Below are 60948 nucleotides of genomic sequence, written 5' to 3' on the forward strand. Positions count from 1 at the left end.
CGGTGTGTTTGGGATCATTGTCATGCTGAAAGACACAGCCACGTTTCATCTTCAATGCCCTTGCTGATGGAAGGAGGTTTTCACTCAAAATCTCATGATACATGGCCCCATTCATTCTTTCCTTTACACGGATCAGTCGTCCTGGTCCCTTTGCAGAAAAACAGCCCCAAAGCATGATGTTTCCACCCCCATGCTTCACAGTAGGTATGGTGTTCTTTGAATGCAACTCAGCATTCTTTGTCCTCCAAACACGACGAGTTGAGTTTTTACCAAAAAGTTATATTTTGGTTTCATCTGACCATATGACATTCTCCCAATCCTCTTCTGGATCATCCAAATGCACTCTAGCAAACTTCAGATGGGCCTGGACATGTACTGGCTTAAGCAGGGGGACACATCTGGCACTGCAGGATTTGAGTCCCTGGCGGCGTAGTGTGTTACTGATGGTAGGCTTTGTTACTTTGGTCCCAGCTCTCTGCAGGTCATTCACTAGGTCCCTCCGTGTGGTTCTGGGATTTTTGCTCACCGTTCTTGTGATCATTTTGACCCCACGGGGTGAGATCTTGCGTAGAGCCCCAGATCGAGGGAGATTATCAGTGGTCTTGTATGTCTTCCATTTCCTAATAATTGCTCCCACAGTTGATTTCTTCAAACCAAGCTGCTTACCTATTGCAGATTCAGTCTTCCCAGCCTGGTGCAAGTCTACAATTTTGTTTCTGGTGTCCTTTGACAGCTCTTTGGTCTTGGCCATAGTGGAGTTTGGAGTGTGACTGTTTGAGGTTGTGGACAGGTGTCTTTTATACTGATAACAAGTTCAAACAGGTGCCATTAATACAGGTAACGAGTGGAGGACAGAGGAGCCTCTTAAAGAAGAAGTTACAGGTCTGTGAGAGCCAGAAATCTTGCTTGTTTGTAGGTGACCAAATACTTATTTTCCACCATAATTTGCAAATAAATTCATTAAAAATCCTACAATGTGATTTTCAGGAGAAAAAAAATCTCAATTTGTCGGTCATAGTTGACGTATACCTATGATGAAAATTACAGGCCTCTCTCATCTTTTTAAGTGGGAGAACTTGCACAATTGGTGGCTGACTAAATACATTTTTTCCCCACTGTATGTTTTTTCAACAACAGGTTATGGTCAATAATATCAAAGGCTGCACTGTAATTTAACAGTACAGCTCCCACAATCTTATTATTATCAATTTCTTTCAACCAATCATCAGTAATTTGTGTCAGTGCAGTACATGTTGAGCGCCCTTCCCTATAAGCATGTTGAAAGTCTGTTGTCAATTTGTTTACAGAGATATAGCATTGTATTTGGTCAAACACAATTTTTTGCTAAGAGCTGGCAGCAAGCTTATAGGTCTTCTGTTCGAACCAGTAAAGGCCGCTTTACCATTCTTGGGTAGCGGAATTACTTTGGCTTCACTCCAGGCCTGAAGACAAAGACTTTCCTCTAGGCTCAGATTAAAGATATGACAGATACAGTTGAAGTCGGAAGTTTACATACACCTTAGCCAAATACATTTAAACTCAGTTTTTCACAATTCCTGACATTTAATCCTAGTAAGAATTCCCTGTCTTAGGTCAGTTATGATCACCACTTTATTTTAAGTATGTGAAATGTCAGAATAATAGTAGAGAGAATGATTTATTTCAGCTTTTATTTATTTCATCACATTCCCAGTGGGTCAGAAGTTTACATACACTCAATTAGTATTTGGTAGCATTGCCTTTAAATTGTTTAACTTGGGTCAAACATTTTGGGTAGCCTTCCACAAGCTTCCCACAATAAGTTGGGTGAATTTTGGCCCATTCTTCCAGACAGAGCTGGTGTAACTGAGTCAGGTTTGTAGGCCTCCTTGCTCGCACACGCTTTTTCAGTTCTGCCCACAAATGTTCTATAGGATTGAGGTCAGGGCTTTGTGATGGCTTCTCCAATCCCTTGACTTTGTTGTCCTTAAGCCATTTTGCCACAACTATGGAAGTATGCTTGGGGTCATTGTCCATTTGGAAGACCCATTTGCGACCAAGCTTTAACTTCCTGACTGATGTCTTGAGATGTTCCTTCCTCATGATGCCATCTATTTTGTGAAGTGCACCAGTCCCTCCTGCAGCAAAGCACCCCCACAGCATGATGCTGCCACCCCCGTGCTTCACGGTTGGGATGGTGGTCTTCGGCTTGCAAGCATCCCCTTTTTTCCTCCAAACATAACGATGGTTATTATGGCCAAACAGTTCTATTTTTGTTTAATCAGACCAGAGGACATTTCTCCAAAAAGTATGATTTTTGTCCCCATGTGCAGTTGCAAACCGTAGTCTGGCTTTTTTATGGCGGTTTTGGAGCAGTGGCTTCTTCCTTGCTGAGCGGCCTTTCAGGTTGTCGATATAGGACTCGTTTTACTGTGGATATAGATACTTTTGTACCTGTTTCCTCCAGCATCTTCACAATGTCCTTTGCTGTTGTTCTGGGATTGATTTGCACTTTTTGCACCAAAGTATGTTAATCTCTTGGAGACATCTCCAATTGACTCAAATGATGTCAATTAGTAATAATAATAATAATAATAATAATATGCCATTTAGCAGACGCTTTTATCCAAAGCGACTTACAGTCATGCGTGCATACATTTTTGTGTATGGGTGGTCCCGGGGATCGAACCCACTACCTTGGCGTTACAATTAGCCTATCAGAAGCTTCTAAAGCCATTACATCATTTTCTGGAATTTTCCAAGCTGTTTTAAGGCACTGTCAACTTAGTGTATGTAAACTTCTGACCCACTGGAATTGTGATACAGTGAATTATAAGTGAAATAATCTGTCTGTAAACAATTGTTGGAAAAATTACTTGTGTCATGCACAAAGTAGACTAACCGACTTGCCAAAACTATAGTTTGTTAACAAGAAATTTGTGGAGTGGTTGAAAAACGAGTTTTAAATGACTCCAACCGAAGTGTATGTAAACTTCCGACTTCAATTGTAGGAGTGGCTATAGAGTCAGCTACCATCCTCAGTATCTTTCCATCTAAATTGTCAATGCCAGGAGGTTTGTCATTATTGATCGATAACAATAATTTTTCCACCTCTCCCACACTAACTTTACAAAATTCAAAACTTGCAATGCTTTTCTTTCATAATTTTTTTTATGCATGAATACGATGGCTCACTGTTCATTGTTGGCATTTCCTGCCTAAGTTTGCCCACTTTGCCAATGAAGTAATCATTAAAATAATTGGCAACATCAAATGGTTTTGTGATGAATAAGCCATCTGATTACTTTCCGAACGCACTGTACATTCAGTAAGCAACAAGGGGATAACATAAAGAACATTCAGTGCCTGCAGCTATCTCACAGATAGGCCTAATGCCTATAGGGTAGAAGCGGGATTGAGGAAATTATTTCAAAGGGCACAAAGACATAAGAACCCAGTTCTGGTCATGCATTGTACATCTACATGAATGGAGCACATTCCGCTCCCACTTCCCCTTCCAGGCTCACAATTGATACAAAGATTAGGCTATATTACAAATGTCCTTCATATTTCTTACCAGAGCACAATTTAGCCCAATTTGCCAGTTAGCTACATATGTACTTGAGTATTTGTCATTTAAAAACCTATTTTCTGTGTATTTGCGTATTTTCAAATAATGTGGCCTGAATCAGTTACTTCCATTCGAAGTATTTGAAATTATTTTTCAAATAATTTCCTATAAATAGCCTGCTATTTGAAAGTATTTTTAAACACTATTTTCAAATACCTGGGTTAAATGCATGGGAGTGAGTTTGAGTCAGTGTATTTGAGTATTTTCAAATACTTTCCAAGTATATTTCCAAATACATTCCAATATTGAATTACACGTCATTTCAAATAAATAGCTAAATACTTACTTCCAAATGCCTTTGAAAGTAATGAAAGTACCCTAAATAGTATTAAAACCCAGGTCTGTTAGCTACTAGACTAACTGACGTTCACATCACACCCAAAACCATAAAAGTGTATGCAATTATATAGTACCCCTTCCTAAAATACCCAGTACACTGAGCAGCATAATTGGTGTGGCTTTGCAAGACCGTGATACTGTAGATCTTATCAGTAAGAAGATACTGTACTACCACATTCAATCCCTAAAGACTTCATTTGTCAGTGTGAATTACTGCAGTCAGGAGATTGTGTAACCCCTTCAGACGAGTGCCCAAGCGTTGTTAAGCATAAGCACTCAGGTCTGGTCCTTATCAGAGTGGTGTTGACCAACCACAGTGTGAATCAAGTGTTTACGTTCCGTTTCAGCAGTATCACAACTCTGCTCTAGTCAGACAGTGGCTCGGGACAAAGAGTGGGTCTCTGTAGCCGCCTTGAGTGTTGACGGATTTAAGAGTTTAATACACAAAACATATGTGATTGGACTTGTACTGTTATGCATACTGTACTCCAATGGAGTGCAAAGAAAGAGAAGAGAACAGGATTAGGCTGACTGCTATGCCAGATTTATGGGATTGGGTCTCTGTGGGACTAATCCATGTGTGGAAGAAAAGGCTAACGATATTAATTGAAACCTAGTTTGTCGTAATATCTGCAACATCAAAGGAAAATATATTGAATTGTTGCTCTATACTCTAGCATTAGTCTATACAGAGATGCTATTCAGAATTTCAGACTACATTTGTAATGAAAATCTCATACGGCCTTATTCTACCTTTCTTTGTTTACTCTGCCTGAGGGCAAAGACTGTGTTATTTTGTGAATCAATGGTTGGTCCGCCATCCTTTGGCAGAAAACGTTTGTATATCAACAAATTATTTACACTCCATTCCCCCCTAATTTAACCTCTGGGCCCTGACTATGACCAACACTGTTACCACTTATAATTCTGGACACCTCAGGGTCTGTACTGGAGGAGAAAGGATGACCAGTCAAACTGACCTGTATCTCCTCGTAGGCCTCGTCAATAGTGGTGACCTGGTGCTGCTCGTGTAAGGCTGGCTCGTCACAGAAGAAGCACACCAGGCTCTTGTCGCTAAGGCAGAAAAGCTTGACCTTCTCGTGGTCCTTGCAGGGATAGGAACTCCTCTGCGCGTTGAGGATTGCATCCAGCGGGAAGGCTGAGTAGCGTTCCACGATGTTGGACAGCTTGAGGCTTGGGGAGAGAAGAGGGTCTGCGAAGGTCCTCCTGCACTCAGGACAGTCTCGTACACCATGGGGCTCCTGTCTGCTCCAGTGCTCAGTGATGCACTTTCGACAGAAATAGTGCTCACAGCCGAAACTGACAGGGTCCTGGTAGATACTCAGACAGATGGAACACAGGAGCTCATCCTTCAGACAGCAAGCCATTTGCAAACACAGAGGTTGAGCTGCATCTAACTGCACACTGGCTATACTTTTTTAATACAATGCTCTGGCCTGTGAGAGATCAACTCAGGGTTTTTTTCTTGACTGGCAGTTCATTGACATCCACTTCAGAATCTTGGCCACTCTTCTATGATTTTCCTGTAGAGGGAAAAAAAAACTGCCATATCCATCTGAGAGCACTATCCAACAAGCAGCAATTCACATATATGGGTATTAAAAATGTGTATACATAAAACTACATCTGATAAAGGGATCAAGGATACTGGCATTGCTGACTAGCGCTAAGTGCAGTAAACCAACTATCTTTGCCTTCATCTATTGGTAAACAATAGCCAGCAACGACAGACTGGTTGCTGGAAGTTAGCTATGATTTTACAACTTGTTAGGAAATGTGAACCACTGTCAATGCTTTGCCTTATCAAAAGGATATAGCTTTTTTAATTGCATTCTCCTTGTCTTCTAGCTACGAAGATGGAGTGTCGCTCACAGTAACTGCAGTATTTTTACCATTGATTTTGACCTGTCCTCCCTTCGACACTGGTCATATCAGCTAGCAAGCTAGCTATGTTTTGAAGCTAGCCAGCTACGGCTAACGAATCGACATGTTTATAAAACGTGAGACAGCAGGCTCCCTTCAGTTGCCAAACAAACGTATTTAACTAACGTTAACGTTTGTTACCTGTATATTTCTGTACTTTACTTCGCTTGTCAGTTAGCTCATCATTAACATTTTCAGTTGTCAAACTGACAAACTAACGTTAGCTTGCTAGCGTTTGCTATCTAACGTTAATTGGCTAGCTAGCGAGCTAGTTATAGCTAACGTTAGTTGCCTTGCTGGCCAGCTGGATTTGTAAACATAGCTATCATCTGCTTCCTCCATAGGGAAGATAATGTGCTAAACTTACCTTAGCAAGTCTCCTTCTGTAACGTTACTTCAAATCAGTGTGCTTTAAACGCGACCCTGTCTGATCTTTCCCAAAACAATCAAAGAAGACAGCTCCACATCATATAAATCATTTCAGACAACCTCACTCACGGCACGGCTGTCACACTGACATGCACAACTTCTGACTTTCTGCTCATGTCCCTTTCAGGAAGGAAAGGAACACAGATAGAACAATGAGCCAGATAATTCACCGGATGTATAAATGTGAAGCATCCGGTTGGCGTTTCCACTCACTACCAAATATGGTGATGAGAGGAAGCCCAGTGGCCAGCAGTGGGAGAAGATCAAGCGAGATGGATTTTGTCTGACATTCTGCTAAATTTCTCATCGATGAAACATTTGATCTCCATACAGTTTATTGTTTCCAAACTTACACTCTATAACAAACAGAGTGGACTGCGTTTTGTAGACCTTTTGCCTAAGTTTCTAAAAAATGGGGTTGTTTAGAAGGGGTGCAAGGGCGAATTTAGTTATTGCAGTTGTGCACTTCACAGAGTAGGCGTTCCCTAACGGAAATATGAAAATAAATGCTAGAACGCGCCAATAGTATCTCACTAGCTCGTGATTAGCTCTGCCCAACTTCTTGCTTGTTCTGCCCACTATGATTCATTTGCTCCCATTGGAAATGACAGTATACGGTCTATCTTGTGTGAATTATAAACAAATATTTGACAGCAATAGCGCAAACCAACTCTTCTTCTTCTTCTTTGGTATCATGGCGTTCGCACATTTTGTTTGTGCATGCCGCCACCTACTGTGCGATAGTGTATGTTCAACCACGTTACATTTGTGTGTTTTTCTTTTAAATAAATAAATGATATTTGCAACACCAACCAACCCTAAACCTATATAACACTATTTCATAAAACATCTCAAAACATCTTATAACTCTTCTGCAGTCGAATCTCATACACAGTTACTTCTCTGCAGCTGCCACCTACACTGCCTCCAGTGATGCTATCTCTTTCATTGTTACCCAACGCTTAGGTTTACCTCCACTTTACTCATATCCTTCCATATCCTTGTCTGTACATAATGCCCTGAATCTTTTCTACAACATCCGGAAATCTGCCCCCTTTATTCTATGTACCCAACGCACTAGAAGACCAGTTCTTAAAGCCTTTAGCCGTATCCTTATTCTAGTCCTCCTCTGTTCCTCTGGTGATGTAGAGGCTAACCCAGGCCCTGCAGCCCTCAGTATCACTCCTACTCCCCAGGCACTATCATTTGTTGACTTCTGTAATCGCAAAAGCCTTGGTTTCTTGCATGTTAATATCCGAAGTCTACTTCCTAAGTTTGAGTTATTCACTGCGTTAGCACACTCCGCCAACCCTGATGTTCTAGCAGTGTCTGAATCCTGGCTTAGGAAGGCCACCAAAAATTCTGAAATTTCCATCCCCAACTATAACATTTTCCGTCTAGATAGAACTGCCAAAGGGGGTGGAGTTGCAATCTACTGTAGAGATAGCCTGCAGAGCTCTATCATACTATCCAGGTCTGTGCCCAAACAGTTTGAGCTTCTACTTCTAAAAATCCACCTTTCCAGAAATAAGTCTCTCACTGTTGCAGCTTGCTACAGACCCCCCTCAGCCCCCAGCTGTGCCCTGGACACCATATGTGAATTGATTTCCCCCCATTTATCCTCAGAGTTCGTACTGCTTGGTGACCTAAATTGGGATATGCTCAACATCCCGGCCATCCTACAATCCAAACTAGATGCCCTCAATCTCACACAAATTATCAACGAACCTACCAGGTACAACCCTATATCCGTAAACATGGGTACCCTCATAGACATCATCCTGACAAATTTACCCTCTAAATACACCTCCGCTGTCTTCAACCAGGATCTCAGCGATCACTGCCTTATTGCCTGCGTCCGTAACGGGTCCGCAGTCAAACAACCACCCCTCATCACTGTCAAACTCTCCCTAAAACACTTTAGCGAGCAGGCCTTCCTAATTGACCTGGCCCAGGTATCCTGGATGGATATAGATCTCATTCCGTCAGTAGAGGATGCCTGGTTGTTCTTTAAAAGTAATTTCCTCTCAATCTTAAATAAACATGCCCCATTCAAAAAATACAGAACTAAGAACAGATATAGCCCCTGGTTCTCCTCAGACTTGACTGCCCTTGACCAGCACAAAAACATCCTGTGGCGTACTGCATTAGCATCAAATAGCCCCCGCGATATGCAACTTTTCAGGGAAGTTAGGAACCAATATACACAAGCAGTCAGGAAAGCAAAGGCTAACTTTTTCAAACAGAAATTTGCATCCTGTAGCACTAACTCCAAAAAGTTTTGGGACACTGTAAAGTCCATGGAGAATAAGAGCACTTCCTCCCAGCTGCCCACTGCACTGAGGCTAGGAAACACTTATCACCACCGATAAATCTACAATAATCGAGAATTTCAACAAGCATTTTGCTACGGCTGGCCATGCTTTCCACCTGGCTACCACTACCCCGGCCACCAACTCTGCACCCTCCGCTGCAACTTGCCCATGCCCCCCACCCGCTTCTCCTTCACACAAATTCAGACAGCTGGTGTTCTGAAAGAGCTGCAAAATCTGGACCCCTACAAATCAGCTGGGCTAGACAATCTGGACCCTTTCTTTCTAAAACTAGCCGCCGAAATTGTCGCAACCCCTATTACTAGCCTGTTCAACCTCTCTTTCGTAACGTCTGAGATCCCCAGAGATTGGAAAGCTGCCGCGGTCATCCCCCTCTTCAAAGGGGTGACACTCTAGATCCAAACTGTTACAGACCTATATCCATCCTGCCCTGCCTTTCGAAAGTATTTGAAAGCCAAGTTAACAAACAGATCACCCGACCATTTCGAATCCCACCGTACCTTCTCCGCTATGCAATCCGGTTTCCGAGCTGGTCATGGGTGCACTTCAGCCACGCTCAAGGTCCTAAACGATATTATAACCGCGATCGATAATAGACAGTACTGTGCAGCCGTCTTCATCGACCTGGCCAAGGCTTTCGACTCTGTCAACCACCACATTCTTATTGGCAGACTAAATAGCCTTGGTTTCTCAAATGACTGCCTCGCCTGGTTCACCAACTACTTCTCAGATAGAGTTCAATGTGTCAAATCGGAGGGCCTTTTGTCTGGACCTATGGCAGTCTCTATGGGGGTGCCACAGGGTTCAATTCTTGGGCTAACTCTTTTCTCAGTGTATATCAATGATGTCGCTCTTGCTGCTGGTGACTCTCAGATCCACCTCTACGCAGACGACACCATTTTGTATACATCTGGCCCTTCATTGGACACTGTGTTAACAAACCTCCAAACGAGCTTCAATGCCATACAACACTCCTTCAGTAGCCTCCAACTGCTCTTAAACACTAGTAAAACTAAATGCATGCTCTTCAATCGAACGCTGCTGGCACCCGCCCACCCGACTAGAATCACTACTCTCGACGGGTCTGACCTAGAGTATGTGGACAACTACAAATACCTAGGTGTCTGGTTAGACTGTAAACTCTCCTTCCAGACTCACATTAAGAATCTCCAATCCAAAGTTAAATATAGAATCGGCTTCCTATTTCGCAACAAAGCCTCCTTCACTCATGCTGCCAAACATGCCCTCGTAAAACTGACTATCCTACCGATCCTTGACTTCAGCGATGTCATTTATAAAATAGCCTCCAACACTCTACTCAGCAAATTGGATGTAGTCTATCACAGTGCCATCCGTTTTGTCTCCAAAGCCCCATACACTACCCACCACTGTGACCTGTACGCTCTTGTTGGCTGGTCCTCACTACATGTTCGTCGTCAAACCCACTGGCTCCAGGCCATCTATAAATCACTGCTAGGCAAATCCCCGCCTTATCTTAGCTCATTGGTCACCATAGCAGCACCCACCCGTAGTCTGCGCTCCAGCAGGTATATCTCACTGGTCATCCCCAAAGCCAATACCTCCTTTGGCCGCCATTCCTTCCAGTTATCTGCTGCCAATGACTGGAACGAATTGCAAAAATCTCTGAAGCTGGAGACTCTTATCTCCCTCACTAACTTTAAGCATCAGTTGTCAGAGCACCTTACCGATCACTGCACCTGTACACAGCCCATCTGAAATTAGCCCACCCAACTACCTCATCCCTATATTGTTATTTATTTTGCTCTTTTGCACCCCAGTATCTCTATTTGCACATAATCTCTTGCACATCTAGCATTCCAGTGTTAATACTAATTGTAATTATTTTGCACTATAGCCTATTTATTGCCTTACCTCCATAACTTGCTACATTTGCACACACTGTATATATATTTTCTGTTGTATTTTTTACTTTATGTTTTTTTACCCCATATGTAACTCTGTGTTGTTGTTTTTATCGCACTGTTTTGCTTTATCTTGGCCAGGTCGCAGTTGTAAAGGAGAACTTGTTCTCAACTGGCTTACCTGGTTAAATAAAGGTGAAATAAAAATAAATAAAATAAACACTCAAACTACTTTGACCCTATTTGCTCCTTCACCATGCCAACGGCCTGAGAGGACAGGACACCCCCACTCGACACACCCTGTAACTCTTCTTTAGTCAAATCTCGTATACCCAAATACTTCTCTGCAGCTGCCACCACAGCATCTATTTTTTGTGATTTATGTTCCATTTCTGCGATACAGTTGATATTGCTATGAACGCTAAGAAGCCAACCTTACTGAAATTCAAAACACTCCTATCCCTCTGTGATGACACAAATCAACTACTCACTGGGATCCTCTCAGGATTCCTCACGCTTGACCTATCCTCCTCTACTTTCTTCACTGCCTCAGCATACGACACCTTCTGCACTACTCTGACTCTGGTCACTTCAACCTGCCTCTCTTGCACCAGACACTACTGATTCCCAGCAACATGGGCACCCCTACAGTTGACACACACAACTTTATCCACCGAAAAGATACAATCCTCTGTCCCATGCCCTCCTGCACACTTCCCACATCTTGGAATCTCCTTCCTACACACTGCTGCGACATGACCATAAACGTTGCACCTGAAACAGCGCAATGGATTTGGCACAAAAACTCTAACTGGATAAAATATATACAGTATCCTAACATGACTTTGTCTGGTAGAGACTCTGACTTAAAACTCAAAAGGACTGACAGTGACAGCACCAAACGGCGGGCGTCACAAACACCAGGAATCTACAACTTCAATTGCCTCACCTCCACACTTAACGCTACCCCAGAAATCACTCCTTTCAATGGTGCCCTGTTCCTAAGAGCAAAGCAAGAAACAGATCTTGACCCCATTTGCGTGACACGGCGCGCCTACTCCCTCTGGTCAGAAGAAACTCAAACAAAAATCACAAGTCCACTACAGATTACCTTCACTGATTCAACAGCACTCAACTCCTTTTCCACCCACTCTGAAAGCACAAATGGATCCGCCAAAAGGCAAGGGTCCACTTTCTCCATTTTTTATCATGTCCAACGATGCCAAGCTCTTCACCACACCTTCCACCTCATTTCATTTGTCCCCTTTATCTTCAATTTTTCCTCCAGAACTCGGTCTGACACACAGCTCACTCTGTTTGCACTTGACACCAATCTTCTTCGACACCACATCTCCATTTCTATCACCATCTTCCTCAGATTCAAATCCAACCTCCTCTTCCTCTTGTTCCGCCTCCGTTCCTCCTCAGGAATCCATGTTTCTGTGTCCCTGTCCCAATATTCCTGTTCTTGTTCCATGATTCCTCTTCAGAGCCATATGGTTGCTGCAAAACTCCAGCTTCTCACTAGGTTCACTTCAACATTAATTTGACAAGCCAACCCTCTTTGGGTTCCCCTGTCCAGAAAAACAAACCAACTCCTCCACCTGTGCGAACTATGAGTGTCACACTGCCACATCAAAAGTCTTTGTTCAATCTGTGGTTGCCTATTCACATACACGTTATACATTTTTGTTAAATGTGTGTTTAGAAAGCGTAAGTGATTATGTACATACAAGTACATAGTGTGCACAGATTTGCAGATGTTAACGCAGGTGCAGCGAAATGCTTGTGTTTCTAGCTCCAACAGTCCAGTAATACCTAGCAATACAAAACAATACACACATAATCCAAAAAGTAAAAAGGAACAAATTAACAAATATCACTACGAGCATTGTTAGAGTCTGGAATATAAATATGTCAGAGGCGGCTGGAGGGAGGAGCTATTGGAGGACGGGCTCGTTGTAATGCCTGGAATGGAATTAATATAACGGAGCCAAACATATGTTTGATGTGTTTGATACCGTTCCATTGATTCCATTCCAGCAATTACAATGAGCCCGTTCTCCTATAGCTCCTCCCACCAGCATCCTCATAACCTCCTGCCAAATATATGACCACATTAGAGACCCATATTTCCCACAGATCATACAGACCCACAAAGAATTTGAAAACAAATGAAACATTAATAAACTCCCATATCTGTTAGGCGAAATATCGCAGTGTGCAATCACAGCAGCGAGATTTGTGGCACATTGCCATGAGAAAAGGGCAACCAGTGGAGCACAAACAACATTGTAAATACAACCTATATTTATCTGTTTATTTATTTTCCCTTTCATACTTCAGTCTATGGTGGCCTCTCTCAAAAGCAAGGCTATGCTCACTGACTTAGTACATAGTCAAATATTTTCTTAATTTGGGGTCAGTCACAGTGGTCAGGTATTCTGCCACTGTGTACTCTCTGTTTAGGGCCAGATATCATTCCAATTTGCAGTTTTTTGGTTGATTCTTTCCAGTGTGTCAAATAGTTTTGCTTTCTCATTTTGCTTTCTCATAATTTGGCTGGGTCTAAATGTGTTTCTGTCCTGGGGCTCTATGGGCTCTGTTTGTGTTTGTGAACAGAGACCCAGAACCAGCTGTCTGAGGGGACTCTTCTCTAGGTCCATCACTCTGTAGGTGAGGGCTTTGTGGTGGAATGTGTGGGCATCGCTTCCTAGGTGGTTGTAGAATTTAACAGCTCTTTTCTGGATTTTGATAACTAGTGGGTATAGTCCTAATTCTGCTCTGCATACATTGTTTGGAGTCTCTCTCGCTCCCCCAGACCTGCTGTTTCGACCTCTGAATGCATGGCTATGACAAGCCAACTGACATTGACTCCAGAGCAATGTTCCCTCTAAGCTGTGTGTGCACTGGCGCGCAGTAGCCCTGCTGCTCAGCTCCCCGGGACTGCCTCACAGAGCACAGAAGAACTATCAGCCCAAGGAGAGAAGCATGCAGTTGCGATTTTAGCATGTAAATCTTAGTGGGGGAAAAAAAAAAAATATGTTTTAGATGCATGCCAGCAAAGCCACTACACAACACAACACTAAACAATACATTAATTGCACTATAACGGTGACAAACGGTGCCCACAAACTGTTAGGGCCTACATAAAGCTGTCCCAACAGCAGAGCTTTCTTTTCATCACCATGGAGTGAATCCTTACCACTGCTACACCTGGCTATCAGCAGAGCCTTGTCTGGCAGCTAAACAGTTCATTCAGCCTCATTTACTGCCTTTGAAAAAAACATTGCTGATATGGCTGACTTTCTTAAACAAATGTGGTTTCTACTGACAATTGAGATGTACAAACTATGGCATAAGGGAACGATGAGCGGATAAGAGGCAATCCGTAATTCCGATTAAGACATTAATGAGCGAGCTAGGACGGACATAGTCAATATAACTATTTGTTCAGCACTTTTGAAATGTACAGCGACAGAATTCAGAACATGGGCCGTTCTTACAGTATTCTCCCTGTACACCAAGTCAGAACCGTAGGATAAATAAAGGGGGCATATAAGCAGACAATGAAAGCTCTTATATTCAATGATTACATTTCTCGAAAACACCAAGTGCACCACCAAGTCAGAACAGTAGGCTAAGTTATGAGTGGGAAAGGGACCAAATTATTAAGGTGAGGCACATGGGCTACTAACAGCTTACTACACAACATACACTTAGTATTACTTTCTCAGCTACAGTATACGTATCTCCCTGGCATATTACATCATTTATGCAGCAGCATACAATACATTTTTGGACTCACCTTGTTGTGCTATGCTCACTTGAATAGGAAGGTGGCGCGGCGATCCTTCTTGCGGGCAAATTTTGTCATCAAACTTTGTCATCAAAGTCTAGCATTCTCTGGATTTATGGTGCTTTCAAGACAACTGGGAACTTGGAAAAAAGGTTGAATCATGATGTCAGTGATCTTCAGGTTGGAGCTCTAGAAAGAGGCCAGAGTTCCCGACTTGGAATTCAGAGTTGGATGACCGTTCAAACCGTATTTTCCCAGTCTGAGCTCGTTTTTTTCTGAGTTCCCAGTTGTCTTGAACTCACTGAAGTCTGAGATTTCCCAGTTCCAAGTTTCCAGTTGTTTTGAACGCGGCAGAAGTCATGCTGGATTGACAGCATGGCCACATGTATTCAAACTTTTCTGGCCAATGGTGTTGAATGTTTATCCTTTTAAGCTTTGAAAATAGACCCTTAAACCCAGACTTGGACCACACACCCAATCTACTGAATAGCAGGCTAGTGATTGCTTTGCAACACTTGCAGTTAGCCACTGATTCCTTCCAAACCACTCATTGTTGAATTTGCGATTTCCAACTTTTTGTGTAATGTTTATGTCCAATGGCCGATGAACACCAATACGTTTTATCTAAAATTTGGATTGAAAAGGATTTGTCAGTAGATTGTCGACGTGATTCATGATGATGACTGCTTGTCTAGCTTGATAGCTAAGACTTTGAAAGTATGATGTTGGCATGCTCAGTCCAATCAAAGCTACGGTAGATATAACGTGATTTGACATCATTTTATCTGTGACCAATGATCTTGCGCCTTCTTGGATGGGCACTTCTAATGTAACTCTATGGCAGCACCCAAGGGGCTTGAATTTTCGAGCTCTCCCCTTAGATTTTGCGGTGACGTAGTGTCCCCATGAGTGACAGAACACTGAGCCAATCACAGCGCAACTAGAGGACATTACCAACCCCTACGCTCCGTATTTTCCGCTGGCTGCCCCACCACCACCACAGTAAGCACTGAGCTAGGCTGAAACACCTGCATTTTGGAGCTGTCTTACTTTTTTTTCATTGTTTGCAAACTGATATATGACACGTATTACTGCCAAAATAACATGCAAAACAGGCAACAAAAACAAAACAATTAATTTTGTATTTTCTTTGTTGAGCTAAACAGGTGGGGTTCTGCCCCACCTGACCTGAATGACAGGTCGCCACTGGAAGCATGACATTTAACTTCACTCAACTTTCTAGAGTTTTCCCTGTTAGTTAACACTATCAACATTTCCCTTTACTGTGGCAATTGTGATCGAATCGATGCAATATTAGCCACTTTCAATGCAACATAGCGAAACAAAACGAACTATGCAAGATATTTTGTTGTAGGCAGAACGCACCGGAGTTCGATTCTATTGTGCAAGACTCACTCAGCCCCTACTCTACATAGACAGGTGCTGCATAGCCAATCAGTAGGCCTATATGCAAAAAGACCATTGCCATATATGGACCTATGCCATTTACTTTGAACTTGGCCTGTGTTTACAGCTGTGGTCCTGAATAGATGCACTTGTTTTGAGATCAAAGCAAGAGCTGCATGTAGCCACGTGTGCACATTTTGTTCATATCCTTTGCTAGTTAGTTAGTCTGCTAAATGACTAAAATGTAAAATGTAAATATCCTTTGCTAGTTAGTGAGTTATTAGCCCAGTTATAGATAATTTGTAGTCAGAAATAGGTGAGTGATTGCTTCCTACAAGAGCACAAAAGCTGTACATTTCTAGACATCTTTGAAAAGCAAGTCAAGTAAAGAGTTTTTTTTTTGTCTTAAAGGGGCAGTGTTGTATTTTGAGACAGGCTTGAAAAAGCTAAGTTGCCAATAGGCAGAGGGTAGCATAATTTGTCTGATTCTCTGTAATAATGGTATGGGAATAATAATGCATTTTATTTTGTAAAGTGTTTTTTTGCATCAAACAACACAACATTTTCAGTCACCTCCTTGTCTGAAGGACAAGTGGATAAATAGGTTAATCAAATCAAATCAAAATGTATTTGCCACATGCGCCGAATACAACAGGTGTAGACATTACAGTGAAATGCTTACTTACAAGCGCTTAACCAACAATGCATATTTTTTTTAAGTGTTAAGTTTTTAAAAAAAAAGCAAATAACTAAAGAGCAGCAGTAAAATAAAATAACAATAGGGAGGCTATATACAGGGGGGGTACCGATGCAGAGTCAATGTGCGGGGGCACCGGCTAGTCTAGGTAATTGAGGTAATATGTACAGTGGGGCAAAAAAGTATTTAGTCAGCCACCAATTGTGCAAGTTCTCCCACTTAAAAAGATGAGAGAGGCCTGTAATTTTCATCATAGGTACACGTCAACTATGACAGACAAATTGAGAAAAGAAAATCCAGAAAATCCCATTGTAGGATTTTTAATGAATTTATTTGCAAATTATGGTGGAAAATAAGTATTTGGTCACCTACAAACAAGCAAGATTTCTGGCTCTCACAGACCTGTAACTTCTTCTTTAAGAGGCTCCTCTGTCCTCCACTCGTTACCTGTATTAATGGCACCTGTTTGAACTTGTTATCAGTATAAAAGACACCTGTCCACAACCTCAAACAGTCACACTCCAAACTTCACAATGGCCAAGACCAAAGAGCTGTCAAAGGACACCAAAAACAAAATTGTAGACCTGCACCAGGCTGGGAAGACTGAATCTGCAACAGGTAAGCAGCTTGGTTTGAAGAAATCAACTGTGGGAGCAATTATTAGGAAATGGAAGACATACAAGACCACTGATAATCTCCCTCGATCTGGGGCTCCATGCAAGATCTCACCCCGTGGGGTCAAAATGATCACAAGAACGGTGAGCAAAAATCCCAGAACCACACGGGGGGACCTAGTGAATGACCTGCTGAGAGCTGGGACCAAAGTAACAAAGCCAACCATCAGTAACACACTACGCCGCCAGGGACTCAAATCCTGCAGTGCGAGACGTGTCCCCCCTGCTTAAGCCAGTACATGTCCAGGCCCGTCTGAAGTGCATTTGGATGATCCAGAAGAGGATTGGGAGAATGTCATATGGTCAGATGAAACCAAAATATAACTTTTTGGTAAAAACTCAACTCGTCATGTTTGGAGGACAAAGAATGCTGAGTTGCATCCAAAGAACACCATACCTACTGTGAAGCATGGGGTTGGAAACATCATGCTTTGGGGCTGTTTTTCTGCAAAGGGACCAGGACGACTGATCCGTGTAAAGGAAAGAATGAATGGGGCCATGTATCGTGAGATTTTGAGTGAAACCCTCCTTCCATCAGCAAGGGCATTGAAGATGAAACGTGGCTGGGTCTTTCAGCATGACAATGATCCCAAACACACCGCCCGGGCAACGAAGGAGTGGCTTCGTAAGAAGCATTTCAAGGTCCTGGAGTGGCCTAGCCAGTCTCCAGATCTCAACCCCATAGAAAATATTTGGAGGGAGTTGAAAGTCTGTGTTGCCCAGCGACAGCCCCAAAACATCACTGCTCTAGAGGAGATCTGCATGGAGGAATGGGCCAAAATACCAGCAACAGTGTGTGAAAACCTTGTGAAGACGTACAGAAAACGTTTGACCTGTGTCATTGCCAACAAAGGGTATATAACAAAGTATTGAGAAACTTTTGTTATTGACCAAATACTTATTTTCCACCATCATATGCCAATAAATTCATAAAAAATCCTACAATGTGATTTTCTGGATTTTTTTTTCTAATTTTGTCTGTCATAGTTGACGTGTACCTATGATGAAAATTACAGGCCTCTCTCATCTTTTTAAGTGGGAGAACTTGCACAATTGGTGGCTGACTAAATACTTTTTTTCCCCACTGTACATGTGGGTAGAGTTAAAGTGACTATGCATAAATAATAGACAGAGTAGCAGCAGTGTACAAGAGGGGGTGGGGGTGGGGGGGGCAGTGCAAATAGTCAGGGTAGCAATGATTAGCTGTTCAGGAGTCTTATGGCTTGGGGGTAGAAGCTGTTGAGAAGCCTTTTGGACCTAGACTTGGTGCTCCGGTACCGCTTGCCGTGCTGTAGCAGAGAGAACAGTCTATGACTAGGGTGGCTGTAGTCTTTGACAAGTTTGAGGGCCTTCCTATGACACCGCCTGGTATAGAGGTCCTGGATGGCAGGAAGCTTGGCCCCAGTGATGTACTGGGCCGTACACACTATCCTCTGTAGTGCCTTGCGGTCGGAGGCCGAGCAGTTGCCATACCAGGCGGTGATGCAACCAGTCAGGATGCTCTCGAATGTGCAGCTGTATAACTTTTTGAGGATCTGACGACCCATGCCAAATCTTTTCAGTCTCCTGAGGGGGAATAGGCTTTGTCGTGCCCTCTTCATGACTCTCTTGGTGTGTTTGGACCATGATAGTTCGTTGGTGATGTAGACACCAAGGAACTTGAAGCTCTCAACCTGTTCCACTACAGCCCCGTCGATGAGAATGGGGGCGTGCTCAGTCCTCTTTTTTTTCCTGTAGTCCACAATCATCTCCTTTGTCAAGCCCTGCATGTTTTTTTCAAAAGTCTCATGGAATGTAGGCCTACATTAAACACCAGACATTGGCTGCTACTTAAGGCTGAATGATAGAACAGCTATTTCCATGTTTAAATGTTATAGGATGCATTTTCCCTATTGTTTTTGATGGTAGGCCACTCTGGTAGGCCTACATTATGATCAAATAGTTGCACAGAATTTTCACAATGTTGAAGTTTGCGCTCAGCAGACTTGAAATTTCCTCAAGTCTCCTGAGGTGTTGAACTGTTGCACCCTCAAAATAGTATTTTCATTATTGCGCTCCACATCTAATTTCCCATTTAAACTATAGAAGTTGTCAGTATAAAAGAGAGATATTTCAGAATCCTGTGACCCTCTACTAATAAGATCCATTGTAATACCCTAGAGATTTACCGCATAATACTTTTTCTAGCAGAAATCTACTGTCACTGCTGACGAAAATGAACATTATCAATAAAGACTATTTGGTTATTGTACTATTGCAGCATAGATACTGGGGACTGAGACAGAGGGTGTTGGGGACACTATGGCCACCGTTCAAAGTTACCCCTGGATGGGGCCAATGTGAACATTTTCTCTTCAAAACATGTTTAAATCCTGTTCTGTTAAGCACTAGCTGCCAGATTGACAGAGGTATTGACAGATTGACAGAGTTATTGAGGGGAGTTAGAGGAACATAAATGGAACTTACATTGGCCGCACTTCTACGGGACATAACATGCTTTCCATGTCCTCTGTTGCTAATTATGACAGGGAGGACTGGAGCACTAACAGACCATCAGTCTCTAAAACAGTTTGCAATGTTGCTGGAAATAATCCTGGAACCTGGAACCCCTAGGGAATCCTGGAACCTGCAACATACAAGTACTGCCAAAATAAGAAAACACCAACATAAAGTGTCTTAATAGGGCGTTGGGCTACCACGAGCCGCCAGAACAGCTTCAATGCGCCTTGGTATAGATTCTACAAGTGTCTGGAACTTTGTTGGATGGATGCGACACCATCTGTGAACGAGAAATTCTGTAATTTGGTGTTTTGTTGATGGTGGTGGAAAACGCTGTCTCAGGCGCCACTCCAGAATCTCCCATAAGTGTTCAATTAGGTTGAGATCTGGTGACTGAGACACACACACACACACACACACAGCCTTTAAACCCCCTATGCTCCTTTGAGACCCCTCTTTCAAAGTCACTGAGATCTCTACTTCTAGCCATGTTATCCAAAATAATGGGCAACTGGGAATTTTTAAACATGACGGGATGTTTTAATTGCTTAATTAAGTCAGGAGCTAAACCTGTTTGGAATCACCTGCTTTCAATATACTTTGTATCCCTCATTTACTCGAGTGTTTCCTTTATTTTGGCAGTTACCTGTATATGAGATTGATATGCCACACAACTGTTTCAAATGTTTCTTGTGAGGGTTATCTTGCTCGCTATATGATTGCAATAAAAGATGTGTGATCTTATTTCAATACAGTACTTGACTTTTTTGACTATTTCTAACGCGAAACGATCAAAGTTGATACTGCTGCTAGAACATGAATGGGGGAACGGGATTTAAAAAATCCCTCACGAAGTGATGTTTACTACGGTCACGTGGGTCGTACTGAGGTACGGATGTAAAAATCCATCAAAATCTGCCGTTGTCGCCCATTCAAGTTAGCCCCAAGGTTGCCTTGTTAAATCTTGTTCATTCTCTTAAATGAAATACTCGGACTGTTTTCTTATTAGCTGGGAATGTTATTTGACATGTCTGATGATACAACATACTTTGGTGATATTGTTATCAACCTACTGCATACCCCTTAAAAATAAAATTTTTAGTGTGCATGGTGTGCTATTAGTGTGCTAACACTCATTAAAACAGACAGGTAGAATAGCTAGCATAGCTAACCATCGCTAGCATTCACTGGTTGAAGTAACTTTTGAGTGTAATTGAGTTGACTGGTGACTATGACATGTACAGTATATATCATTCACAACATTTGGACAGGAGCTATAATGCCAGTTATAATTCCCCCCCAAAAATGAACTGTGTGTGTCGTTATTGCTTGAAATCAGGCTTGGCTGCACTGCTTTCAATGGGGCAAGATTGCTTCCGTACCCTGCTCGTCCCTCCTTCCGTGAATTTAGTTGAAAATATAACTTTGCCTTGTGGACCTATTGGAGCATCAATCAACTTTTTCAACCTTTATTAAATTTTTTACTGAAGGCCACTCTAATAATTATGTTAATCCAAATATAGTTACTGGTGATGAGAAAGGATAATACAACATCATATTATGCGCATAAATAAACGGTACAAAAAAATCTTAGTTCAACCAGCAGGTGGTGATAGTATTATATAAATACAAAACTCTTTATACAAAAATGTCCCATCCATCATTCATGAATTCTAGTTGAGCTGATGTTTTGAATGTATTACTCAGTATCTGTTACCAGTCAGTTGCTGCTTATTTAGAGAGAATCCACCCGTTTCAATAGGTGTATAGGAAAAAAGCAATAAACAAAGCCGTTTCATTTAGTCTACCATTTCAGTTTCTCAAAGTAGAGACAAAGAACCCATACACTGGAAAGTATAGGCATGTTATTTTATAAGAATACAAATTAAATATTCTCATACGACACAGGTAATAATACATTCTAAAAATGTATGTATAGGAAAGGTTATTGCCTACTTATGATGGAAGATTTTGGGATACTTTGAGCCATGTAACATTTACAGTATACTTACAACAACATTCACAGTAATTACATACAGTTGAAATCGGAAGTTTACATACACTTAGGTTGGAGTCATTAAAACTCGTTTTTCAACCACTCCACACATTTCATGTTAACAAACTATAGTTTTGGCAATCGGTTAGGACATTTACATTTACGTCATTTAGCAGACGCTCTTATCCAGAGCGACTTACAGTTTGTGAGTGCATACATTATTTTTACATACTGGCCCCCCGTGGGAATCAAACCCACAACCCTGGTGTTGTAAACACCACGCTCTACCAACTGAGCTACATCCCTGCCGGCCATTCCCTCCCCTACCCTGGACGACGCTGGGCCAATTGTGCGCCGCCCCATGGGTCTCCCGGTCACGGCCGGCTACGATATAGCCTGGATTCGAACCAGGATCTCTAGTGGCACAGCTTAGACTACTGCGCCACTCGGGAGACCCAGTGGCACAGACATCTACATTGTGCATGACACAATTGGAGGTGGACCTAAGGATGTATTTCAAGGCCTACCTTCAAACTCAGTGCCTCTTTGCTTGACATCATGGGAAAATCAAAAGAAATCAGCCAAGACCTCAGAAAAAAAATTGTAGACCTCCACAAGTCTGGTTCATCCTTGGGAGCAATTTCCAAACGCCTGAAGGTCCCACGTTCATCTGTACAAACAATAATATGCAAGTATAAACACCATGGGACCACGCAGCCGTCATACCGCTCAGGAAGGAGTTCCGTCTCCTAAAGATGAACGTACTTTGGTGCGAAATGTGCAAATCAATCCCAGAACAACATTAAAGGACCTTGTGAAGATGCTGGAGGAAACCGGTACAAAAGTATCTATATCCACAGTAAAACGAGTCCTATATCGACATAACCTGAAAGGCCACTCAGCAAGGAAGAAGCCACTGCTCCAAAACCACCATACAAAAGCCAGACTACGGTTTGCAACTGCACATGGGGACAAAGATCGTACTTTTTGGAGAAATGTCCTGATGAAACAAAAATAGAACTGTTTGGACATAATGACCATCGTTATGTTTGGAGGAAAAATGGAAGGCTTGCAAGCCGAAGAACACCATCCCAACCGTGAAGAATGGGGGTGGCAGCATCAAGCTATGGGGGTGCTTTGCTGCAGGAGGGACTGGTGCACTTTACAAAATAGATGGCATCATGTGGAAGGAAACTTATATGGATATATTGAAGCAACATCTCAAGACATCAGTCAGGAAGTTAAAGCTTGGTCACAAATGGGTCTTCCAAATGGACAATTTTTATTTAGTTTATTTATTTTACCTTTATTTAACTAGGCAAGTCAGTTAAGAACAAATTCTTATTTACAATGACGGCCTACACCGGCCAAACCCGGACAACGCTGGGCCAATTGTGTGCCGCCCTACGGGACTCCCAATCACGGCCGGTTGTGATACAGCCTGGAATCGAACCAGGGGGTCTGTAGTGATGCCTCAAGCACTGAGATGTAGTGCCTTAGACCGTTGCATACTTCCAAAGTTGTGGCAAAATGGCTAAGGACAACAAGGTATTGGTACAAGGTCAAGGTATTAGAGTGGTCATCACAAAGCCCTGACCTCAATCCTATAGAAAATGTGCGGGCAGAACTGAAAAAGCGTGTGCGAGTAAGGAGCCTACAAACCTGACTCAGTTACACCAGCTCTGTCAGGAGGAATGGGCCAAAATTCACCCAACTTATTGTGGGAAGCTTGTGGAAGGCTACCTGAAATGTTTGACCCAAGTTAAACAATTTAAAGGCAATGCTACCAAATACTAATTTAGTGTATGTAAACTTCTGACCCACTGGGAATGTGATGAAAGAAATAAAAGCTGAAATAAATCATTCTCTCTACTATTATTCTGATATTTAACATTCTTAAAATAAAGTGGTGATCCTAACTGACCTAAGACAGGGAAGTTTTACTAAGATTAAATGTCAGCAATTGTGGAAAAACTGAGTTTAAATGTATTTGGCTAAGGTGTATGTAAACTTCCGACTTCAACTGTACATCATTCACTTATCAATAATTCTTCAAACAGTCGTTGACAATCTAAATCAGCTGCTCAAGACTTTCCAGCACAGACAGTACATTATATCAGGGTTTCCCAAACTCGGTCCCGGGCCCCTCCCTGGGTGCACGTTTAGTTTTTTGCCCTAGCGCTACACAGCTGATTCAAATAATCAAAGTTTGATGATGAGTTGGTTATTTGAGTCAGCTGTGTAGTGCTAGGGCAAAAAACTAAACGTGCACCCAGGGGAGGTCCCAGGACCGAGTTTGGGAAATCCTGCCTGAGTCATTCTGTCTCTCTCCACCAACACAAAGTCAGCACCAGTACTTCTTGTAGCAATCATATAACAACAGAGACAACAGTCACAGTGAAAAAAACATCACTAAAACACAATCTATTATCTTATACTCCCATATATGCCTCCAGTCCTCATACATCATTTCCAATCTCCTGTACTGCTGTACGTGCCTCTTTGCTGCCCTCTTGCTGTGGCATGTTCACATACACCTCCTCCTCCCTTGATAAATGGGCCACGGGGTCAGCTTGTGGTAAGTCTATGTGGGTGCTGGTAGGTGTGGAGCATAACCCATTTCCTATGTTCACAGGGTAGGTAACAGTGATGTTGACATTAACTAGGGGGATAGATGCCAGAGAGCTGGTGGATTGGGGGCTGGGCTGGGGGGTGCTGGCCTGGATGCTGGGCTGTGGAAGGGTGGACTGGGCTGGGCCTATTGGCAGGCCCTCCAAGCTGTTGAAGCACCCTGACCCTGAGCAGGTCCTACTAGCTTCCTGCTGGGTCTCTGCCTGACTGACATTACTGCAGTCTCCTTTTCCCAGCAGACACCGCTGTTCCTGATATGTGGTGTTGAATGATCTGTTCTGAAGAACCATTGGTCTGTCACAATCAAACTGAGAGAAATAGATTAGACAGACAGACAGACAGACAGACATACAGACAGACAGACAGACAGACAGATGTAATATATTTGAGTTGAAGCTGTTGAAATGTTCTTGCCTCCAACATACTTTAAGGTTAAATGGCAAAAAAAACTCACTTTAATGGCCTCCTTCTCAGAATTTCCATTTATATCTTCTGTAGAAGATACACGTATGGACTTAGTGAAGGCTGTAAGAGAACATAGTAAAATTTTGTCATATTCATAGTCATGTTTGCAATCAATTACAATCAAGTGTTTAACTCTAAAGCTTTACCTTTCTTGTAAATGATAGTGCCTATGATCAGCAGCAGGAACATAACACCTCCGATAGCACCTGCAACTGATAGATACAGGAGCGGGAGTACAACAAAGCGGTGTCAGTATAAGAGCGATGGCGGGGTACAAATGTTAAAATCATGAGAGTGGTCTCTGACACATGGACTATATAGCTGCCTGTATTTACCTATCCCAAGGTCAAAGCCTGGTGGTTTTTCTTCTGTTGGAGCGATGGCCAGTGGCTCAGAGGGACTAGATGTCAGCTTTGAGCCTAGGTTGGTTGGTAGTGTAGACATATGCATGCTCTGTAGACTTGGTGTGGTATGCCCTGTACCAGAGGGTGGCATTGTGGTCGGTGGGCTGGGAGGTGTGGTGGTTTGGAAGATGCAGACCAGTGGTCCACTTACCTTCGGTCCACACACCGCATCTGAGGTGGCGTTACCGTAAGTCAGTACGTCCCTCCCCTGACACACACAACTGAGGAGACAGTGTCACAGTCCCATTGTTAACACCAATACAGACAGTCCAAATACAGTGAGGGAAAAAAGTATTTGATCCCCTGCTGATTTTGTACGTTTGCCCACTGACAAAGAAATGATCAGTCTATAATTTTAATGGTAGGTTTATTTGAACAGTGAGAGACAGAATAACAACAAAAAAATCCAGAAAAACGCATGTCAAAAATGTTATAAATTGATTTGCATTTTAATGAGGGAAATAAATATTTGACCCCCTCTCAATCAGAAAGATTTCTGGCTCCCAGGTGTCTTTTATACAGGTAACGAGCTGAGATTAGGAGCACACTCTTAAAGGGAGTGCTCCTAATCTCAGCTTGTTACCTGTATAAAAGACACCTGTCCACAGAAGCAATCAATCAATCAGATTCCAAAACACTCCACCATGGCCAAGACCAAAGAGCTCTCCAAGGATGTCAGGGACAAGATTGTAGACCTACACAAGGCTGGAATGGGCTACAAGACCATCGCCAAGCAGCTTGGTGAGAAGGTGACAACAGTTGGTGCGATTATTCGCAAATGGAAGAAACACAAAATAACTGTCAATCTCCCTCGGCCTGGGGCTCCATGCAAGATCTGACCTCGTGGAGTTGCAATGATCATGATAACGTTGAGGAATCAGCCCAGAACTACACAGGAGGATATTGTCAATGATCTCAAGGCAGCTGGGACCATAGTCACCAAGAAAACAATTGGTAACACACTACGCCGTGAAGGACTGAAATCCTGCAGCGCCCACAAGGTCCCCCTGCTCAAGAAAGCACATATACAGGCCCGTCTGAAGTTTGCCAATGAACATCTGAATGATTCAGAGGAGAACTGTGTGAAAGTGTTGTGGTCAGATGAGACCAAAATCAAGCTCTTTGGCATCATCTCAACTCGCCGTGTTTGGAGGAGGAGGAATGCTGCCTATGACCCCAAGAACACCATCCCCACCGTCAAACATGGAGGTGGAAACATTATGCTTTGGGGGTGTTTTTCTGCTAAGGGGACAGGACAACTTCACCGCATCAAAGGGACGATGGACGGGGCCATGTACCGTCAAATCTTGGGTGAGAACCTCCTTCCCTCAGCCAGGGCATTGACAATAGGTCGTGGATGGGTATTCCAGCATGACAATGACCCAAAACACACGGCCAAGGCAACAAAGGAGTGGCTCAAGAAGAAGCACATTAAGGTTCTGGAGTGGCCTAGCCAGTCTCCAGACCTTAATCCCATAGAAAATCTGTGGAGGGAGCTGAAGGTTCGAGTTGCCAAATGTCAACCTCGAAACCTTAATGACTTGGAGAAGATCTGCAAAGAGGAGTGGGACAAAATCCCTCCTGAGATGTGTGCAAACCTGGTGGCCATCTACAAGAAACGTCTGACCTCTGTGATTGCCAACAAGGGTTTTACCACCAAGTACTAAGTCATGTTTTGCAGAGGGGTCAAATACTTATTTCCCTCATTAAAATGCAAATCAATTTATAACATTTTTGACATGCGTTTTTCTGGATTTTTTTGTTGTTATTCTGTCTCTCACTGTTCAAATAAACCTACCATTAAAATTATAGACTGATCATGTCTTTGTCAGTGGGCAAACATACAAAATCAGCAGGGGATCAAATACTTTTTTCCCTCACTGTAATTGCTGTGTGTGTGTGCGTGCGTGTCTGTGTGTGTGTGTGCGTGCTTGCATGCGTTTGTGCCTGCATGAATGTGTGAGTCACTCACTCTGTGTGGTGCTGGCAGATCTGGGTGTAGGAGTGCTGGTCAGAGAAGGTTCCATTGGGGCATGGTGCACATTGCACATCTGACTCTGCTGTCCCTGGAACATACACCACAACCCACAAACATATTTACTCATACTCTTACAGTGAACAGTTACATTCAAACTTTCAATATAATATTTGATGAGGACAGAAACATGTTGAATTTGTTAGAAATAGTGTCCTACTGGCTTCCTGTCCAGCTGTAGTACCTTCTACAGAGACCCCGTGGCCAGGCTTGCAGCGTGTATAACTGGCACACTCCTGACATTCCGGGTGTTGGTCCAGTACGCAGTACATCCCAGTCTTGCACGCACACTGGGTCTTGGTGGTTCTGGAGCACTTCTGGACATACTGCAGGCCTTTGTCTTCACACATAAAGAAATAAAATGCTCATTAAAGACTAGACATGTATCAACGTAGCTGCGTTACTGTAATAATAACATGACCAAGCATCTACTGCAATAATGTATGAAAATGTATGCACTCACTAACTGTAAGTCGCTCTGGATGAGAGCGTCTGCTAAAATGACAACAACAAAAAAAAAGTAAAATAATATAACCCACCCACCTGCTAAACACTTGGGGCATCTGAAGCATTTTGGGAAGTAATTAAAGGTCCCGCTGTACTGGCCACTAGGACATGGTTCACACGCCGTGTCTGAGGTAGAGCTGCATTCAACTTTCCGCCGTGTCCCTGTAATGGCATAAATGTATAATTTACAGTAATCATCTCAGTACGTCCATTTTCCAGAACCTACAGAGTGCTGTAAAAGTATTGTAATGTTTGAGGCGGTCATATTTAGTGCTAAGATTCTAAGGATGTCCTCTCCTCTCCGTTCCATTCGTGTTTAGGATTACACCTTACCAGAAGTACACTTGCTGCAGCACAGGTTTACATCTGTGTTATAGTATTCAGCTGTTTTGTTGCGGCAGGTTCCGTCAGAGTCTGGTGTGTATGGCTGAGTGTACAACTGTAGGGACAAGGAGACCATGAAGTGCACCTGATCAGGAGGAGGAGTGATGAGTAACATGGCCCAACAAGAGCCTTCTATTTAAACTTCTAGTACACTCTTAGAAAAAAGGGTTCCAAAAGGGTTCTTTGGCTGTCCCCATAGGAAAACCCTTTTTGGTTCCATGTAGAACCCTCTGTGGAAAGGTTTTTACATGGAACCCAAAAGGGTTCTACCTGAAACCAAGAAGGGTTCTTCTATGGGGGCAGCCGAAGAACTGTTTTAGGTTCTAGATAGCACCTTTTTTTCTAAGAGTGTACAACCTGAGGGTTGGGTATTGTGTCAGCAAAAAAGAAGATTGTTGGGAACTGAGGAATATACACTGACACCTCTGTGGTATAGTCATTGATTGCCAGTACATTTACATTTTTGTCATTTAGCAGACGCTCTTATCCAGAGCAACTTACAGTTAGTGAGTGCATACATTTTTTTTCATACACAAGACACAATGTACAGACAGTAAAACAAATTTAAAATCCTCAATCTGTCTATCTCCAGTGTCTCGTGTTTGACAGGAAGTGGTTGACGAGATCGGAGAGATTTCCAATAAGTTGCCAAGGACTGGGTATGTGGTCTGAAAGACAAAGATACACCGCTGCCAAAGCCTCTCACTATCATCCTCTCTTGCAGTCTTTTGTACAATGGACAGAATGACCCTAACAGGCATTTCCTTTTCATTTATGGCAGCCATCCAAAACAAACACATATCAAATCAGAAAACTGAATCAGGAGTTTGGTTTTGTGGAACACTCGAATTAAGACTGAAAATGAAATACTGAGCTTTACAAAAACATCAGTGTTTCTTTTGATGGTGAAATTAGTAATTAATTAAATGCTTTTGCACCTAGGTGCTCGGTGCAATAGATTTTTTCCAAACAAACAAATAATCCATTACTGAAAAAACTAAATATCAAAGCTGCAAGCATACTATACAGACCATAGGTTATCCAATTTGAGATCATGTCATCCCGAAACCAAGATCATTACATCTGGTGCTATGCCAGATTTGGTGCTTAGCCCCTTTACCATGCTTTATATAGCATGCCATTGTCTTATGTATGCTTTCAGAAGTATCCTGATTCTTCTTGTGACAGGTTGACATATTTTATTCAACCCCCTGTCCTGGTGCCCCACTAATAAGAAACGACCCACTGGGCACACCACGTCATTTCAACCTTGGACATTTGGGTAATATTTGGTTGAGACGTTGATCAATGAGATTTCAACCTTTATTCACCCACTCAAAAAGACAGCCAAAAGTTTGTTGAATTCCCAATGTGTTATCACTATGCTTTCAAACATCTAAAAGCACAACCAAATTCCAATGGAAAAACAATGTCCGATTTGTGGTTTAGTTGTCATCTAAATGTGTTATCACTGCTCTTTCAACCATTTAAAAGCACAAAGGTCAAATGGGAATACAATGTCAGATATTATGTAATTATGCAACAATATAATGTGTTATCACTGTGCTTCCTCTAATAGCACAACCTAATTTACATTTTTTACTTTTTTGTCATTTAGCAGACGCTCTTATCCAGAGCGACTTACAGTTAGTGAGTGCATACATTTTATTTTATTTTCATACTGGCCCCCCGTTGGAATCGAACCCACAACCCTGGCGTTGCAAACGCCATGCTCTACAAACTGAGCTGCACGGGACAAGGCCTCTCACTTTGTAGACAAACTGGAATTAAAGCCAGATTAAGTCAGTGGCACAGATTGAACTATCCAAGCAGAAGATACAGTGGGGAAAAAAAGTATTTAGTCAGCCACCAATTGTGCAAGTTCTCCCACTTCAAAAGATGAGAGAGGCCTGTAATTTTCATCATAGGTACACGTCAACTATGACAGACAACTTGAGAAAAAAATTCCAGAAAATCACATTTTAGGATTTTTTATGAATTTATTTGCAAATTATGGTGAAAAATAAGTATTTGGTCAATAACAAAAGTTTCTCAATACTTTGTTATATACCCTTTGTTGGCAATGACACAGGTCAAACGTTTTCTGTAAGTCTTCACAAGATTTTCACACACTGTTGCTGGTATTATGGCCCATTCCTCCATGCAGATCTCCTCTAGAGCAGTGATGTTTTGGGGCTGTCGCTGGGCAACACGGACTTTCAACTCCCTCCAAAGATTTTCTATGGGGTTGAGATCTGGAGACTGGCTAGGCCACTCCAGGACCTTGAAATGCTTCTTACGAAGCCACTCCTTCGTTGCCCGGGCGGTGTGTTTGGGATCATTGTCATGCTGAAAGACCCAGCCACGTTTCATCTTCAATGCCCTTGCTGATGGAAGGAGGTTTTCACTCAAAATCTCACGATACATGGCCCCATTCATTCTTTCCTTTACACGGATCAGTCGTCCTGGTCCCTTTGCAGAAAAACAGCCCCAAAGCATGATGTTTCCACCCCCATGCTTCACAGTAGGTATGGTGTTCTTTGGATGCAACTCAGCATTCTTTGTCCTCCAAACACGACAAGTTGAGTTTTTACCAAAAAGTTCTATTTTGGTTTCATCTGACCATATGACATTCTCCCAATCCTCTTCTGGATCATCCAAATGCACTCTAGCAAACTTCAGACGGGCCTGGACATGTACTGGCTTAAGCAGGGGGACACGTCTGGCACTGCAGGATTTGAGTCCCTGGCGGCGTAGTGTGTTACTGATGGTAGGCTTTGTTACTTTGGTCCCAGCTCTCTGCAGGTCATTCACTAGGTCCCCCCGTGTGGTTCTGGGATTCTTGTGATCATTTTGACCCCACGGGGTGAGATCTTGCGTGGAGCCCCAGATCGAGGGAGATTATCAGTGGTCTTGTATGTCTTCCATTTCCTAATAATTGCTCCCACAGTTGATTTCTTCAAACCAAGCTGCTTACCTATTGCAGATTCAGTCTTCCCAGCCTGGTGCAGGTCTACAATTTTGTTTCTGGTGTCCTTTGACAGCTCTTTGGTCTTGGCCATAGTGGAGTTTGGAGTGTGACTGTTTGAGGTTGTGGACAGGTGTCTTTTATACTGATAACAAGTTCAAACAGGTGCCATTAATACAGGTAACGAGTGGAGGACAGAGGAGCCTCTTAAAGAAGAAGTGACAGGTCTGTGAGAGCCAGAAATCTTACTTGTTTGTAGGTGACCAAATACTTATTTTCCACCATAATTTGCAAATAAATTCATAAAAAATCCTACGATGTGATTTTCTGGATTTTTTTTCCTCAATTTGTCTGTCATAGTTGACGTGTACCTATGATGAAAATTACAGGCCTCTCTCATCTTTTTAAGTGGGAGAACTTGCACAATTGGTGGCTGACTAAATACTTTTTTTACCCACTGTACATCTGGTTGTGTTGACAATCAAACACAATTCAATATCTAATTTGTCTACAAATTAATAATTTATATGTTGGATCTCCATCTCAACCAAAAATCTAAAGTTAAAGAATAGGACTAAATCTAACCTAAATCAAACTTTAAATGCACTTTAAATAAAGTTTGATTTAGTCCTATTCTTTAACTTGGATTTTTGGTTGAGAGGGAGATGTGAATTCAACAAATTAATGATAAACTTGAAGATTACATTTGAAATCAACCAAAGCTTGAAACCCTAGGCCTACATGTAGTGTCTATTTTTAGTTTAACCCTGGGTTTTTTGTTTGTTTTGTATTTTATTAGGAACCCCATTAGCAGTTGCGAAAGCAGCAGCTACTCTTCCTGGTGTCCACACAAAACACGAAACATGACATAATACAGAACATTAATAGACAAGAACAATGTTTATGACTTTGCAAATGCTATATAGGCCTAAATAGTATCATTAATGATATGACATAAAGTGTGGTTACATTTCATTTGTTCTGTTAAACCAACCCGTTGGAATGACTTCGATAGCAACAGTGAATATATTTAGTTATTAAGAGATCTCTCAATAATTATTCTCATGATAGGACATTGGTAGTAGTCAGTGACGTTGTTTCAAATGTACAAATTCAACATATTTTATACAAGGTTTGTCTATGTTGAAAATTGGTTACAATTATTACATAATCCTGTAGTTGAAACTTCACCGTCAAAACAGGTTTTTGTTGATTACTTTTTTTCAAATCCTATGTATTTTAGACCTAGATTCTACGTCACAATACCTTGACAAATTAAGTTGAAAAATCCAAGACAACACAACATTCTCTCGCACACACACAATTCCTTGACCTAGATAAAAGTTAACAATTAATGATTAGACTGATGATCATACAACACTGCAAAGAGTATCCCATTTAGCTAAACATTAGTCAGGCTGCACCCATTTCTCGTTGTCATGGTCGCGCCACTCAATATTCAAATCCGCAGGACAATTACCGTGTTCTCAACAGGCTTCACCATGATCGCTAGAAGAATCCTTACTGTAAGAATGCCACGTACAGTCCTTAGTATCATGATTGATTGAACTATTATTGACCATTTAAGATCCTCAGAAAAAGTCCATACTGAAACCGTATAGGTAGCCTACAGAAGAAAGCTCGAATTACAGCCCGGAAGAAAAGTGCACGTTTCCTTGAAATGCTGACTGGCTGAGAAAAACTGAGGGCGTCTTTGTACTGCAGTAACCTTTGAATACAATTTCCTCAAATCATCAATGTACCCAAATGTCAAGCAGTTACACTTTTTCTTTCATTAACCTTTTGTAACACAATAAACATATATTTAAAAATTGTACACATTTATAGTCAACTGTTATGTTTTAAAATATATGTTTTTCCATGTTTTGATCAATTTCATCCATAGCAACTTGTCATTAACATTTTTCTGTTCATTCAAAGTGTTGTGTTTCTGTGATACTCAGAGGCTGAGAAATTGGCGATATTGGCACTGGAGCCATCAGACTTTTAGCTTTAACTTTGGAATGCGATGGGCTACACTGTTAGAAAAAAAGGTGCTATCTAGAACCTAAAAAAGTTATGTGGCTGTCCCCATAGGAGAACCCTTTGAAGAACCGTTTTTGGATCCAGGTAAAATGCCTTTCTAGAAAGGGTTCGACATGGAACCAAAAAGGGTTCTCCTATGGGAACAGCCGAAAAACCCTTTTGGAACCATTTTTTCTAGGAGTGTATAAACTCAGTTCCAATTGCGCCTGAAAGATGAGACTCTCAACTTGGTATAGAGCCATTGACTGTAATCTAAATCTAAATCTAAACATTTTAGTTATGTATAAGTTATAGTGGCTGCCACGCCCCCCAGGGGCCAAATCTGTGGGGCTCCATATCTATATATTTTCAGGGTACATACATCTACCTTTCATTCCTCCATACTTACACAGAAATCATCGTAAATGGTGCGTTTTGTCGGTAAATAGTTGCTTGACAAAGTAAAAAAGATTCATAAGGATTAAAAATAAACATTTCGAAATTAGGCAGTTTTTGACCCCTGTTGGTGCTTTTAGGGTTAATAAAACAGCTCATGCTATGGCATAGCCTACAGCACATTATTTTGTCAAACACACAAAATATGACATTTGTTCATTACAGTCTGCATGATTACCAGACAGTGATTGGCTGCACATAGTCATAGTCATCTACATAAGTGGTTTCACCATAAAGAGATGACTTGAAATAGTTGGTTCATTTCTGTACATTTCTATCAAGGAATAGACTGGAACAGATTGCTATTGTCTTATCAAATCATCGTTCTTCTGTCTTCATTCTGTAGATCGTACATGTACTGTAGGCTACTGTACATAGCAATGTCTTGATCACAAATTCACAGAACAAAGGTTATGTTTGAGTTTAAATTGCCCAGACAGTCCCTGTATTACTTTACAATGCAAATTGTAAGCTCTTCACACCCCAACCCCTACTTGTATCATGGTTATATAAGTTACTTCACACCTCATATTAATTGCCTGTCTTTGCTGTTTCTGTGGTGTGAAGTCATATGAATTGCTTGTCTTTGCTGTTTTTGTGTGGTTGATACACATAGTATAATTTGAGCAGAAAGCTGAGGGCGGCTCTCACACTATCTGCCGCTATTGTGTACATGCACCCAATCATGGGAAACTCCGACTCAAAGTGTCGACATCCTATATCAGACAGACCATGCATTGCTCTCACATACTGTCCCAGCACTGCTGTCACAACAGTGACTTACAGTGAATTTGAAACCGTGCTAAGACTATTACATACAGTTGGAACAAAGCTGTCACTCTTTCATAATAGAAGACCCATGAAGGACCCCAGTGGCTTTGGCTATCCTTGTACAGAAGGAAGCCATCCAATCTAACAGTCTTTACAATAGCAAATAATAATCTATCTGTACTCTTCCCCTAGAGATGGTATTTGATATTTAATTAACTTGCTCCTCCTCAGGCTTTTTCCATAGTTAATCCTCAATTTCCTATTTTCTCTAGTTCTCAATTGCTGGTGGCTGGGATGGGGTAGCTCAGCTCTTTGCAAGTCTCCTCCTGTATATTCATTCTCTCTGGCCCCAGAGCGTGGCCCCCAGGGAGGGGGCAGGAGGACTCCTGCTGGGGTGTGCTGGTGAGGGGACAGCCCTTTACTCCACTCTCCACTTGATCCACCTTCCTCTCTGACTTGTTGTATCCCAGGACAACCGTCCCTGGAGAGTAGATGTATATGGACCCTGAATCAAACACCAACAAGCACAAACATTATTAGATTAAACTATTGAAACAGGTGACACACAAATTCCTATCTATTATGCACAGTAAATACTGATATAAAACCTGGTGGAATTAGTAATGTAATAAATGTACAGAGAGGAAGTGAAAAGCTGGCCTTACTCAGCAGCATATAGACCCATTTCTGTGTTTACAAACATTGCTGCACGAGAGCAATGCGCGCAGGTTGGTGGCAGTTATAGAATGCGTTATAGAGTTATAGAATGCCAGCAAAAAAAAGGCTTCATGTACATATTGTTTATTAGTGCAATTCACACTACTTTTGGATTATAATTGGATTTTAAGGCTCTTATGAATATCCTGCTTAATATAATGTTGTGTCATCATCGCAAATCAACTGCATTATACTTAAAAAAAACACTTCAACTTCAACCACTAAAATGGCTCTTTGGCTAGCTTTTGCTACAGCCTATATCAATGAGCGTTAGCATTCTAGCTAAAAACTGCTGCATCCAAAATAGTTATATTACAAAGATCACAACCAAATATAATCTTAGCGACTGTTCATGCAAGAATCAAAACATAATTTTAAGGGTATGAGAACCCCAAAAAAGTTATTTTGTTTGAAGTAACACAAATGTAAATGTAGGCTATGTTGAATGGGCGCAGATGGTGATGGCTTTCTTACTGCCGCCAAGAGTCGCGCGCATCTGTATGTGACGTCAGTGTTTCTTGTACTGGAAAAGGGTCTATACATGATTGTATTTCTGTGTGTTGGTTGTGGTTTCCTGTGTATCCTCACTAAATTAACCACTGACCCTGTTTTATACACTGCAGCACTGCAGTGGTGCTACTGTGTCTTGGCAGGTATACTTTAACAGGAAGTTAAAACTAGAAGAAGTGTGTCTCAACTCGCAGCCAAACAAAACAACTGGAAAGGGAAATTTGAACTCGGACGCAAGTGAGATTAAACAAACTTCCTTGCGAAGAACATTGAGTCACATTTTTCCAGACCTGAGTTTTTCCGGACCTCTATGCCCCTAGTTCTCGAACACGGTAGCAGAAATACAGTACCAGTCAAAAGTTTGGACACACCTACTCATTCCAGGGTTTTTCTTTATTTTTACCATTTTCTACATTGTAGAATAATAGTGAAGACATCAAAACTATGAAATAACCCATACGGAATCATTTAGTAACCAAAAAAGTGTTAAACAAATCTAAATATATTTTATATTTGAGATTCTTCAAAGTAGCCACCCTTTGCCTTGATCACAGCTTTGCACACTCTTGGCATTCTCTCAAACAGCTTCATGAGGAATGCTTTTCCAACAGTCTTGAAGGAGTTCCCACATATGCTGAGCACTTGTTGGCTGCTTTTCCTTCACTCTGCGGTCCGACTCATCCCAAACCATCTTAATTGGGTTGAGGTCGGGTAATTGTGGAGGCCAGGTCATCTGATGCAGCACTCCATCACTCTCCTTGATCAAATAGCCCTTACACTGCCTGGAGGTGTGTTTTGGGTCATTGTCCTGTTGAAAAACAAATGATAGTCCCACTAAGCGCAAACCAAATGCAATGGCGTATCGCTGCAGAATGCTGTGGTAGCCATGCTGGTTAAGTGTGCCTTGAATTCTAAATAAATCACAGACAGTGTCACCAGAAAAGCAACCCCACACCTCCTCCTCCATGCTTCACGATGGGAACCACACATGCAGACATCATCCGTTCACCTACTCTGCGTCTCACAAAGACACGGCGGTTGGAACCAAAAATCTCAAATTTGGACTCATCAGACCAAAGGACATATTTCCACCAGTCTAATGTCCATTGCTCGTGTTTTTTGGCCCAAGCAAGTCTCTTCTTCTTATTGGTGTCCTTTAGTAGTGGTTTCTTTGCAGCAATTCGACCATGAAGGCCTGATTCACACAGTCTCGTCTGAACAGTTAATGTTGAGATGTGTCTTTTACTTGAACTCTGTGAAGCATTTATTTGGGCTGCAATTTCTGGGGCTGGTAACTCTAATGAACTTATCCTCTGCAGCAGAGGTAACTCTGGGTCTTCCTTTCCTGTGGCGGTCCTCATCAGAGCCAGTTTCATCATAGCGCTTGATGTGATGGTTTTTGCGACTGCACTTGAAGAAACTTTAAAGGTTCATGACATTTTCGGCATTGACTGACCTTCATGTCTTAAAGTAATGATGGACTGTTGTTTCTCTTTGCTTATTTGAGCTGTTCTTGCCATAATATGAACTTAGTCTTTTACCAAACAGGGCTATCTTCTGTATACCACCCCTACCTTGTCACACCACTGATTGACTCAAACGCATTAAGAAGGAAAGACATTTCACAAATTAACTTTGAACAAGGCACTGCTAAATGGCATATTATATTATTATTATTATTATATTACACCTGTTAATTGAAATCCATTCCAGGTGACTACCTCATGAAGCTGGTTGAGAGTATGCAAAGCTGTCATCAAGGCAAAGAGTGGCTGCTTTGAAGTATCTAAAATATAAAATATATTTTGGTTTGTTTAAGACTTTTTTGGTTACTACATGATTCCATATGTGTTATTTCATAGTTTTGATGTCTTCCCAATATTCTACAATGTAGAAAATAGTTTTAAAAAATAAAGAAAAACCCTGGAATGAGTAGGTGTGTCCAAACTTTTAACTGGTACTGTACAATGCCTTGCAAAACGATTCATCCCCCTTGGCGTTTTTCCTATTTTGTTGCATTACAACCTGTCATTTAAATTGATTTTTTATTTGGATTTCATGTAATGGACATACAAAAATAGTCCAAATTGGTGAAGTGAAATGAAAAAAATAACTTGTTTAAAAAAACAAACAACGGAAAAGTGGTTTGTGCATATGTATTCACCCCCTTTGCTATGAAGCCCCTAAATAAGATCTGGTGCAACCAATTACCTTCAGAAGTCACATAATTAGTTAAATAAAGTTCACCTGTGTGCAATCTAAGTGTCACATGATCTCAGTATATATACACCTGTTCTGAAAGGCCCCAGAGTCTGCAACACCACCAAGCAAGCGGCACCATGAAGACCAAGGAGCTCTCCAAACAGGTCAGGGACAAAGTTGTGGAGAAGTACAGATCAGGGTTGGGTTATAAAAACATATCAGAAACTTTGAACATCCCACGGAGCACCATTAAATCCATTATAAAAAAATGGAAAGAATATTGCACCACAACAAACCTGCCAAGAGAGGGTCGCCCACCAAAACTCACGGACCAGGCAAGATGGGCATTAATCAGAGAGGCAACAAAGAGACCAAAGATAACCCTGAAGGAGCTGCAAAGCTCCACAGCGGAGATTGGAGTATCTGTCCATAGGACCACTTTAAGCCGTACACTCCACAGAGCTGGGCTTTATGGAAGAGTGGCCAGAAAAAATACATTGCTTAAAGAAAGAAATAAGCAAACACGTTTGGTGTTCACCTCCCCAAACAGGAGGCGTGGGAGACTCCCCAAACATATGGAAGAAGGTACTCTGGTCATATGAGACTAAAATTGAGCTTTTTGGCGATCAAGGAAAATGCTATGTCTGGCGCAAACCCAACACCTCTCATTTTTCCATCGGCAGGGACTGGGAAACTGGTCAGAATTGAAGGAATGATGGATGGCGCTAAATACAGGGAAATTCTTCAGGGAAACCTGTTTCAGTCTTCCAGAGATTTGAGACTGGGAAGGAGGTTCACCTTCCAGCAGGACAATGACCCTAAGCATACTGCTAAAGCAACACTTGAGTGGTTTAAGGGGAAACATTTACATGTCTTGGAATGGCCTAGTCAAAGCCCAGATCTCAATCCAATTGAGAATCTGTGGTAAGACTTAAAGATTGCTGTACACCAGCGGAACCCATCCAACTTGAAGGAGCTGGAGCAGATTTGCCTTGAAGAATGGGCAAAAATCCCAGTGGCTAGATGTGCCAAGCTTATAGAGACATACCCCAAGAGACTTGCAGCTGTAATTGCTGCAAAGGTGGTTCTAAAAAGTATTGACTTTGGGGGAGTGAATAGTTATGCACGCTCCAGTTTTCTGTTATTTTTTCTTATTTCTTGTTTGTTTCACCCCCAAAAAATGTGCATCTTCAAAGTGGTAGGCATGTTGTGTAAATCAACTGATATAAATCCCCCCAAAAAATCCATTTTAATTCAAAGTTGTAAGGCAACAAAATAGGAAAAATGCCATGGGGGGTGAATACTTTCGCAAGCCAATGTATGTCTGTCCAAATGTGGCTGCACAGCATGCAAACATAAGATACAGTGTAATAATATGACATCCATGCAATTTAATAATTTCAGTACCAGTGCAGAGCAATGCACCACACCTACCCACTGTGTTGCTAATATTCTCTCCTCCAGAGTGTTCCACTGTGACCTGCTGCATGCCCCCTGGAGGTAGCAACCCTGCACCATCCTGTCTAGGATTTCCCCCAGTCTCCCTCCCCAGAAGATGCTGGGCCTCCAGGTGTGGGCTTCTCTCCTGTGGTGGCTGGGCCTGTACATAGGAAGCCGTCTGTAGGGTAGCAGGACAAGGATGGCTCTCCCACGCATTATAGCTCCCTCTTAGACGTTCCTTGCAAATCTGCTCATCCTAAAGGTATGGACACATTCTCACACAGTGACCCATTTGACTTTCTAGAAGTCAACGTTTATACTTTTAGCAACAATGGACAGAAGTTCGATACATACTTTATGCAAATAGAGAATTAGTACTGTACTCACATTTTTACGAAATATTGGATCTAAAGGAATATAAAAGAAATCAAGAAATCAAAATGCATATTTTATATGCATGTATACACACAATGTTTCACTGTCTCCTCGTAATTATTGTGAGTGTATTTATTTACTGTGTCTTATATAGAAAGGGAAATGTGGCATATAATCTGATGCATCACTGCATAATGTATTTGTGTTATCTAACCACTTTACTCACTCACCTTTCCACTTGTGCATGGACTCCAGTGACCTCCCCCTACAATGCACAAAGTAACCAACCAGCAGCAGGACAACCCCTAGTAGCCCACCTATCAGCAGCTGCCAAGGTAGATTGGGAGAGCTCGGTCCAGTTTCTGTGGCTGGGAGATGAGGTGAGTCTGGGGTGAGCAGAGAAAAAATACTACTGTATCAGTGTTATGGAGAGGTAGAGAGTCAGGAGCAGGAAGCTGAACCTGTCAGTGTTATGTTACTTTTACTGAATATTACAGATGCTTTAGGGCCTACACTAACTACAAATGTATTTCTGAAATAATGAATAATCTAGTATAAATGGAGAGATGGGATACTCTAGTCTTCTGAGAACCATACCATTGTCTTCTGTGGTAAGAGGAGGTGCAGAGGCAGACTCTGCAGGTGAGGTGTTACTGTCCACCTTGCTGGGGTTTCTCCTGGTGGTGAGCTTTGTGTTGAGGTCAGAGGAGCTGTGTTCAGTGACCTGTTTCCCAGTTGGGGGGGAGGTAGAGGGCTCACTCTGGGCTTGGGACAGAGAAGACCTGGTGAGTAAGGCTGGTGAAGGGTCTGCAGATGTGTCAATTGTGGCTATGGGAAAGGCTGGAAAAACAGAGAATGAGTGTGATTAAATGGCAAGATAACATCACAGGACAATTCACAGGACAATGCAACCTCTAGTGCTGGACTGGTGAAGCATGTTAAAGTGCTCCAGTGGACAGAGCAGGAAATGCTTTGATTCACTCAAGTGAGAGAAAGCTCTCATAAGAGCCATACCATCAGGAGATGTAGACCCCACCAGTCTAAATGGGAATGCTATGATGAGGGGTCTTCGGGTGGTGCCGACTCCACTGGAGGTAGAAGAATGAAAGCCTATCTTTGAGCTGTGGACAGTTGGAAGTGCAGTGGTTGTAGGAGAGTTAGGGGAGGTCTGTTTACACACACGATCCTGAGAGGCAGTGCCCTCTGTATCCATGGTCATTCCCTTATGGTCACAACTGGAGAGAAGCCAGGAGAGAACTTGTGAGGTGGTTAATCTAAATGAGAAAGTACAGTGTTGGATCCTAGTAGTAATAATAATAACTTAATTTACTGTAAAAGTAGGCCTTGTGTACATACATCCAGTAGAGGGAGCTACAGCGTCATAGGTAAAGTCTTTATGGCAGGCAGACAATGTCTGAATCAGTACAGTGCTCAGCACCAGTGCTGTATAGCTGTGGACTTACTCTGTGTGGGGTTTGCAGGACATGGTTAGGTTTGGTTTGATGGAGAAAGTGCCGGCTGGGCACGGCTTACACTTCCTGCAGGTATACTGGGCAGTGTTGGCACAGAAAAAGCCACTTTCACAGTGGCACTCACGGTTTGAGTCCCGGCCGCATTCCTTCACCTGTGTCAAGTGCTGATCAACTTTGCCCACAAACAAAGACACACAAACTATCTATGAGACATTTGCTCTCAATATGTTTGTCCTTTATTCAACTAATGTAAAATAATGATGGCATTTTATATTAAACTATTGTTACCAATATACCTACTGGATTTCCTTGAGGTAAATAATAAATTATGGGTATGACGTTTAGTGTTGAGGAATGAAAGAACACAATATAATGCCTAACTGTAAAAGTTACCTGAGCAGGCTTCGGTGCACTGGTCACACTTCGGAAGGCCGTTCTGCATGTACAAGTACTTGCCATCGGGACAAGAGACACACTTACACTTGTTAATGAAGAAGCCTGCAAAGATACATGACAGGAGGTTTTCACATAGGTCTCAACATCCTGATTACACACTTGTTCCCTCTCTGACTTATTTTTCTCTTTCAGTGCATTTACAGTCACTTTAGTACGTCCCATGGGTTCACAGAAGTTAGGAGTCAGGAATGGAAGAGAAATTAGTCCTCAAAGACTGTTCTGAATGTGGAGAAAATATGGCAATTTTTCCACCAGTGGTGTGTTTCCATCAAACGGACTTGTTGCGGATAAAAATCAGTGCGTGATGACGTAGTGCACACAAAATGTACCTTTTCGCTTCGTTAAGTTTTCATGTACCGAACTAAAATCTAAAGTTCAATGTGTTTCCATCGCATTTTCAACTCTAGCGATAGTTTTGTCACAAAAACTGTTGCGTTAAATAGCAAATGTGCCTAATCTGGTTTTTCCACGTGCACTCTAGCCAACAGCTCGCAGATACTGTAGGCTAGTCTACATGATGAGATTATTATGGTTAAGAGCAAGAAGATTTTTATTTGTCAAACGGCAGTCAAGCATCGATCATCATGTCACCAGAATAAGACCCTCAATATTTATTGGAAAGGAGCATCAAGATCACCGTGCACTTTCACCACCTTGTAAAGTTCATCATAATTTATTTCATCTGTAGCCTAATAAACTGCATGGTTTCCAGAGTCGTAGTGGGAGGACCACACACCATATCATCGCATGAATCCAAGTTTACTTCGATATGATGGGTATTATTTCAATATTTGCGCATAAAGGCGTTTCCACCGACATTTCTCACATAATAATTTTTTATTGACACAAAAAGATCCGACCATATCGGATGAACACATTTTCTGTCAGCATTTTAAAAAATGTACCCAAACTTCCTGTTTCCATCACAGCAATCAATCTTTTTTTAAATAATGTATGACTTTAGCTGCATACAACAGTGGATGGAAATGTTGTTTGTGTGACAGCAGGATCTCCTTCACATGGACACAGAGAGCTGACTGTGTCTGTCATCTCTAAAGGTCATTTATTTGCATGTCAGTCGGTCAGAACAGGAACTAGCAACATTTGTGGCTGGCAAATAAAGGCCATCTCCCCAAATCTATTCCCAACGATGTGACAGAAAGCCTGTTTAGTCATCACAAAGGTCATCGACTGCATCCTTATCTACCAATATCACATTCCACAGAAAACGATATACTGCATGTGCTCAGCTACTTCCTGTGCCATGACATTTCATCACAGGCTCCAGAGTGCCAGTCTCTGACAGTGTATAATTAATTAGCAATCACTAGATCAGGGATGGGCAACTGGCTGATCAGGGATGGGTGGGGAGAACTCAGTAATAGAATACACAAGGTACAATTTCGACATTTGGTTGTGCATCAGCAGTCACTCAATTAGCCCATGTCTGAAAAAAAAAAAGTTAGTCTAGTGGCCAGCTATCTAAACTTGTAGTAAGCATGGTCGAATTACCGACTGGGGTGGGGCCCATTGATTATCAGTTATCATATTAAAAACTGCATCCACCCTATGGCAAAATGTGTAGAATTGCAGGGAATTAGCTGTAAAACTGCTACTTTTTCTCTCCGCCCAATGGCAAAATGAGTATGGATGTGGGTATGCAGACCCACAAACAACTGTGGCCCCTCATGATGAGTTTCTTTGTGGCCCCCACCCCAATCGAAGTTGCCCATCCCTGCACTAGATGGTTGAAAGTAATTTTGCTGGATGAAAGCATGAAGTAAATTCACCTTGTAACACTGTGAGACAAGTATAATCTTTCATCCCACTTTTACAATCTAGTTCAGGGGGATAAGCTGATGAATTTACCTGGGTCACAGATATGAGGACAGCTGGACAACAATACAGAGCATACCTGGGAGAGAGAGACAGAGAGAGAGAGAGAGAGGACAACACAATTAGACCCAACCGAATCATGAGAAAACAAAAATAGAATTACTTGACACATTGGAAAGAATTAACAAACAAACAGAGCAAACTAAAATGCTATTTGGCCCTAAACAGAGAGTACACAGTGGCAGAATACCTGACCACTGTGACTGACCCAAACTTAAGGAAAGCTTTGACTATGTACAGACTCAGTGAGAATAGACTTGCTATTGAGAAAGGCTGCCGTAGGCAGACCTGGCTCTCAAGAGAAGACAGGATATGTGCACACTGCCTTCAAAATGAGGTGGAAACTGAGCTGCACTTACTAACCTCCTGCCAAATGTATGACCATATTAGAGACACATATTTCCCTCAGATTACACAGGTCCACCAAGAATTTGAAAACAAACCCAATTTTGTGAAGAAATACCATTGTAAATACAACCCATCTTTATGTTTATTTGTTTTCCCATTTGTACTTGAACTATTTGCTCATTGTTACAACACTGTACAGTGAGGGAAAAAAGTATTTGATCCCCTGCTGATTTTGTACGTTTTCCCACTGACAAAGACATGATCAGTCTATAATTTTAATGGTAGGTTTATTTGAACAGTGAGAGACAGAATAACAACAACAAAATCCAGAAAAACGCATGTCAAAAATGTTATGAATTGATTTGCATTTTAATGAGGGAAATAAGTATTTGACCCCTCTGTAAAACATGACTTAGTACTTGGTGGCAAAACCCTTGTTGGCAATCACAGAGGTCAGAAGTTTCTTGTAGTTGGCCATCAGGTTTGCACACATCTCAGGAGGGATTTTGTTCCACTCCTCTTTGCAGATCTTCTCCAAGTCATTAAGGTTTCGAGGCTGACATTTGGCAACTCAAACCTTCAGCTCCCTCCACAGATTTTCTATGGGATTAAGGTCTGGAGACTGGCTAGGCCACTCCAGGACCTTAATGTGCTTCTTCTTGAGCCACTCCTTTGTTGCCTTGGCCGTGTGTTTTGGGTCATTGTCATGCTGGAATACCCATCCACGACCCATTTTCAATGCCCTGGCTGAGGGAAGGAGGTTCTCACCCAAGATTTGGGACGTGGATGGCCCCGTCCATCATCCCTTTGATGCGGTGAAGTTGTCCTGTCCCCTTAGCAGAAAAACATCCCCAAAGCATAATGTTTCCACCTCCATGTTTGACGGTGGGGATGGTGTTCTTGGGGTCATAGGCAGCATTCCTCCTCCTCCAAACACGGCGAGTTGAGTTGATGCCAAAGAGCTCGATTTTGGTCTCATCTGACCACAACACTTTCACCCAGTTCTCCTCTGAATCATTCAGATGTTCATTGGCAAACTTCAGACGGCCCTGTATATGTGCTTTCTTGAGCAGGGGGACCTTGCGGGCGCTGCAGGATTTCAGTCCTTCACGGCGTAGTGTGTTACCAATTGTTTTCTTGGTGACTATGGTCCCAGCTGCCTTGAGATCATTGACAAGATCCTCCTGTGTAGTTCTGGGCTGATTCCTCACCGTTCTCTTGATCATTGCAACTCCACGAGGTGAGATCTTGAATGGAGCCCCAGGCCGAGGGAGATTGACAGTTATTTTGTGTTTCTTCCATTTGCGAATAATCGCACCAACTGTTGTCACCTTCTCACCAAGCTGCTTGGCGATGGTCTTGTAGCCCATTCCAGCCTTGTGTAGGTCTACAATATTGTCCCTGACATCCTTGGAGAGCTCTTTGGTCTTGGCCATGGTGGAGAGTTTGGAATCTGATTGATTGATTGCTTCTGTGCACAGGTGTCTTTTATACAGGTAACAAACTGAGATTAGGAGCACTCCCTTTAAGAGTGTGCTCCTAATCTCAGCTCGTTACCTGTATAAAAGACACCTGGGAGTCAGAAATCTTTCTGATTGAGAGGGGGTCAAATACTTATTTCCCTCATTAAAATGCAAATCAATTTATAACATTTTTGACATGCGTTTTTCTGGATTTTTTGTTGTTGTTATTCTGTCTCTCACTGTTCAAATAAACCTACCATTAAAATTATAGACTGATAATTTCTTTGTCAGTGGGCAAACGTACAAAATCAGCAGGGGATCAACTACTTTTTTCCCCTCACTGTATACAGTGGGGAAAAAAAGTATTTAGTCAGCCACCAATTGTGCAAGTTCTCCCACTTAAAAAGATGAGAGAGGCCTGTAATTTTCATCATAGGTACACGTCAACTATGACAGACAAATTGAGAAAAGAAAATCCAGAAAATCACATTGTAGGATTTTTAATGAATTTATTTGCAAATTATGGTGGAAAATAAGTATTTGGTCACCTACAAACAAGCAAGATTTCTGGCTCTCACAGACCTGTAACTTCGTCTTTAAGAGGCTCCTCTGTCCTCCACTCGTTACCTGTATTAATGGCACCTGTTTGAACTTGTTATCAGTATAAAAGACACCTGTCCACAACCTCAAACAGTCACACTCCAAACTCCACTATGGCCAAGACCAAAGAGCTGTCAAAGGACACCAGAAACAAAATTGTAGACCTGCACCAGGCTGGGAAGACTGAATCTGCAATAGGTAAGCAGCTTGGTTTGAAGAAATCAACTGTGGGAGCAATTATTAGGAAATGGAAGACATACAATACCACTGATAATCTCCCTCGATCTGGGGCTCCACGCAAGATCTCACCCCGTGGGGTCAAAATGATCACAAGAACGGTGAGCAAAAATCCCAGAACCACACGGGGGGACCTAGTGAATGACCTGCAGAGAGCTGGGACCAAAGTAACAAAGCCTACCATCAGTAACACACTACGCCGCCAGGGACTCAAATCCTGCAGTGCTAGACGTGTCCCCCTGCTTAAGCCAGTACATGTCCAGGCCCGTCTGAAGTTTGCTAGAGTGCATCCAGAAGAGGATTGGGAGAATGTCATATGGTCAGATGAAACCAAAATATAACTTTTTGGTAAAACCTCAACTCGTCGTGTTTGGAGGACAAAGAATGCTGAGTTGCATCCAAAGAACACCATACCTACTGTGAAGCATGGGAGTGAAAACATCATACTTTGGGGCTGTTTTTCTGCAAAGGGACCAGGACGACTGATCCGTGTAAAGGAAAGAATGAATGGGGCCATGTATCGTGAGATTTTGAGTGAAAACCTCCTTCCATCAGCAAGGGCATTGAAGATGAAACGTGGCTGGGTCTTTCAGCATGACAATGATCCCAAACACACCGCCCGGGCAACGAAGGAGTGGCTTCGTAAGAAGCATTTCAAGGTCCTGGAGTCTCCAGATCTCAACCCCATAGAAAATCTTTGGAGGGAGTTGAAAGTCCGTGTTGCCCAGCGACAGCCCCAAAACATCACTGCTCTAGAGGAGATCTGCATGGAGGAATGGGCCAAAATACCAGCAACAGTGTGTGAAAACCTTGTGAAGACTTACAGAAAACGTTTGACCTGTGTCATTGCCAACAAAGGGTATATAACAAAGTATTGAGAAACTTTTGTTATTGACCAAATACTTATTTTCCACCATAATTAGCAAATAAATTCATAAAAAATCCTACAATGTGATTTTCTGGATTTTTTTCCCTCATTTTGTCTGTCATAGTTGACGTGTACCTATGATGAAAATTACAGGCCTCTCTCATCTTTTTAAGTGGGAGAACTTGCACAATTGGTGGCTGACTAAATACTTTTTTTCCCCACTGTATATACATAATATGACATTTGAAATGTCTTTATTCTTTTGGAACTTTGGAGTGTAATGTTTACTGTTAATTTGTATTGTTTATTTAACTTTTGTTTACTTCCTACTTCACTTGCTTTGGCAATGTTAAAATACATTTCCCATGTCAATAAAGCCCTTAAATTGAAATTGAAATTGAATTGAGAGAGAGAGAGAACCATTATCATTAGAGGAATCATTATTTTATTTTACAACAACAGAATATTCCAGTTCTTAGAGTGAAGGCCAGCCATGATGTATAAGAGTTACTTTCCCCCAGCCCTCTGGCAGTAATCTCTCATGGACAGACTATGAGCATCTGACCAAACTATGCTCTAGATAAACCGAGATTACTCTGCCAGTAAACAGATGATGAACCTTGCAACATGGAAATGCCAAGGCTATCTTGCACCTACAGAGTCGGTTATCTACACTACACCTACACTTCCTGGCATAGCTACAGACGGCTATATCAGTCTGCTAATACAGAACTAGTAAAGTCCCAGTGCACTACTTTTGTGGATAAAAAAAATGAAATAATGTATTATATATTTTTGGGTTCATATTTTTTGTTAAATTCAGATTTTTCAGAGGGTGCTGCAGCACCCCTACTTCCCGCGGCTATGCTTCCTGGAGGCAAAACCCACAGACCAAACAATATCCAGTTCAGAAAAGAGTGACTGTCACAGAATGTACCAAGAAATATCTGGTAAAACACCCACACAAACAAAAAAGAGTATAAACTAGGTTAACAGTTCAGCTTTACACACTCATGTTGACACAAAAACTGAGTTTATTTTGGCTGTACTGGCAATAAAAAGAGCAATAGGCCAAATCAATAATGGTTCAGTCACAAAGCTTTTCTAGTTCACTATTTGGTAAGCACCAAAATAACAATCACAATTTCAGCTGTTATAATAACTGTTAATTATAGATTCACAAGCTATCTAAATCTATGAACTAATAATTAACAGTCGATAAACTAACTCCCTGATGATAGAAAAAATGTTATGAGAGCATTCTTGATTTCAGTGAATTAACTGCTCTATAAAACTTTTCACAATACTAGAATTACTACATTTACTGGCAGTGTAGGACCAATTGCCGCCAGGCTCACTAGGGTTATGATTTTTTTTTTTTAAGGTTTCAGTTTCTGTAAGAGCAGTACCCTAACTACTAATTGTTTTATGTTCGCTTGTTGACTTTCATATCTGAAAAGTAGGCTACACCTATCAACTGAGAGAGAAGGGTTTACATTTATAAAATGTTTGATACTGCAATTTATAACATCATATATGAGAGACTACTGTAATTACAATTATAAAAGATGTATCATTAACACGAATAATAACAGCAATAACGATCATACTATCATTAGCATAATATCATAATCAACCACCATCATCATCTCCACAATAATCATAAACAGGTAATCATAATAATGTTAATTATCTAAGTCTCTCATCATCATCAAAAAACAAAACAAAAATTACAGTACCTAAACTAAACCCAATCGCATCTATAAAACATACAGTAGGCCTACTTACCAGATTAAAAAGGCAAAATATTCTCAAAGGACATGAGGTAATATGGCGTTGATAATCCATTTCACACTATAGAGAAGCCAGCTGTTAAATGTAGTCTTTCAAAAGAAACAAGCAGAAAATAGTTAAATTACCATGCCTGGTTGAATCTCTGGTCAAGGTGCTAAAATAGATGCAGCGAAGGTTTTGTTAATGTTCGAGTTTAGCGGGGTTACGTAGTCAGTGGGTTGTCCAATAAAGAAGCAGATAAATATAGCGCGCTTGTTGGACACTTCCACTTGTGTTAATCTGTTTTCCACCTGTGGTCATCTCTCGTGGGCAGATGGTAATGGGTCATGTCTAGATGGGATACAGTTGTTGTCAAAAGTTTTTTTTTGCGCATTTTCGCTAACCCAATTCTCCTAACCTGCTGCGTAAAGTCTCCTAAACCTGGTATGAAAAGTACATTTCGGACAAATGCTGTATACCTTCTAGACAAAACCCTGGTAATGGAGAAATTGTTCAAAAGTCTCAGTCACCAGATCTTAACCCAATCGAACAATTATGGGAGATTCTGGAGCGGCGCCTGAGACAGCGTTTACCATCAACAAAAAAAACAAATGATAGAATGTATTGTGTCAGAATAGTGTCACATCCCTCCAATAGTTAAAATAATAAAGACACTTGTAGAATCTATACCAAGACGCATTGAAGCTGTTCTGGCGGCCCAACGGCCTATTAAGAGCCGCAGGTATCCTAGCGGTTATAGGCGATCCAGCAGCCGGAGGGTTGCAAGTTCGAATCCCGGGTCCGACTGGAAAAATCTGGCGGGAAGTGAGCTGTGAACCGGAGGGTTGCTGGTATCAAATCCTAGATGCTATTGCCTACCATTATGCCCTTGAGCAAGGCACTTAACCCCCCACAACAACGGGGCCCAGTGTGGCAGCCCCCTGCACCTCCAAAAAAACGTGTATGTGTGTCTTTCGGAGGGGTTGGTTTGAAAACAGAAGTCAAATTTCGGTTGAACCTTGTGTGCAACCATTGCCCACATTCACTTGACCAATAAAGGGATCTTAATCTAAGACACTATGTTGGTGTTTCCTTTATATTGGCAGTTGCCTGTAGGTGGTGACGAATTAACAGCACTAGAGGCTGGCTGCATCACCAAAAACACCTTTCTGATATAGACTTGAATGTTACCAAAAAAAATACATGAATGTTGATTTTAAAACATAAGTCCATATCCAATTTTGTGATAAAGGGCACATTTTTCCCTTGCCTACCTCTATAGCTTCGACCTATCCAATTATGTCAGATCAAGGAAAGGCACATTCTTTTTAAGAGTTTTCAAACAAGGTCTTCCCTTCTGTTAATTTATTCATTTTATAATGAGTCAAGTCAAATTGTCTCTAAGGTATGCAAAACACTTACACTAATGTCCACTATTTGTCCCTCTGAAGCCCCAGAAATCATCACCACAAACCCCTAAAGACATCAACATGCATTCATAAAAAATAACAAGGTGAAATCTAATTTAATTTGTCGACCCTAACAATGGAAATTAAGTCAATTGATGGTAATACTATTTAAGCAAATTACATCGTATTATCTTGGTACCAATCTTAAAGTTGCAATATGTTATATGTGCACTATTTCTATGCTTCCAGTTCTTATGTTTCATTTTTGCATCTTTTACTTTTGGTTTTGTATACCCGCTTCAAACAGTTAAAAATATAATATTTTTGGTTATTTAAAATATATTTCACAGCGGTTTAGATGGTACAATGATTATCTACATTATACATTTCTTGTTTTATCACATAAACTATTAGAATTTTAGCAACCAGGAAATGGCAGAGCAATTTCTGCATATTGCACCTTAAATCAAATCTGTAGGTCATCAACACGAAAATCAAGCACTTAACACATTATATAAGTGTATCGTAGAAAATTAAGATAAATTAATGATTCAATAGGCACAATGTCATTCAGAATCCTACGTTAAAACTGCTGAGGGTTAATTCGGCATCATTATTAAATATTTCAGCCATGTAAAAATATGAAATCATCATACTACACAGGTTTTATAGTGCTGTTAGGTTGTCAGAACACAGGGTAGGACGGGCTGTGTGGTTTGTTGTTGGGAGGCAGGCGCTGGAAACGGTAGCCGGCCAAACGAGACACGTCGAGCAGCTGGTCAGAGCGCTGACTGCCAGACACTCTGGACACTGAAAGATCCTGAGAAAAAATAGAAAACCAAATCAACCAGACACAGACATACCAGTATGCCAAACAAACACATGCTAAGATACAGAAATCTTTGCCGCGGCCACCAAGACCTGTGATATGTGTTCTTTCATCTTGCAATGGCTCACCAGTTGCTCCTTAGACTGTGGCTGTGCAGAGGGGACTCCACAGAATGCTGCCTTCATGTCCACAGAGCTCCTCAGATCCAGGCTGCTGAGCTGGGGCCCAGTGCTGGGGACTGTGTTAGACCAGCCTGACAGACAGTGCTGTAAGGAACATCAAATCAAAGGCTTGTGATACAACTAGAACTAAAACCTTATTACAGTGTTTGGGGAGAACTATGGGCCGGATAAGCAATGAGAATGAGCAAGATGACAAATAACAGAACAGTAGAATTCAGATGATTGAGGAGCGTGTTTCAATGTCTACATTATAGATGTAGTAAGTCTTCTCTTATTAACACACAGGCCACACTCACCGATGGTAGACCCAGGGTGTCGGAGGGGTCAAAGCTACACCTCCGATGGGCTTTGTACTGGTATGCTGGCAACAGCGTGGAGCGAGGGATGCTGACCCTGGGACAGAAACAAAAGCATATTCTTTATGACGAGGACAAGTGTTATAACGGGATGGTATTAAAACACCATCCTGGTTTGTAATGGACTTCACTTTAGTAGAATTTGAAAAGTGTCACCAAACGAATGAGTGGTCTCACCTGATAAAGGCTGGCTCAGCCACAGTGTGGGGGATTTGGGATTTGGGCTTCTTACACACAGGGCATGACTCCTGAGAATCCAACGGGGTTGGGAACAGTCGGCTGTTGATCCTGTAACAGAACGTACCTAAACAACAAGGAGAAACAGAGTCAGACAGTACAGTTACAGTATTCAGGGTCTCTTCTTCAGTAAGCAATAGTGACATTATGTAGGTCTAATCCAAAAGCTTGCTATGGTTTCTCATACACTGGTGAGTATCCATGGTGTGCTGTTGGTCTTCCTTCTCTATTGACAGTGGTGGGGGTGAGAGGTCCTCTTCAGATAATCTGTGAGGAGGGTAAATCAACAGTTATTCATTAAATAAGAATTATTATCTATTTCAGTCATAGTCCTCTTATAGTCTGAACTTCTGGTTAAAAATACTTGAAACCCAAATCAAGTTCACAGCTCAAGAAAAATATATTACATTAAGTGAATGCACTTACCCTGCTTGTTGGCTGTGGACACACTCATCTCTGTTGACCTGTCGGAAAGTGCGCAGATCACTGAAGAACTGCTCAGAGCGCTCTGTCAAGGAGCTTTCTGCATCCACAATCCCTAAGGGAGGAGGAGAAAACAGTATCAATTTCAAACAGAGTAACATTTTAGCTGCTACCCAACTAAACTGGTTGGGTTAGCTTTATTTATGTATAGAACTCATTTCTTGGCATACCTGCTATCCAGTCATAGCCCAGTAAAGGCTGCAGACGCTGTCTGTCTGAGGCTGATGTCTGCTCCAGTCCAGGGGATTGGAATGTGACTTTACCCACCTCCCTCTATGGACACAAGCAGAGGGCAAAACATTTTATTTTACAGGTGAAATGTGTTGCTCAATAAAAATACAGAAGTGAGGGAAATGGTAGATCAATCAATTGTACCAACATTTTTTATAACTAACCCAAGATAGACCACAGCCTGTCATTTCCAATGGGAATAAATTAATCATAATGGGCTGAACAAGCAAAGAGGTGGGCAGAGCCAAGCACGAGCTACCGAGATCCTATTGGCACGTTCTAGCATGCATTTGCATATTTCTGTTAGGGAACGCCTACTCTGTGAAATGTGCAATAACTTAATTCGCCCTTGCATTCCTTCTAAACAAAGCAATTTAGAAACTTTGGCAAAAGGTAAAGTCTACTAAACTTAGTCCACTCTGTTTGTAACATATTTTAATTTTGTCGGCAAAATGCCACCTCACTCCATCTTCTCCCACAGCCGGCCACTGGGCTTCCTCTCATCACCATATTTGGTTGTGAGTGGAAACGCCAACCGGATGCTTCAGCTTTATAAATCTGGTAAACATCTGGCTCATTGTTCTATCTGTGGGTGTACTGCCCCACTTTGATAATACAGTGCCATTTAGTGGGAGAAGATATACCTGTTTGTAGTAACCTTTCTTTTTATATTATCTATGGTAGTAATAGGGTAATTACTACAGTAACAACTTTGTTGAACAGAACTGTCCTTACACCACTTGTGTAATAACAACATTTCCCTTCTCCCTTTTTACTTTGCTCACCCGGTCACTCTCCTGATTATAGCGAATAGGCCTGGTATAGGGCCTCCTAATATCCAGTGATCTGACAAGACTTGCTGGACTGCCGTTGCCTCGGTCTTGAATCAATCCTGTGTGAACAGTAGTGTGCTCTGCAGCTTGGCCTGGTTTAAGCTTGGTTCCCGTGATAAGGTATGGTGTAGAGGTTTGACAGAGGGTGACATTCACAGATTCCACTGCCTCACCTGAGGAAAAATGGATTCAGCATTATTTCTATGGAAATCTTATGATGTGACTGATATGCCAATATTAGTCAATGTCAGCAGTTCCTTTGCATTCAATTGGTATATCTAGCTTGTTAACGTTACCTACCTTCAGTTCTCAGTGGGGCTGTTGTCTGTGTTTCAGTGTTGTCTCTCTCCTTGAACTGTACAGTAGGTTTACTGAGAACAGACCTGGCAGTACATAAGTCACCATCTACCAGGGTCACCATGTTCTCTGCAGAGGGGCTTTTTTCTTTATTCTGACCTGGGTTTTTTGTTGTGTTGTTTTGTGCTGTCCGGTTTGAATCATTCTCCGAGCTGCCTTTGGTGCCGGTGATAGTCAATAGTCTTTCGGTTTGGTGCCTCAATTGCATCAACAAGTCTTTGTTGCGCTCTCGCAAGGCACTCAACCGTTCGGTCGAGGCCATTCTCTACTGAACAGAGGGCTGGCTGTTAGATATCTAACTACTAAGCTAATTTAGCCAGCTAGCTAACGTTAGCTTGCTAGCTAGACCAAAAGTAACGTAAAGTTAAGAGCAAAGAGCCAGTATTGGCAATTCTGAAGACAAAAAAAAGCTTTCGAAATACTTAGAAAATTCGCTGGCTAGTTCATGCAAGTTTCAAATATATGTATAATCCAAGTTTGATCAGTCTCCTATGTTTTCAGCTTGACTTTACCTCCATAACAACGCATCAGCATACAAAGCATTTGATTGGCTAATGTGATGTTAGTTACCCATAATGCACCACGCAACCATTTTAAAGAAATAAACACACATTACTGAAGAAAAAAAACTGTTTACGTCCCAATTATCTATTTTTCCTCCCAAAGTGTGCACTTGTACACTTCCCTTCAATGATTCGAAAGGAAATGACTGGTACAAGAAATATGGTGGAAACTCCCTCCATGCTACTTGTGGGAAGTAGTGAACAAGTGTACACTTCAGAAGAAATGAGATGTTATTGGGATGCATGGTTCTGTAGTTTGGAGATGAGGTCTAATTCTGGATTCATAACCAAGTGGGAAGGTTGTATTAACCACATACGACTGGGAACGCCCCTCCAACTGGTAACATGTGGGAAACTTGACTATCATGCCTGAGCTCCGACTTCTCCAACATGCTGATCTCTGACATCACCGACACCTACTAAGGAAATGACCTCGATAACAGCCTTTTCGACAGTTATGCAACAACAAAACATTATTTATAAAAAAGCTATCTATTAATATAGTTTTTGAACACAATAATTTGTTTACAAGCGGGATAGCTGTAATAGTTACTTAGTTTATGGTTGATGCAGCTTGTTGACCATTAGCCAATCAGTGTTTCTCAATAAGTTCAAAGCCCATGAATATATCCAGATGGTATTTAAGACTTCACAACTGGTAATTTCCACCTTCCCACTTGATAATAAAAGCAGCATTAGGTCTGAGAATTTAATCAAAGAATAGAATACACATTTAGGTTTAAAACTGTGATTTGTCAGGAAGTTAGGATTCAATTTGTAATTCAAATGAAAAGGAGTGACATAACACATAAACCCCAGCCAATTATATTATCCTCCTACAGATTGTCTGTAACACGTATACAACGGGTGGTTCTAATCCTGAATGCTGATTGGTTAAAACCGCATTCCAGCCAGTGTCTATTCCACAAGTTACCACCAGCAAAATCTATGAGGCTAAAATTCCTATTTACTCTGTTCCACCTGACTGCACAATCCACTGTCTCATCAGCCCAGCCAGGCAATTTATAAACGTGCTCTCCACTATAAAAAGCATCTACACATTATCTCACATTTCTTTTAAGCTAACATTTAGTTTTCAACAGCAGAGATTTGTATAAACCTTGCTGTCTGTCTCTCCGACATTTGCAACATTGTTTCAATATTCAAATTCGATCTCCAGCTGGCATCATTTTTATGGATATATAAAAATAAATGTCAATTGAAAAAAGATAAAACGAAACGAAGTGCGGCTAGTTTGCAGTATTTCCAGCTTCAGTTTGAAGTGATTGTGTTAGCTGTGGTGTTGGATAGCTCCTCTGAACAACAGTGTCCTGTGGCGAGAGAGCACATTTTCTATGCCAGGCAAACCGACACCTCATTAGCTAATTGTTATGGATGTGTCCAAATAAATGTCACTAGAAAACAGCTTAAACAAATGCAAATGCAGCTACTGTTGTTTTTCTGGCTGCACTGTTTGACGTGACTGTAAGTTAGCCGTACTTGGCTAGCTGGCAAGCAAGGGATAAGAACGTTGCCAGCCAGTATGGCAATGGAACATTTAGAACGAACGACTGGGTCGCGTCCATAGATACAGAACAAAAAGACTGAACGACTGGGTCGCGTCTGTGGCAACCGAACCGGTAGAACGAACGACCAGCCGGCTTGGGTAGCAACCCTAGATTTGTGTCGGGACTATATCTTGTGGAAGGATGAAATAGTATGAATAAATTCATCCAAATAACGTTTATAATGAAAATATGTCAATCATTGTTTGAATATGTTGGTAACCCGTTGTATAAAAGTGATAATGCCTTTGAAGCCGGTGTTTGGAGGATATATTGGCACGGTTTGCCTAACAACACCCATGCCAATATATCCTCCAAACACCGGCTTCTCGGGCATTATCACTTCAATGTACAATGACTGTTTAATATAATGAACATATTACTTCATAGTTTCTGAATACTTTAGACAAGGTCATTGTAATGTTTTCATTGTGCCATCCTAAAAGGACAATCTGTGCTTGTAAAAGCAGAGAAATGTGTGAGTATTCATCCACTGCTTACTGACAGGAAGAGATTAGTTTATCTACAATTAAACCTGTCCATCCGTGGTCACACTAATCATGGCACTGCCGGTGGCAGAGGGTCACAGTCATAATGATATGCATGCTCCCGTTTTGAACGGTGCTGAGCTGTGTGGGCGAGCTGCTACTCTATATTCCAGTCACGGCTCGTTTGCATTGAGATGTGTCCCAGCCAGTCCAGTGTGATTAGCTGACCACAGTACTGTGAGTTGCACCCCATTATCATTAAATGGTGCCAGTTATGAAGTCATATACTACTCTGTGTCCCTGTAATTACTCTCCCACTGTTGTGCTCCAGGCAATTACTGCCTGCTGCCGGAACGCCTCATCGTCCATTAACCACTGATAACGGACATCACAACAACAACAACAACAAAAGAGGGAATTACACAAGATTTACAAACATATCATTATTAGAATTGAGAATAAATGGGAACCTTCATTACTGTAAAAGCCCTGGTTCATTTGACAATACTCAATGGGACCAGCGCTCTGGGAGCTTTTTTGGGAACTAAAAGGGTAAAAGGTGAAACAGAGAATATCACTTTCACATCTGGAATATTATCAATTTCATACCCTGTAGAGGGCGATATGTGACTTTAAATAAAGATTTTAGATAAGAAGGAACTGTAAAAGTCCATAACAAATGGACATATCTTTCACAAGAAGTGTTCTAGCAAAAACAAAAACAGGACACTGTGTTTTATGCCGAGGCTGAGCTAAGTGCTCCAACCATGTTACAACTACATTAAAATCCTACCTAGAGTCACTGAATGTATTGATCTCATCGTTTTACATGGTGTAGAAATACTGTGGGTCCTTCTATGCCAGATGCGAACCTTGGGTTTTCCACATGATATCGTTTTTAAAGATTTCCTCTGAACTGAAATTATCTGTGGGCTCCCCTGCTGCAGAGCTACACTGAGTATACAAAACATTAAGAACACCTTCCTAATATTGAGTTGCACTGCCATCAGAACAGCCTCAATTGGTCGGGGCATGGACTCTACAAGGTGTCGAAAGCGTTCCACATGTTGACTCTAATGCTTCCCACAGTTGTTTCAAATTGGCTGGATGTCTTTGGTTTGTGGACCATTCCTGATACACACAGGAAACTGTTGAGCATGAAAAGCCCAGCAGTGTTGCAGTTCTTGACACACTCAAACCGGTGCGCCTGGCACCTACTACCATACCCCATTCAAAAGCACTTAAATCATTTGTCTTGCCCATTCACCCTCTGATTGGCACACATACACAATCCATGTCTCAATTGTCTCAAGGCATAAAAGTCCTTAAAGTCTCCTCCCCTTCATCTACACGGATTGAAGTGGATTTAACAAGTGACATAAATAAGCAATCATAGCTTTCACCTGGATTCCCCTGGCCAGTCTATATCATGGAAAGAGCAGGTGTTCTTAATGTTTTGTACACTCAGTGTACATCAAGTAAGTCACATAATGTGTCTGGATGGGTCTATTCTAAACATTTGTCTAGGGGCTATCTCTACTGGCTGACAGTAACATCTCTTATATTCCTCATTTGAAATAATGTTTGATAAACAGTAAGCACACAGAACAACATAGTCCCAACAGGAGATAGCGATGGACAGTGAAGGGTCAGGGTGGCTGATAGGATCAGGCTGAGAGGGGATACCTGTCACAGCAGGTGGCATTGAGGTATTGAAGGGGGGGGGTTGGCCGTGCTGATAAAGAAACACAGAGGGTCGATTGTTCCCTCCACGCTGCTGATAGCAGGGGGATGCCATTAAGATAAGGAGGATTAGGCCTAGCACAGGGAGAGGGTTGTCCTGGCTGCCACGCTCTGATGGACAGGACAGGAGGAGAGATCACACTGGAGATACAGGGTCCAAGAGACAGGGTCCAGGAGAAGGTATGCAGAGACACAGGGTCCAAGAGAAGGTATGCAGAGACACAGGGTCCAAGAGAAGGTATGCAGAGACACAGGGTCCAAGAGAGGTTTGCAGACAGGATGCACACACACACAGATGCATTAAACACTCAAAGAAACTAAAGGCTGTATGTCTAAAGGCTGTATGCCTTTACAGTGTCAGGATATACAGTATAAGGCAAAACAGCATCCTTCCTAGGTTGCAGGAACACGTGTTCTTTGAGATCCCATTTCCATCACACAATAAAAATGCTTCTAATCGACTGAGGGGATCTACTATAAATGTGCAGCCTTTCCAGGATGGGGGGAATATTGTTTTGCCTTCCTACATAAACATTCAGGTACTGGCTTTGATCCATCATCCAATAGAGCCCTGAGTTTCAGAGAATGGTAAGAACACAATGAGAAAAACAGAACCATGGCAAGGTAGCACTCTTTAGCTAGTATTTAGGTGTGCTGGCGCTACCAAAAGTCTTCCAGGAATGGAGTGCTTATCTGTGTACATTCATTCTAGATCCTTGGTATCTCAGAAAGGAAAGGTGATAGCATCTAGGGAGATGCTATCACCTTTCCATGCTATCACCTTTCCTTTTCTGGATTAACAAGGATCTGCAAGCACTCTTTAGCTAATTGCATTGTGGATCCTTCCAGCACAGCGTTTACCTCTGAGATTTCACCCTGCTGATTTTGTGTATCTTTTATGTTGTGCACCTGTTATAAAGCGAGATGCTAGACACTTTACTTGACACCCATTGTCATAACACGTTATGACACGGTCATAACCATGTCATGACACGGTCACCCATTTATGACACGGTCACCCATTGTCATAACACGTTATGACACGGTCATAATCATGTCATAATATGTCATAACAGCTGACATAACTTATCATAACCTGTCATAATATGGTCATAACAGCTGACATAACTTGTCATAATATGGTCATAACACTGTCAGGACACATACATTTAGACCTGTTGTGACATACAGTGAGGGAAAAAAGTATTTGATCCTCTGCTGATTTTGTACGTTTGCCCACTGACAAAGAAATGATCAGTCTATAGTTTTAATGTTAGGTTTATTTGAACAGTGAGAGACAGAATAACAACAAAAAAATCCAGAAAAACATGTTATACATTGATTTGCATTTTAATGAGGGAAATAAGTATTTGACCCCCTCTCAATCAGAAAGATTTCTGGCTCCCAGGTGTCTTTTATACAGGTAATGAGCTGAGATTAGGAGCACACTCTTAAAGGGAGTGCTCCTAATCTCAGTTTGTTACCTGTATAAAAGACACCTGTCCACAGAAGCAATCAATCAATCAGATTCCAAACTCTCCACCATGGCCAAGACCAAAGAGCTCTCCAAGGATGTCAGGGACAAGATTGTAGACCTACACAAGGCTGGAATAGGCTACAAGACCATCGCCATGCAGCTTGGAGAGAAGGTGACAACAGTTGGTGCGATTATTCGCAAATGGAAGAAACACAAAAGACCTGTCAATCTCCCTCGGCCTGGGGCTCCATGCAAGATCTCACCTCGTGGAGTTGCAATGATCATGAGAACGGTGAGGAATCAGCCCAGAACTACACGGGAGGATCTTGTCAATGATCTCAAGGCAGCTGGGACCATAGTCACCAAGAAAACAATTGGTAACACACTACGCCGTGAAGGACTGAAATCCTGCAGCGCCCGCAAGGTCCCCCTGCTCAAGAAAGCACATATACAGGGCCGTCTGAAGTTTGCCAATGAACATCTGAACGATTCAGAGGAGCACTGGGTGAAGTATTGTGGTCAGATGAGACCAAAATTGAGCTCTTTGGCATCAACTCAACTCGCCGTGTTTGGAGGAGGAGGAATGCTGCCTATGACCCCAAGAACACCACCCCCACCGTCAAACATGGAGGTGGAAACATTATGCTTTGGGGGTGTTTTTCTGCTAAAGGGACAGGACAACTTCACAGCATCAAAGGGACGATGGACGGGGCCATGTACCGTCAAATCTTGGGTGAGAACCTCCTTCCCTCAGCCAGGGCATTGAAAATGGGTCATGGATGGGTATTCCAGCATGACAATGACCCAAAACACACGGCCAAGGCAACAAAGGAGTGGCTCAAGAAGAAGCACATTAAGGTCCTGGAGTGGCCTAGCCAGTCTCCAGACCTTAATCCCATAGAAAATCCGTGGAGGGAGCTGAAGGTTCGAGTTGCCAAACATCAGCCTCGAAACCTTAATGACTTGGAGAAGATCTGCAAAGAGGAGTGGGACAAAATCCCTCCTGAGATGTGTGCAAACCTGGTGGCCAACTACAAGAAACGTCTGACCTCTGTGATTGCCAAAAAGGTTTTTGCCACCAAGTACTAAGTCATGTTTTGCAGAGGGGTCAAATACTTATTTCCCTCATTAAAATGCAAATCAATTTATAACATTTTTGACATGCGTTTTTCTGGATTTTTTTGTTGTTATTCTGTCTCTCACTGTTCAAATAAACCTACCATTAAAATTATAGACTGATCATTTCTTTTTCAGTGGGCAAACGTACAAAATCAGCAGGGGATCAAATACTTTTTTCCCTCACTGTATATTGCATTATTTTATGGCTGGTTATGACACCTACATAAGAGTGTCAAAACCCACAAAACCTACCTCTGTAGTTATTTTATGGCTGGTTATGACACCTACAAAAGAGTGCCAGAACCCAAAAACCTACCACACAAGGCAAAACATTCCATTGCACCATAGCCTACTTGTCAACAGCATGTTTATGTTATATAACATTTTCTGAAATTGACCATATTAAATTATCATTGTAATTACACACAAATTGATGTAAGACATGTACCTACCCCAGTGCTCT

At 41.8% G+C, this 60948-nt stretch overlaps 3 protein-coding genes and 1 long non-coding RNA gene across 7 annotated transcripts in view; all 4 read right to left on the reverse strand.

Annotated features, from left to right (window-relative positions):
* LOC121578432 (E3 ubiquitin-protein ligase TRIM62-like) overlaps positions 1 to 6427 on the reverse strand; it is a 55164-nt gene extending 48737 nt beyond the window's left edge. For both annotated transcript variants that reach the window (XM_041892810.2, XM_045223899.1), the window contains exons 1-2: positions 6261 to 6427; positions 4930 to 5493 (exon numbers count right to left, since the gene is read on the reverse strand). In XM_041892810.2, the coding sequence (XP_041748744.1) occupies positions 4930 to 5337 (408 nt within the window). In that variant the 5' untranslated portion in view covers positions 5338 to 5493; positions 6261 to 6427. The remainder of the gene's footprint in view (positions 1 to 4929; positions 5494 to 6260) is intronic.
* A 17448-nt stretch (positions 6428 to 23875) lies between these two features.
* tnfrsf1b (tumor necrosis factor receptor superfamily, member 1B) lies at positions 23876 to 34749 on the reverse strand. 3 transcript variants are annotated; one of them, XM_041892812.2, is made up of 9 exons: positions 32485 to 34749; positions 27986 to 28091; positions 27689 to 27814; positions 27330 to 27485; positions 27083 to 27176; positions 25042 to 25331; positions 24853 to 24918; positions 24696 to 24766; positions 23876 to 24549 (listed from the first exon to the last, which is right to left on the reverse strand). In XM_041892812.2, the coding sequence occupies exons 1-9, from the start codon at positions 32560 to 32562 to the stop codon at positions 24070 to 24072; spliced, it is 1467 nt and encodes a 488-aa protein (XP_041748746.1). In that variant the 5' UTR covers positions 32563 to 34749; the 3' UTR covers positions 23876 to 24069. The 3 variants fall into 3 exon arrangements, with proteins under 3 accessions (XP_041748746.1, XP_041748747.1, XP_041748745.1); XM_041892813.2 differs by having other exon boundaries at positions 23876 to 24519; positions 27306 to 27485; XM_041892811.2 differs by having other exon boundaries at positions 27306 to 27485.
* A 6635-nt stretch (positions 34750 to 41384) lies between these two features.
* Positions 41385 to 49201, reverse strand: LOC121578737. The gene is made up of 3 exons (XR_006002824.1): positions 48629 to 49201; positions 43298 to 43343; positions 41385 to 41470 (listed from the first exon to the last, which is right to left on the reverse strand). It is a non-coding gene; the product is annotated as an uncharacterized LOC121578737 (long non-coding RNA).
* A 1214-nt stretch (positions 49202 to 50415) lies between these two features.
* On the reverse strand, positions 50416 to 54314 carry LOC121578738 (migration and invasion inhibitory protein). The gene is made up of 9 exons (XM_041893130.2): positions 53474 to 54314; positions 53126 to 53346; positions 52280 to 52382; positions 52053 to 52164; positions 51814 to 51893; positions 51567 to 51693; positions 51330 to 51426; positions 50980 to 51117; positions 50416 to 50842 (listed from the first exon to the last, which is right to left on the reverse strand). Exons 1-9 carry the CDS (start codon positions 53790 to 53792, stop codon positions 50708 to 50710), a joined length of 1332 nt encoding a protein of 443 aa, XP_041749064.2. The 5' UTR covers positions 53793 to 54314; the 3' UTR covers positions 50416 to 50707.
* Between the last annotated feature and the right edge of the window lie 6634 nt (positions 54315 to 60948).

Source organism: Coregonus clupeaformis, chromosome 12 (assembly GCF_020615455.1).
Source record: "Coregonus clupeaformis isolate EN_2021a chromosome 12, ASM2061545v1, whole genome shotgun sequence".
Classification (NCBI taxonomy): domain Eukaryota; kingdom Metazoa; phylum Chordata; class Actinopteri; order Salmoniformes; family Salmonidae; genus Coregonus; species Coregonus clupeaformis.

Excerpts from the sequence above, each read along its gene's own strand:
- tnfrsf1b (XM_041892811.2), bottom strand. The coding sequence starts at position 32,562 with ATGATACTAAGGACTGTACGTGGCATTCTTACAGTAAGGATTCTTCTA. Across the intron at positions 27,815-27,985 it reads CTGCAGCAAGTGTACTTCTG|GGACACGGCGGAAAGTTGAA; the intron begins GTAAGGTGTAAT and ends ATGCCATTACAG. Across the intron at positions 24,767-24,852 it reads CACTATCATTTACAAGAAAG|CCTTCACTAAGTCCATACGT; the intron begins GTAAAGCTTTAG and ends GTTCTCTTACAG.
- LOC121578738 (XM_041893130.2), bottom strand. The coding sequence starts at position 53,792 with ATGGCCTCGACCGAACGGTTGAGTGCCTTGCGAGAGCGCAACAAAGAC. Across the intron at positions 52,165-52,279 it reads GGGCTATGACTGGATAGCAG|GGATTGTGGATGCAGAAAGC; the intron begins GTATGCCAAGAA and ends CTCCTCCCTTAG. Across the intron at positions 51,894-52,052 it reads GTCCACAGCCAACAAGCAGG|ATTATCTGAAGAGGACCTCT; the intron begins GTAAGTGCATTC and ends CCCTCCTCACAG.